Below are 72,089 nucleotides of genomic sequence, written 5' to 3'. Positions count from 1 at the left end.
CTGTCACGCAAACTAAACTTATATTCCTGTTTTTATCGGTTGTCTAACACCAAGACGCTATAAATCTATACGTATTAATTATCTATGGTTTATAGAATACCTAAGGGGACGTGTTCAAGTTTAGCTCACGTCATGGACCTATTCAAGCTCGTATATTGTATCTACCTCACTATAAATAATACTAATCTTTATATATATAATTCTTGTGTGCGTGTGTATGTCACTGAACTCCTCCTAGACGGCTGGACCGATTTTATTGAAACTTTCTGCGTGTCTTCAGGTGGATTCGAGAATGGTTTAGATTCACAATTGAACTACCTCCTGAACGGCTGGACCGATTTTGATGAGATTTTTGTGTGTTCCAGTGAATTTGAGATTGATGTGTGTCTTCGGGTGGATTCAAGAATGGTTTACATTCACAATTGAACTACCTCTTAAACGGCTAGACCGATTTTGATGATATTTTTGTGTGTTCCAGTGTATTTGAGATTGGTGTGTGTCTTCAGGTGGATTCGAGAATGGTTTAGATTCCCAATTAAACTACCTCCTAAACGGCTGGACCGATTTTGATGACTTTTTGTTTGTTTCAGTGAATTTGAGATTGGTTTAGATTCTCAATTACGTCCATATAATATAATTCTCCTGCTCATGTGTATGTTAGTGAACTCCTCCTAACGGCTGGACAGATTTTTCAAATTTAAGACGTGTATACAGGACAACGTCTGTTGGGTCCACTAGTTCCTAATATATTTCTAATAATTCCTAATACTAGTAGGTAATAATTTCTACTTTTTGAAGGGGAAGTGAACTATGTTGTCATGGTCTTTCAACGCACATTACTCTCACTTATCTGCATCTAATGTAGGTTTGACAACGAAAGAATATTGTTTTAATATTGCGAATACATACCTACTTATATTATAGAAAAAACTGAGCTACTTTTATAAGACCAGGTACCAGGTAGGTACAGTTTAACTTAAAGAAGACAACCCTAATGTCGTCAGAAGAGGTTAGAGTCACGCGATAGAAAGAGAGGCAAATTCTAGGTTAATAAAAATCTAGGTTTATAGCGCAGTGCGGTCTAAATTTCACCTTATTGTATGGCATTATTATAACATACTAATTTTCATCACGATCGTGCAAGCCCTTCTAGATGAAAGTTTATAAAAGGACAGACAGATAGACAGACGGAAGATACAAATTCGTACTTAGTTTTGTCTATTAGTCATATAAAGTTTTAAAACTATAAAATATCAAAAAATGTAACTAAAGACAGAGGCACATAGATTTAAATGTATAGATTTCTTAGTTTTGTGTCATTATATATATAATGAAAATTGTCTTTGTTTGAGGCTCTTTCACGCCTAAATCACTGATCGTATCGACATGAAACTACCACTATGCGATGCTAAATTTATCCTAGATGGTTTATGGCCATTTATTTTTGAAATTCCAACGTTCCTTTCTTTTAAAATTCACCCAGCGAAGCGGGCGGGAACGGGTAGTTAAATAAATAAAACTTAAATTTAACGTTAAATTTTTCGATACAGTACCGGTTGTTGTTATGTGATGTTAAATCTAAATTAAGCCACTGAAGGTTGGCTCAGTGGTAGAGCGCTCGCACAGAACGCAAGAGGTTGCGGAGTCCCGCATCGTTCATAAATGTTGTTTTTAAATTTAAATTGAGTGATGTTAAATGTTAATGTAATGTTAAATAAATAATTGATAATTTTATTATTTATCTTATTTAATACTTAATGCTTAAATAACTTTTATGTACAGTTCAACATCACGTTATTAAACACTGTAAAAATGTGTTTTAAGAGTTGTATGATATCATTTAGCGATAAGGAAAAACAAACAGAAATAATATTAGATCGCAAATATCGTCTAGATCTCTTGAAATAAAATAATTTTTATGTACAATATTATTTATTGTATAATACGTCATAATTAAATCCAGTTTTTAGATAGAACGCCTTTTCGCTAGTTAGCACAAGTTTCTACTAAATGGGGCACACTAAAAGTTTTGCACTTCGAGTTAAACTGTTTGAATTTCGAATGTTTTATTTTTTACTTCACAAATACAAAAATCAATTGGCAGGAAATCATTTGTCCTTTATTATCATAAAAAAAATGAAACGTGCAGTCATTGATAGATTGACAGAAAATGGCTATAATCTTGTAAAAAACAGAGAGCCGAAAACCACTGGGTTTTAAGCAACTGATCGCTTTCAAACTTAGCCGAATTATACTTCGTCGGCCTAATATATTTAATTATTATTTCAAACGTATGTCAAATCACAGCACGTTTCATACTAAACTAAATTTTAATTTTTACTAAGGCAGTCTCGCCCCTTACTACGTAGTATTTACATCCTCTTTGCATACCCGCTTTATTTTATTCTGATAAGCCAATAACGTTCGACGTTCACCTTATACAAAATCAAAGCCGAAATATGGCACATGCCATAAACGACACCATAATAACCTTCGACTACTATGTCTATACATTTCTGCGTTTACTCCAGTTGTTTAAAATATAATTGGTCAATAGGCAGCAATGTAAACACTATTACAGTTTCAGCTGCGTATTTTGAATTTAGAACCCGATTTGGACAGTGATATCAGTGGAGTAGCAGTTAGGCATTTTTTTTTTTAAATCCAGACAAAAACGTGGGTTGCATTAAGTTTTATTTTCGTCAGTCTGTCCCATTTTCCGATCAAGATCTGTTCAGTCAGAGGTTTTAACGTTTATAATCAAAAATAACACTCATGTTATAAAGGGGAATGTTTGTATGTTTATTTATTGGCTTGAGTTTATATTTGTTACTTCTTTACGTTCTAAAGGGATTTGGATTTAATAAGTTAAGGTAAGGTTTAATGAAAGAAACTAATACTCAAATATAATATTTTTATTAAAATAAAATAATTAGTTAAACCGGTTATTTAAATGTTGAGTTCCTTGAATTAAATAAAATTTGTTTTTAGAGTTAGATATCTTTTCCAGGGATATCTTTTTGGTATATGTAGTGTAAGCGGACATCACATTATATTTCTATGACAGCTTTTGTCAAATTTTAAATGTGGTTAATCCAAACACTTAAATCCTTTAGAGGTGAAATATAAATATGCTTATTTGGTTTTAGATCTACTAAATTTTGCAATGTAGCAATTAACGTAAGCGCATTGCATTTTTATTACAGACACTTAGAAATTCTGCCATAGATGCCAATTTTTTTTCATTATCTTGTGTACGGGAAATCTGAAAAATATTAGCTTTTACATATGTGCGATGTAAACAAGTATCAATTATCATCAAAATCGGTTCACCCAGTCGAAAATAACAAACATAAAAAAAAATCTACCGACGAATTGAAAACCTCCACCTCTTTTGAAGTCGGTTAAAAAGAGCGACTCTATTGTTTTCATTTCTGACTGTGTCCTCTCATCTGTCTCATTCTGACAAGCGGGTCTTGTCAATAAGTAATACCATACTAAATGAAAAATATTTAAATTACTTAAGTTTTTTGCATATCAATCTTTTATAAATAAAATAACCTTACCGATGATAAGTCACACCATCTTTTTTTTTTTGAGTCGTTAATGAATTATTTAAGCACTTTTTATAGCACACTTAGGCTTTGTGACTGACACACAGTTGAAACTCCTAAATATTAAAGTGTGCTTACATTGTCTTTAAGCACACTTTTGCCGTTCCACTGTCAGACTGCGAATGACCCGTCCATATGTATAGAACGTCATTGTGATAAGCACATATAAATTTATTCGAGCACAATTATCATGGAATTTTAAATGAGAGAACGCGATGGAAAGAGGTTTTTTTAAAAAGGTTTTTAGTGATTCGCGATATTGAAAAAAGAAGACTATTTTTATATTATGACAAAAGAAACCTATGACATTTAACTGGATAAAATTGAAGAAGTATAACGGCCGTTTTCAGTAACGTATCTCTAGTTACGGATATATTGCTATCACCGTTTAATGACAAGATCTATCCATAGTTATGTCCAATATAGTTATATTTATTATTATTATATGAAATTCTCATGCATTTTAAACTATCGTATGAATTGTGGTAGGTCTAACTACAATTTACTTTTAAAAACATACAATTTACTTTCACTTAGCCAAAGACGTCACTTGATAGACTGTGTCACCTTAAGAAAAATATGTGTGCATGAACTAGCTTGTCATGAACTTCTCGAGCTTTTGCCATTCAATGTTCCTGCCAGGTCTTTACGCACGCACAGAACTTTCAACCTACCGACTCCTAGAACCGATATTGGGTCTCGCGCGCCTCTTCACAGAATGTGTTCATCATTGGATTCTCACATTAATGACGACCTGTTTTCGCACTCCTCTACTACTTTATTTAAGACTTAGTTAAAACAACAATTACTGTCCTTACCTTAAACCTTTTATCTTTATTCATTATTATATCCCTGTCTGTGTCTTGATTTATATAATACCGTGTGTTCGCCTAAATATTCTATTGTTTACTTATCTTATCGTTCTGTTGTCATGCCTGTAAAATTGTATTCTTTTGTGTTCTGAGTGGAACTATTCTTGGATATATCCAATATTGTAATTTGTATATTTATTTAACATATTTTGTACTATTGTGATGTATCTGTTTGTTTCCTTAATAAATATAGTCCAATGATATCTGTCGATAGGTTATTGAAATGTAAGTAAGCGTAAAAGTACTAAGGATAGATAGATTATTGAAAACGGTCGTTAGGCGGTCTTATTGAGTTTGTAAGTTTATAATGGTGTATCGGGACCATTTGACAAATATTCAAATGTCGCAAGCCTTCTTGAGTGTAAGTTGAAGTAAGAAAGGCTTAGAGGTGGCGTATTAGTCTACTGATATTTTTGACATTTGGTGCTCAATAGGGCTTCTGGCAACCCAAGCGCTGGCAGCTATTTTGGTCAACGGATCAGCCTAGCTATCCAACGCGGAAATGTTTTCTTGGTACTGTTATATATGTACATAAGTATGCTTTAATGCAGACATAACATTAGCATCAGCACTTTAAGACCAAGGCGTCACCTATTAAAATATAAAAGCAGTCAGTCTCCTTCCGAATTCTGCGCCACTCATACATTTCAATTATTTCAAGTTCTAAATAAATTTCTTTTTTAAAAGTTCGTTTTTAATATTCCGTCTAACAGTACGCTTCCCCGGAATGATAGTTTTAAAATATTAATACTAGCCTTTCCCGCCCGCTTTGCTGGGCAAATCTTAAAAGGAAATAAACTAAATTTTATTCATCTTATTACAAATACAATAAAAAATATAAGAAGCCATAAACCATCTAGGATAAATTTCGCATCGAATGGTGGTAGTTTCATGTCGATACGATCACTGGTTTAGGCCTGATTGAGCCTCAAACAAAGACCATTTTCATTATATATATATAGATTATTTAAAATACTATGATTGCAGTGAAATGACATTGGTGGCTTGGGCACGGGGAAGGGCGTCCCACACGCGACTTGCTTCGACACTCTGGCTCCTTCTCATGTCCAAGTTACGTCGCGGTGCGTCAGATGCGCGGAGAATGTTCAAAGTACTAAAATCAGCTATTTCGGTCAACGGATCAGCGTGTAAATGCTGACAGTAACCTTTTTACGCTTCCCCAGAATGATAGTTTTAATTTAATGTAATGTTATATACTAATACTATGTTTAAATAATACAATTGCAATTTCAGTTATATTTTTTAATGGACAAAGTCACATCATTGCACTAACACTCCCCATTATGAGAAAATGTTGCACCATCGTCGTCAATCTGAAAAAGAAGGAAACAGGTGTTTAAGAAATGCAGGTGATTTCTATTATGTCTATAGTGGCAATTAATCCGAAAATAAAATATTATGGCCATGCACGGATAAGTAAAAAAATAAGGACTTCGTCTCACCTTACATAACAGTGTAACACCAAAACAAGCCGATTAACGTTTTTATACATAGCCCCACGCACACACTTACACTACTACAGGCCGATAGGCAGCCATTATGAGAAATGTCATCGTCTGTGACAGATCAGTTTGCGTCTCAAATCTAAATAAAATATTTAATAAATGCCGTCGTGCGTTTTAAAAAAGTGTAAAAATGATACTATGTAAGTATTTGTGGCCATGTATGATTATTTAAGGGAGAAAAAATTGTGTAACTAGTATCCCCCGTAACCGCACACACACTAGCATAACGGTGCTTCACTTGCTAATATCACGGCGAGGAGTCCTTATTTTTTTACTCGTCTGTGTGGCCATGTTGTTTGAAGTTTGGAATGACAGCTCTTTTGATGTTAGATGCTTACCATCTTTATTATATTTTATCTTCAACTCTCTACTTGGAGATTTCCAAACTAATGGTTTTACCAGTGGAAGGCTACATTGCACAGGATGCCGCCTAGGTTATGGGTATATACCATAACGGCGCCTTTTTCTGCCATAAATCAGTAATGTGTAGTATTATGTGTTTAGGTCTGAAGGGCACCGTATTAAGTGATATTACTGGACAAATGAGACTTAACATCTTATGTCTCAATGTGACGAGCACAATTGTAGTGCCGCTCAGAACTTTTGTTTCTTCAATCAACAATGTAAACATGTTATTTTTGTGTTTTATTATTTCTAATTGCTCTAACACATCCAAGCGAAATCCTTTTTCACATGTATGTAAAATATTAAAATAAAAAAGAGTTAATGTACTTACAGGCATCGATTGTTATATGTTTGGCCGTTGGTGGCGCAAACAGGATCATATTCTTGAGAACAGATGCAGTTCTGATCAGAGAGCCCAGAAGAACACCGCCGCTATTACTGTTATCACTGTGGGTTAAATAATTGGTTATGAGAAAGTAAAAAACAGCATTGGTAGCACATGTACCAGTATGAGGCTCCTTTGCATTGGATGCCGTCTAGATTATGGGTACCACAACGGCGCCTTTTTCTGCCGTGAAACAGTGTTGAACTGTGTTTCGGTCTGAAGGGCGCCGTAACTAGTGAAATTACTGGGTAAATGAGACTTAACATTTTTTGTCTCAAGGTGACTAGCACAACTTTAGTGCCGCTCAGAATTTTACCATCAGCTGAACGTCCTGATCGTCTCGTCCCTTTTTTCATTAAAAAAAACAATAGGTGTTTTAGCTGTTCAAATTCATAAGTTGGTACGATTATTCGACGCTTTGTATTTGTTGGATGCAGTTACAAATTTTGACATTAATCACGACCATCATGTTCGTGAAGCATCCTTACACAAACAATGAATTCAAGCTCTAAACGTTGATGCATCCAATATACGATAATTTATATTTATTAAGTTAATTCTTTATTATTTTAATGAAATTATTTATATTATTTAAACACAACTCATATATTGGATGCCATTGTAAAATACTAAATTTGATTGAAAAGTGTGGCGTTTGAGTTTCTTATTAAGTTCTTCTCAAGAGCTCAATTTTTTACGAACATATGGTAAATTCAGCAATTTAAAAGAAATATTTGTAGTGATCATTTAAAAACGTTTAATTTAGGCCTAATTGAATAAAATTTATTTGACTTTAACTTTGTAAGGTTGGCTTTGTAAGTTTGTTGGTTTTCCTTCCTTTTCATAAAAATACCTATTAGATACTGTGTTAAGTTATATATTATGTTTAAACTTAAGACAGATTATCATAGGAGCGATGCCAGCTTTTTTGGAAAATCTAAGAGCTTTTTTTAACGTTCACCTTCTTCTTCCTGGAAATACCATGCGAGAGAGTTTATTCCATAGCTTGGTTTTATAAAATATATATATTACATATTATAAAACAAAGTCCTCCGCTATGTCTGTCTGTTCGCGATAAACTCAAAAACTACTGAACCGATTGCTATGCTGTTTTCACCAATGTATAGATTGATTCTCGAGGAAGGTTTTAGTATATAATATTTTAAGTTTTTGTATATATTTTGTATACATTAGTTATATTTGTGGAAGGTGTCGGTGTCGGAAAAAATAAGCCATCTAGGAAATTTCAACGTAAACGCTATGTAAACCCGCGATGAGATATGTCTGTCTCTTAAGCATAACATACTATATCCATTTTAATACAAATATCCGGACGTCGAGCCTTGCTTGAATTTTTAAGATTGTACAAAACTTGAACAAAAAAAAACTAATAGGACATCTGGATTCGAACAGGGGTCTTCTGATTTCCGGATCACCCAATGAGCTATTATAGGCTTTTAAAGAGAATCGAATTTAACCTTTGTATTCGAATGTTAGTGTAGCTGTTTCTTAGTAAAACACCGATGAACTTCTTTTTTAAAATTGAAACCTAGCTAGATCGATTTATCGCCCCAGAAATCTCCTGTATACTAAATTTTATGAAAATCGTTGGGGCCTTTTCCGAGATTCAGATCATATTATATATTTACAAGAATTGCTCGTTTAAAGATATAAGATAAAAATTAGCAATTATAAAGCGATCATGAAAAAGCTGTTTACACAAATACAATATTAATCCTTATCAGTTTGCGGGGTTGATTTTATCCCCACAAGTTTATTACTACATATTATAAAATTAAATTCCGATGGCAGTAGAATACTTAGGTACACTTATATACTTACTTATATATATATATATAAGAGATTTCCACGTATATAGTCACTCATCACGATACCTCTGGAACCATAAGGCGTAGAGACTTGAAATTTGGTAGGAATATTCCTTTCGTCGAGTAGAGGTCAGCTAAGAACGGATTTTACGAAATTCCATCGGCGAGAGTTTTTTTTAACAGAACAACGTCTGTCGGGTCCGCTAGTATATATATATAAGAGATTTCCACGTATATAGTCACTCATCACGATATCTCTGGAACAATTAGAGCTAAAGACTTGAAATTTGGTAGGAATATTTTTTTCACCGAGTAGGTAGAGGTCAGCTAAGAACGGATTTTCCAAAATTCCATCCGCAAGTGTTTTTTTGTATTATGGACAGAACAACGTCTGTCGGGTCAGCTAGTATTTTATAAAATGCAATTCTATTTGGTTATTGGCGCGGTGTGCTGTCATATCTAATTTAATGGGTAGGAGATTCTGACATTGTTTAAATGGTTAAATTAATCTTACATTGAACTAAAGTAGTAATTTTATTAAATTTTTACAATACAGCGTCACTATAAACTATTATATAAAATATCCTTATTGAGATAAATACTTAAAATATACTCACACCAGATGAATTTCATATTTGTTCGTTGTAACAAACACGTCTAGTTGTACGATTATCAAAAAGACAGACCTCTTTTAACTACACACGTTTCCTATTTAAATGAAAATATTAATATTAAGCACGTTCCACACGGCAGGGTTTACAAGTTTTCTTGCTTATTTGTGGTCGCGTTTCATATTTATGCCAACTGGACGGTCGATGGCAAGTCGATTCCCGGTACTTATTGGTTTCAAATTAAATCACATCAAAATTGTTTTTAATTCATAGGTAAATCGTATTATACTTGAAATATGTCATCTTTTTCATACAGCACATTCGGAAGGCAGATTTTCTTAGATAATAACGAGCAAGAAATTCTAAGGTTGCTCTTTTCAAAATAGATTAGTTATTACAAGTTTTTTTTGTAAAGCAAATTACAAATCATTTCAATTACAATACAAGCGAAGGAATGCAACAAAAATAAACTAAAACGTAGGAAACTAAATGACTTACACGAGTAAGTTAAAAAAAAGTAAATTAATAATTAAAAACACAAGAGTTATATCACATAACTTTAATTTTAAAATAGTTAAAAGGGATTAAAAAAAACACAGACCTCCCGTTTACAAGAACATCCAGCCACCACAAGTAGCGCCTGTTCACAAGCATGATGCATGAACCAGCCATCGCCTCCCTCGACCATATTTAAGGGAAGGGAAGGACCCGCCCCACGTCGTCGCCACAAGCAGTGGCACTAAGCGAGCACGACCACAACCAGTTTAAAGAGACGACTTTAATCTGTTCTGTGAGCATGACGATGCCTGTCACGGGAAATCTACCGAATAATAATGTTCATATACTTAGCAAATGCCTTTACTTACCATTTGCCATTTTATTTTAATTTACTTAGTTATTTAGTTTTTCTGTCATGAAGCAGTAATGTGTAAGCATTACTGTGTAATGGTCTGAAGGGCGCCGTAGCTAGTAAAATTACTGGGCAAATGAGACTTTACATCTTATGTCTTAAGAAGACGAGCGCAATTGTAATGCCGCTCAGAATATTTGGGTTTTTAAAGAATCCTGAGCGGCACTGCATTGTAATGGGCACAGCGTATCAATTATTTATCAGCTGAACGTCCTGCTGGTCTCGTCCCTTATTTTCATTTAAAAAAAAATTTAACAAAAAAACAACCGCCTTAAAAAATACTATTCCAAAACAATAGATATAATGTGCACTAAAAAGTATAAAAATAATTGCGTATTTTTATACAATCTAAATTATTAATCGTATTCTAGTTACGATTATTGTTATTTTTGGAATCGGTATCCTTCGGCCGCAACCCGCTCTCGCCTCTCTTCTCCTCACGACTCAAGCACATCTCACCTATAACTATGTATGTAGTAACAAACCTATCTTGGATGACACCGACTTCAAAAATTACAATAATCGTAACTAGAATAAGATTAATAATTTAGATTGTATAAAAATACGCAATTATTTTAATACTTTTTAGTGCACATTGTATCTATTGTTTTGGAATAGTATTTTTGAAGGCGGTTGTTTTTTTTGTTAATTTTTTTTTATTTTATGATTTTTAGTGAATTTGAAGTACACTAACTAACTTTTTGTCTAATTAAGTGTAAATATACAAAATTATTTCAATGCAGCAATGAACGTAAGTACTTTGCTATTTGATTACAGACAGTGTTCCGTTACTTTGTCATGGATTCCGTAATCAGAACCTACCCAAGCTCTCACCAAACTATCTTTGACGTATATGCTTGAGATCCAATAAAAAAGAATCATCGACATCGATTGGCGTGATATTGAGTTATTCGTAAATTTATTATCCACTTTGCTATACGTATGTATAGCAAAATTTAAGACTTTTATGATTTTCCCATGGATTCCACTGTCAGATCTGGTCAAAATTACAATGGGTCCCATTGGTCCCATTCGGGAAGCACCAGCTTTCAAATAAAAAAAGAAATATCAAAATTGGTTCACACATACGATAGTTTTGAGGTAACAAACAAAAAAAAATACCGACGAATTGAGAACCTCCTCCTTTTTTGAAGTCGGTTAAAAAGCAAATGCTTGTGACCCTGGTCCTACCGATAAATGTTAAGATATCAGCAATATTGGGACCGGGAGCGATCTCCTTTCTACCAAGCTCATCTGGAACCAACCGACAACTTTCTACAAGGCAGATATCTCCACCATGTTCTTAAAATAAGCACGTTCGCCTCGGAAAATTCGCTTGACCAGTTAATAGGCCTGCCGTGTGGAACACACTATATATTTATTATAAATTGCTTATGAACTCGCTTCGACAGCAACTGTATTATATAGTATTACTGCCTAATTATTACACCAGTGTATTCTTTGTAACTTTTTTTTTTACCTTTGTTCATTTTTCGATTTCAGTTGTACAAACTAACTTATAATAGTGTAATCTTTGATCTTTGTGTTTTGTGTTCGCATTTGACCATAATGTCTCCCGCTAAGCCTACGATTACTAAGGTCAATGCCCACGAAAATAATGGTTCACCAACATCCCTACTAACATTGTAAATGTGAATATAAGTTTGTTTGTTACGCTTTTACGCTGGAGCTACTGAACCATTTTATGAAATTTGGTACAGCGATACACTGGAGCTTTGGAAAGGACTACATTTCATCTATGATTCCCGCTGGATTTGTGTAAAACTGAAATTCACGTGGAAGAGCTATAACTATACCAATAGTAGGTTTAGTTTGCCATAGCAATCTTCTTCGAAATAAAATTAATATAATCTGTTGGGATCGGGAGCGAAAACGGAAACCGGAACCGGACCGTAGAATACGACATGAGATAATCTTCAATTCCAAAATTACTTATAATTTTTAAAAACCCTTTATCTACGCGGATAAAGTCGCGGGCATCAGCTACTATGCAATATGTTTAAACAGAAAATAATATATTATTTCGATATTAAATAATAATTATACATACATACGGAATATGCGGACTCCCATCCTATTTTCCGCATGAAAACACGGTTATTAGCCCAACAATATTTGTAACAAACTTTTTTGTCAATTGTGGTTATCAACTGTTAACTGGATCCTGTACATGAAGCCACAACCTGAGAGTTGAACAAAGCCATATCAAGGTTTCTGAACTTTACTTCACTCGGATGATTGGGTCAGTTGAAGGGCACTAAAAGGCATAAAAGGCATTTATTTTCTGAAAATTGATTCCTTTAGAATTCTTTTTGATGTAATTTCTAATAACTACTAGATACTACTACCGCTTCGGAAACAAATGGCGCTCTGAGAGAGAAGAAGCGGCGCAAGAAACTCTCCCAGCATTCTTTTTTTGCGCTCTTTTCAATAAAAATATACAATATTGTACAATCATTTCTTCGCTATAAAATAATCACAATCTAGTCCCAGGCTGTCCGATCATTTAGATATTCAGCACTGGAGTAATAGGATTTACGACAGAGCCATTTTTTTATAAAACATTTAAATTTATTTGTAGATAATGCCTGAACAGTGGCTGGGACTTTATTATAGAATTGTATACATTTAGCCTTAAAGCTATTATGTATCTTATGAAGCCTACTAGAATTAGTTACAAGCAATCCCTTATTTCTAGTGTTATAATAATGAAAATCACTATTAAGAGCTTGTACGGAACGCGAGAGGTCGCGGGTTCGAGTCCCACATCGTTCATAGATTTTGTTTTTAAATTGAATTAGTGTAGAATAAAAAGTACAACATCCATCAGATGTATTGTATCATTTTTTTTTTATTACTGCTGGTTATTAATTTAGAGAAAACCGGTTACAACTAGAGTGAATTTTCGGTGTTCAAAGCTTAAGCAGGCCCTCATCATATATTAAAAAAGCGGCCAAGTTCGAGTCTGATTCGCCTATAAAGGGTTCCGTAGAAGCAGTTTTAGTACGTTGCAAATTTTTCGTTTTAAAAATAGTGTATTTTTTTAAATTAAATTAATGATAATACGATTTATTTATTAACCTGTACAAAAAAAGCTAGATCTCGTTCAAACCAATTCTCGGTGTAAGTTTGCATGGTGATGTACATCATATATTTTTTTAGTTTTATCATTCTCTATTTTAGAAGTTACAGCCCCCCCCCCCCTTCATCATCATTTTTGAAGACCTATCCAAAGATATACACATCCAACCCGCATGGGTTTTTTTTTGAGTTTCAATTCTAAGTATGGGGAGGGGAACCCCCAAAATTTATTACTTTTTTCTATTTTTCTGTGAAAATCTTAATGCGGTTCACAGAATACATCTACTTACCAAATTTCAACAGTATAGTTCTTATAGTTTCGGAAAAAAGTGGCTGTGACATACACGGACAGACAGACATGCAGACATGATGAATCCATAAGGGTTACGTTTTTTGCCAATTTTTAGTACTTTCAAATAATTTAGTAGAAATCTTTTTTTTTATGAATATTGGGGACTAGACGAGCAGGATGTTCAGTTGATGGTAATTGATACGCCCTGTCCATTACAATGCAGTGCCGCTCAGGATTCTTGAAAAACACACAAATTCTGAGCGGGAATACAATTGCGCTCGTCACCTTGAGACATAAGATGTCAGGTCTCATTTGGGTAGTAATGTCACTAGCTACGGCACCCTTCAGACCAAAACACAGTAATGCTTACACTATACTACTTCACGGCAGAAATAGAAGCCGTTAGGGTACCCATTATCTAGCCGGTATACTGTGTAAAGGATCCTCCCACTGGTAAAATCAATAGAACTTTGGGTCTTTTTGGTATCATACTATTGTAAAGTTAATTTGTATAAAACTGTAGGATTAATAAATAAAACAATTAATAATAAAGGATTGTTATGTAATTTTGTTAAGATTCTTTGTGTAGTGACAATGAAACCTATAAAATATACTCACTCATAAAGCAATCGGTACATTTGAGCTAAGACACATCGGGGATATAGCTCAGTGGCAGATCGACTGCAGATCGATAGGTCCCCGGTTCAAATCCGGGTGTCCCCTTGTATTTTTGGCTATGAATAATTTTTTTAAATGAAAGCCCTTTTTTTACAGTTACTAGCTTTTACTCGCACCTGGTCTGCGTGGAGAAGTTATTTTGGGCAGATTTATTTTTAGAATACTTTGCAAATAATACACATATAAACTGCTGTGTTTAGTAAGCAATTTAAAGTTTATTTTAATATATTTTAAATATGGTATTACCAAATGGTATTACCCGCCGCGATGGCAAGCGTCCTGATGGAATGACGCTGGTGGCTTGGGCACGGGGAAGGGCGCTGGTGTGGGACGCTACTTGCGTCGACACTCTGGCTCCTTCTCATGTCCATGTTACGTCAGTTGGTGCTGGGGCTGCTGCTTCGACTGCCGAAGACAGCAAGCGTCGCAAATATGTTGGTCTCAGTGAGTCATACATCTTTGTGCCGTTTGGTGTCGAGACACTTGGCCCGTGGGGCCCAGAGGCGCGGAGAATGTTCAAAATACTATCTTCGCGCCTCAATAAGGCTACTGGAAACCCAAGCGCTGGCAGCTATTTCGGTCAACGGATCAGCCTTGCTATCCAACGGGGTAATGCTGCCAGTATTCTTGGTACGCTTCCACGTAATGATAGTTTTAATTTTATGTAGTCGTAGTATTGTAAATATAGTTATAAGATTTGTTTTGATTAAATAAATAATATTTATATACAAGTTCATATATTTTAAAAACTAAGTATTTTGTTTTTCCATCCTTTGCTTAAAAATAAAGATTTTGGGGGTTTGATAATCGTGAACACGCACATAACGTAAAGTAAAAAAAAATATTCTTAATGTACTCCTGTAACGTTTAAGCGGGTTTCTTAGCCTTTGTTGATTGTTTATTGTTTAACAAAAAAACAACAACAAAATAAGTTTTGTGTTTATAGCCATCATAATTTTATGATAATATTAACAACAAAAGCCTATTTTTCATAAAATAAATCTATCGAGATTTTTTCCCGTAAACGTGTTTTCGAAACTGCAATAATTTTGATAAAGAAATGAAGATAAAAATATCCAAAAATTGGAACCGAAGTATTTGTAGAAGTATTTTAAGTAAATTTTCAAAAATGTTACTTTTTAGGACTATAGCGCCTTAACTGAGATGGCGAATTGGTCGAAATTATTGGAATACTTGGAATTAAGACATTTCCTCCTTTTGCCATTCCAGTCACAAATCTAGCTTTTATAATAGCAGTGTACCGTAAAGGTATGTATACCCTTGTTTTGAATCAACAGGACTGCAATACCCAATTTCAGCCTCAACTTACGGGAAGGCACTCCTGATTATTAAGAGTTGAGAAACTCTATAGGATACGATGTCACTTACTCAATGTCAGTAACATTTTCTACTGAGAGGTACTCGACAACACACCCTTCCACGTCTTATATTATTTGGTCGTTTATTTGGCCTACGGTTTCATTAATTGTCGTCGCCCTTTCATACAAATATTCTCGATTGTATTTATCGCCATATTTATTTGTTAATCTGTGGTTTCGACAACTTGACAGAATTCGCGTTTAATTGAAAAAATGCCGTTAATATTTATTTGTATAATATAATCTTCTCCGATCTTAGGAAGAGTAGCCGCATATACCTAGTCCTCATTGCCAAATATTCTCTAGTTGAACCTGTATTTTTGTAGTCACACAAAACTTTTTTACGTGTACCCATAATACAAACGCTTTCAAACAGGCGTTTAGTTCAACTACCGGTGCGCGCCTAGTAGGTACTAACTGGCAGGGTCTGTCTAAAGTCACCAGCTAAGAGTACCACCATCCCTTCGTTGATAACTTGGTTACTTTTGATACTTATCATTATAAGATCTACTGGTCTGATTGATCTATTTTGAGACATCGTTCTTTCATCCCAAACAACTGCTAACAACCCACTGCTGCAACATTCTACCGCTCTCACTACTTTTACTAATGTTACAAACTGGCATTTACTCATTAGATAAATTCAATGGCAGTTTATGACCTGACTGTGTGGTTTGCTCCTGACTAAGTAGCGTAGCAGCTCTTCCAGAGTTAGCTGCTGCTATAGCAACTTCTTTATCTTTCCAGATTTGAGCTAATAGTACGTTTAAAAGAAAAGTTTTACCAGTGCCACATAAAGCATCCATATAAAACCACCTTCGCCAATGGTAACCTTTTGATTAACTCTTTTTAAGACTAATCTACCCAACCATATCTACGCTGTGAACCAAAGATAAATATTGGATTCAAATGTATGAGAGCCTTTATTGTCGCTATAAAGAAACAGTATTGTAATCTGGTTCTCGTATTAAAATACTACTAACTTCCCCAATTCTTTGTATAAGTTATCCATTGGTCTTATATGGTCTATCCATTATACATAATTTAATTGTTAAGTGCAACAAAGTCATTATTCCGTGTTTATTGCAGATGTAAAAAAACTTTAAACTGTAATCCAAAGTACGTTACCTAATCTGTAAAATGACATCAATAACCTTTCAAAAATCAAACGAGAGGTATCCAAAATTTTGGTTTATAACACTCCGATAAGATTTTTGATATCTGTAATTGAAATAACGTATGGTTATTAAACGATTATATTTTGTATATTCGTAAACATATACTATACAGTTGATATATACATAGCCCTCCGCGAAATGCATCACTTCTAAGCCAAATTATTTCGAACTGTGTAAGAAGTCAGCTGAAAACATAAAAAAAACTTCACATTTTAACCTCTTTTCTTTCTAAATTCCACCCGTGCGGAGCCGGTGTGGGTCGCTAATCTAACCCTTAACTGGTATTGTTGGGGCCGCACGGCCCCAACGCATGAGTTTTTCTTTGTTTTCTAATAAACTAAGGATCGTGAGCAACCGCCATTTTAAGTATTCTTATTACATCGCTGTTCGCGACGGGTATGACTTCGGCACTGTATCACTTACTGGGACCCAGGTATGCAAGTGTTATTAGAAGTAGGTAATTTATGTCATGTTGATTTTTGTGAAACTTTGATTAGAGATTATAATACGTTATTTGTTTTTAAGTTTACGTATTGTAGATAAAGTAAAATAACTAGTTTTGTATTTTACTTTTCAAACTATAATTTTCATTGATATTTGTAACGTAGAAAATAAATATTACCAAAATGTTGATAGTATTTTGTAATCTCCTCTAGTATTGCAGGAAGAAGTTTTTATTAATAAAAACTATTCGCACAAATAAAATTAGAAAAACAAAATTTTATGAACGACGACTCGAACCCATGACCTCTGGAGTTCCGTGCCAGTGCTCTAACCGACTGAGCTAACTAAGTATTATTTGATTATATAAAACAAGCCTATTTTTTATTATTTCTGACCATTTATTCAAATACATACTAGAGATTTACTTGCTAGAATCAAACATACTATGGGGGCCGCACGGGCCCCACGATACCAGCTATGTATGTCAGATACCTTTTAAGGGTTAACCTAAAAATGCAAGGATGATTGTACTCATAAATATATATTAATCTGTGTTGCTCTGTTATCAACGGGTCATAATGCTTATTTGATAAGCGGTCACACGCGTTGTTAAATTTATTACCAAAAGCTGAGCAACATTTTAAACCTAGCTGTGGACAGTGTTAAAGATTTTGCAATAAAAATTTTGATTTTCTAATAATTACAATCAATACTTCGATTCTATATAGTGCACAGAAGATTGTGATTTTTGGTTTTTAGAAACTTTACAAAGACGATTAGTACTGATTCGAAATACCCAATTTTACACTAAATCTATCAATTTCTGGGTGTATTTTTATGCCCTTTGCATTTCTAAATAGATTATGAATTAACACTAATGTTCTTAGTCAGAAACAATTCAAATCAATATTAATAAGTCGTGTGATAGTGTCGTTGTTAGTGTACAAATGAATTGCGAAAAGCAACCATTACTAAATGGAGAATTGAAAAGGTATATATTTAATTTACTTATTTATAATAAAATTTATTTAACTAGCCCTAAAATATGGAGAATTAAAAAGGTATTTAATTAATTTAGTTATTAATTAACCATTTTATTTAATTAGCCTTAATTCTTTAAGGGTACTGATTGTTTTCCATAATGGTTGTGAAATAATTAATAATTTTTTGTAGTACACCGAATACATTTTTATAGTACACATAGTTCGGTTCAGTCAGGTCATAGTACAGAAGTGGTTATAAGTGCAGTTGGAAAATATAATATTATACGTAAGTGTGTAATACTTAATTTATTTTTACCGAATTAAGAATTGTGTTATAAATTCGTGAAATGTTCATCGAAAATCCGTCGTTTTATGCACAGGTTTGGGAAGTATTTGTGGGATTTATATTTCCATTTATTTGTTTTTTTTTTACACAAGGATTACAAATGAGCGTTATTTACATGGTGTTAAGTGATCACCGCCCACATTCTCTTGCATTGCCAGAGGAATCACAGTAGCACTGCCGGCCTTTGAAGAAGGTGTACGTGCTTTTTTTGGAGGTGTCCATGTCGTATCGACCCTGAAACACCGCACTTGGCTTAGGCTCTTCATTTTATGAATCGGAATATAGTACCAACATACTGTAATAAATAATAAAATAGGCGTAGACATTACTAATAAAACCACGTATCTAGTAGCCGTGCTTTGGCCTATTTAAATTGTGAAATAACACCAGTGGGAGGCTCCTTTGCACAGGATGCCGCTTAGATTATGGGTACCACAACGGCGCCTATTTCTGCCGTGAAGCAGTAATGTAAGCATTACCGTGTTTCGGTCGGAAGGGCGCCGTAGCTAGTGAAATTACTGAGCTAATGACACTTAACATCTTATGCCTCAAGGTGACGAGCGCAATTGTATTGCCGCTCTGAATTTTTGGGTTTTTCAAGAATCCTGAGCGGCCTTGCATTGGCAGAACGTATCAATTAGCAACAGCTGAACGTCCTGCTCGTCTCGTTCCTTATTTTCATATAAAAAACGACCCACGTGGTAGAAGTACTTACTCTTCGCCTTAAGATATACTCGCGTCATACATAAGACAATGCCTTTTTCAACTATGATATTTTATACAACATATATTTTCTACATACACGAATGATGTTAGTATTTTGGAAATTACTTTAAAGATAAGGCAACTTAAAATTAAATACTCTTTTGATCATTTTTAATAATAATAATAATATATTTATTATCAAAAGACATAGTAAACAATAGTGTTAAAATATTATTATAATGAGCTTATATGTTCTACTAGCACTATTTCTGACATACAAATATTTAACTTAATAATCACAGAGTTTCTTGTCCATGAATTCCTCAAAACTATTAAAATTATAATTAAATGTCTAGAATTTAAATTTTCAATGTTACTCAGTGATACAATTAACGCAATACGCAACTTTTATTATATTTAGTAATTTTGGGAACGTCATGTGAACGAACGAGTCTTTATGGATCACGTCGGTTCCGCGGATTTAGTTCATTAGCCGATTTAGACAATGCTTTATTTCTTTACAAACATATCTCGGAAATATAAATCGACGGCAAAGGTAACAATCCTAGATTTTTTAAATATGGGTTGACATGATTGCTGATGTTCCCGTACATTGCCCTAATTTTAATATTTAAGTTAATTTAGATTAAAATTAATTAATGATTATAATTTATTATTACTTATATCAAAGTCGCTTTCTCTGTCCCTATATCACTATGTATGCTTAAATCTTTAAGACTACGCGACGGATTTTGATGCGGTTTTTTTAATAGATAGAGTGATTGAAGAGGAAGGTTTATATGTTTAATAACATCCATTAAATAGTGGAGAAATACTGTTATTTTTGAGGTTTCTAATGTGATTTCGTAAATAATTAATTTTTTTACGCTAACATTGCAAACGCAGCCTAAACCCTACGAGATTTATCAAAATAATGTACTAAGTATTGAAAAGAGATTATTGAGGTTGGTCATTATCGTAGCATTTATAAATATTTGTCCAATTAATGCGTGTAAGTTTATCTAATTTAAATAACAGAAGTGATAAAAATGTTTATTTTGATATAAGAACCAATTTAAAACTATCAAGTGTGCATTAAAATAAATTATCAATTTTTATTGTATTTTATTGATCACTATTTTGGCGATAATGGCTTACATATAGCAGATTTTTTACCTGAGTGAATACTTATCGTTATATTTGGATAATTCACACGATATCTTAATCAATTATAGCTGTATTCTATCCATTCAGTAGTTATTGCGTGAAAGAGTAACATACATGGATGTATGACAAACTTTCGCGCTTATAATATTAGTTGGATAAAAATATTTATTATTATTATAATTTTTATAATAAAAGAGAATGTATAAATTGTGTAAGATTAACTAAAAATATAATAATTTGTGTAAAGTGTGTCAATATTATTATTATATAAAAAATGATTGACACAAAATGCCATATTGTGACTAACCTACCAAAGATAGATACTTAATCAAATTGTTAGGTGTAGTGAGAAATATAGAGTCTTGCGCCTTGTGACGTGAACAGCATCCCTATTTTCATGTGTTTTCTTTGGATCACACCACTTTCACTTAGAATATATTAGACTCAATCATCCTATATTTTAAGCGTCAGCTTCCATTGAGATCTTGAACTTCGCATAAATATTATAAATAGGTATAACGTATTTATAGTAAAAAGTAATATAAATCATACTTTCACTATCTCTACTCGTCGAACTCTGGGAAGGGAACTTAGAAGGCCTACCATCAACTTTTAAATAGCGATTTAATTCCGATGCAGTTCGGTTTAGGTACCTAAACTGAATCGCTAAGATTCGTATATGAAGTGTTTATAACTGAATAGCGATTGAATCGCTTATGGAAAAATAAACGAAAGAAATTTATCTGTGGTTCGCGGTGTGAGAAAAAGATGACGCTGTATAGTCGTTGCATAAGTCTGTCTCTCTTACTCGAACCTTATGCGTTGCATTTCGAAACGTAAAATGATATGATTTTAACGGTTTTTTTTGCGTAGAAATTATTACAAATATATTTTAAAATTACGCTTTATAGCGTCAAATTAAGCCATTAAGCCCCTTTTTAGTACTTATTAAATAATAGAAATATAAATATATATATATAGTTCTTTGAATTACAAATTAAAGGTTTGCTTAGGTGCTTTCGTAAAAATAAACTGATCAAAACGAGTTATGAATGCACCTCCATTCATGTTTAATTTGACAGGAGCATAGAGTACATTTTTATTGATTCGTTCTTGGGAACAGTCAGGGGCCTTACTGCCTTATCTTTAGTAATTTATTTTCAGTATTTTGTTTTACAAAAATGTCCAATAAAGTATTCTAATCTCATCTTTCATCAATTCCTTTTTTGTATGTTTTATGTATTTTTTAAAACTTTATTGATTAATTTATTAAGGCTTACCAAGTAGATACATAATTTAACATATATGAATAAGATATACATTAATGAGAGTTACTATTTACATATTTAAATTAAAGGTATGCACAACGTTACTAAACTAAGTAATACTAAAAATAATGCTAAAAACAAATTAAAAAAAATATAAGTAATAATTTACTATTCATTACTTACGTACTAATCTATATTTAAGCTTTTTAATGACCAGGACATCTGTTTTTATAAAAATTCAAATTTGAAAAAATATCAATAGTATAATCTAAATTAAATATTTTATTATATCTTTCACATATGAGCTGGATGGGAGAGTTTAATCCGTAGTAATTTCTATAAAATTTTATAAATATTGGGGAATAAGTACCTATTCGACAATTGAATGACGGTACACAAATGCCAATATTCTGAAGTACATCTGGACAGTCTATTAGGTTGTTCATGAGCTTGTAAAGAAAACTCAACTGGGCCTTTTTTTTTAATTATAAGTATGGTAAGTTTTATCGATATAACTAAGTCTAGACACGAATTTTTTCTGTACTAATTCTATTCGAGTTATGTATTTTTTATAGTATTGCCACCAAATTACAGAATTATATCCAAAAATAGGTCTCACTAAAGAATTAAACAGTATTTTTAGCAACACCGCTGATTTAAAATCTCTTTTTTTTGAAAAATAAAACCAAGCATTTTATGACTTTTTTGTGCAATATTATCGATGTGGCTTTTAAAACTAAATTCATTGTCTATTATTACTCCTAGATCTTTAATTTCACCAGTATTTTTTATTATAACGCCATCTATATATGTGGTTTTAAACTTTACATGTGTTCTTGATATTCTTAAATGATTGCATTTATTTTTGTTAAGCTGCATATAGTTTGTCGCGCACCAAAGTGACACACGATTGATCATTTTGTACCTTAGTTTGATCGTGAGGGCAATTTATTGTGCGATAATTTTTTAAATCATTAGCATATAATTCATAACTAAGTTATTTACAACACGATTCACTTTCCGCTGAGAAAGTAGCAACTTTTTTATAATAACACATAAATAGGCATAAAAAGGCATTTATTTTCTCAAAATTTATTACTTTAGAATTCTTTTTGATGTAATTTCTAGATACTACTACCGCTTCGGAAACAAATGGCGCTCTGAGAGAGAAGAAGCGGCGCAAGAAACTCTCCCAGCATTCTTTTTTTGAGCTCTTTTCAATAAAAATATACAATATTGTACAGTCATTTCTATCGCTATAAAATAATCACAATCTAGTCCAGGCTGTCCGATCATTTAGATATTCAGCAGTGGAGTAATAGGATTTACGACAGAGCCATTTTTTTATAAAACATTTAAATTTATTTATTGATAATGCCCGAACAGTGGCTGGGACTTTATTATAAAAGGTGTATACATTTACCCTTAAAGCTATTATGTATCTTATGAAGCCTACTAGAATTAGTTACAGCGATCCCTTATTTCTAGTGTTATAATAATGAAAAAATCACTATTCATGTAAAGTAATTACTTATAATTTATTTATTACTGTTTGCCAATTTTAATCCAACTCGTCAAACTCTGGTCTCATAAATCTCTGTATTGTATTGTTTCATAAGAGCCAAAAAATTTTAACCAATTAATTAATTGTCCAAATCGTGGCTATATGGTATTTTAATTATTGTGCCTTTCAATCGCTCACAAGGCTCAGGATTCTATAATAGAATCAAGATAATACAATCAGAGACGAATAAAAAAAGAAGGACTCCGCGCCATGATATTATGAAGTGAAGCAACATTACGCTAGTATGTGCGCAGTTACGGGGGATACCAGATAACACAAATTCTTTCCCGTTATTTGTCATAGTATTATATAGCCACGTTACTTGTAACTCCGATTTTTTTATATCCGATAGTCAGATTGTTTTCTTAAATAAAAATAAATATCGTCATATTATGAGTAAATGAATAAATTAAAAAAACAGTTACACCTTGAAAGTAAGGATTGCGGGTTTGATTCCAGTGCCCGTGTCTTGTTTGCAGTATCTTTGTTTTAACTGATATAAAAATGACGTACTAACGTTTCTTATTTTTAAGAATACCTACATAAAATTCATTCTTAAATTCGTTTTTTTTGTCACTGACGTGGTATTCAAATAAGTAGATTTTTAGAGAACAAACAACTACCTAACTACCTACTTATATTTATAGTGATTTGGTTGCTAAGTAATTACATATCATATAGTTACACTTACAACGGGTCTAAAGTTCTCGGTACAGCGTCATCTTCCTAGAAAGACAAATGTCCGTGACAAATGCGGTCTGCCATCAGTCAGTCATTTTGTGTCTTCTAAGACGCCACGTCTCTCCACAATGCCAAGTAATGGAAATTTTCACAGAGTACTGGATCCCCGACAATTCGAGCAGTTCTGCTCAAAGATGGGAACAATACTACGTTATGTGGCCGGAACCGCACCTTATAAAGTACACAAACATGGGCTGGTTGGTAAAGTTGGTAAAAAATTGTTGGTAAAGACTAAAATAAATTACTGGGCAAATGAGGCTTGACATTTTATTTTTTGGGTATTTTAAGAATACTGAGCGGCACTGCATTTTAATGGGCAGGGCGTATCAATTATCATCAGCTGAACGTCCTGCTCGTCTCGACCCTTATTTTGTATATATATTTTATATATATAAAAAATGAATTATCTTCTTAGAACACCATTAAAATATGGATAACCCAATTTTTCGTGTAATGTCCCTGTTTATTTTCCGGTCACACTGGATGTTACTATCACGCGTTGTGGGGGTTTTGTGTTCCAAACATCGAATTAATTTGTATTATGAAATGAACAAAAAAAGTGTGATTACTACTATTCTATCTGTGAAATGTAATTTCTTTACACTTTTTGTGTTCCGTAGTTTTTACACGTTTTCACAACGCGCGACGCCATTTTTAAAATAATTTATTGAGACGCAAACTGATCTGTCACAGACGATGACAATTCTCATAATGGCCGCCTGTCGGCTTGTATTAGTGTAAGTATGTGCGTGGGGCTATGTATTTACACGTTAATCGGCTTGTTTTGCTGCTACACTGTTATGTAAGGTGACACGGAGTCCATTTTTTTTTACTAGTCTGTGAATACAATCTATAATCGAATCACTCGCTACGCTCAAGATTCAAACTCGGAACACGGAATAATAACGCTTGCTCTTTCGTTGAACAAATAATAATTGAATAGTTATTACATAAGCCATATTTTGTCACACCGGTTATCCAATTTCAGCTTTAATAGTTTGGTTTTGTTAAATTACACAGCGTGAAAGGTCGAACTGAATATTATATTAGTTATCTTTAGCTACGGTGTGTTATTTAAAAACATATTACGTTGTAGTTCATGTTCACTGTCATAAGTATAAGGCACGTAAGAATTTAGTTACATAATCTTTGTAATTTTATTTGTTTCGATTATGATATACTAAGTCTGGCCATAAATACTGTTACAATTAAAAATATTCATTTAATTTTGTCACTTTGGCGCTAGTACATTGTATAATGTTTTGCGATTTTAATTTTATTTTCTTTATTGTTCACAATTAAAAGTATTACAGAGAAAATACATATAAAGTGACCCACAAGAAACCATGTAAGGTTTACCCGTGGGGACGAGATCGCTCTGAATTACTAACATTATTATATTAAATTCTTATATTAATTATATTAACACGCCTTATATTATACATAATTACAGTAAAAATTGTTTGGTTAATAAATACTTTGCCTTTTCCGGTTTTTTCTCAATACTTTCTAAAACGTTTGCTGGCAAACCATTTAGTGTGTCTGGCAATAAATACTCACATTTCCGCCTACCATATGCATTCTTACATTTAGGTAATATGTATGTGTTTAGGAAGGACAGACTACGGAGGTGTGGTTGCCGTGACCGTCTTATTAAAATTGGCTTTAATGTTTGAGATTTCTTCCATTATAACAGAGATTTTTATCTTATCGTAGAAATTTACAATTCTGTAAAATTTAAACAAACCCATTTCGTTATTTTTATATTTCTTTCTTATGTGTTGCGGTACTATAGTTTTTAATATTTTAAGTTGTAATATGGAGAGGGGTTATAAAGGTATGGAGCCAAATGCAATTTTTAAAACTCTCCATACGCTTGGTATTATTAATATGTATGTGTACCGGGCTATTTATAGGTACAATGAGACCTCCTCTGTTTGTGACAGAAAAAGAACGTAGTGTTCGTACGAAAAAGGTGGTCAAAGCAGTAAGGGAAAGAATTCGAAGAAATCCTATCCGAAAGGAAAATATTTTATGTCGGGAGATGAAGATAGCACCTAGAACCATGTCGCGCATTTTAAAAGATGACTTAGGACTTGCAGCCTTAAAAGACGTACTGGTCATTTCTTAACTGATAATTTAAAAAAGAATAGGGTGGTAAAATCGAAACAACTACTGAAGGAAATGGAGGTCATCGAAAAGTTTTGTTTACGAATGAGAATTTTTTTGAAATAATATTATCATACAGCTAAGAGTTTATTATTTTTTAAAGTGATAACCCTCACTTCTGTGATCACCCTCACGAACGCATCGTTCATAAATTTTGTTTTCAAATATAATTGTGTAATTAGTTCCAGAAATGAGGGTTATCACTTTAAAAAACAAATTGTTTAGATTTGAAAGAGAATCTCAAGTCAATTTCTTAATAATATGCACATATTGGGTTTGAGCAGGTTATCAACTGTAAAGTGGATCCTGTAGATGAAGCCACAACATGAGAGTTGAACAAAGCATACAAGATTTTATGACTATACGTCACTCGAACGGTTAGCTCAGTTGGTAAGAGCACTGGCACGGAACGCCAGAGATCATCATCATAAAATTTTAGTTGTGAACAAGACATACAAGATTTATCAACGTTACGTCACTTGAACGGTTGGCTCAATGAAAGAGGCGAAGAGTTTGCGGGTTCGAGTCCCGCGTCGTTCATAAATTTTGATTTCAATTAGAAAAGTTTTTATTTTAAAATTTTGCTTTTCGATTTCGCCCATCGCATCGATTGATACATGTAAGTAACAACGAATCCATGAATAAATAAGACTTTTAGACGCCTTTTGTTAAACAGTTTAACAAAATTGCCTCCAAAAATAACTAAATTACTTTTCATTGTTAATTTATAATTAAGTGCAAGACTGTTTCATCAAGGATAGCTTATAAGGGGTTATCTTCCTTGTACGGACTTTTATGATATCCTAGTTTAATTTTCTTACAGTTTTTGTTTCTTTCCTATTACCTACCAGTGGCGCCGCCTGGTGAACATGCTTCTACTATCTCGAAACTATGATGTCAGTCGAACGCGTGCGTCTTCCCGATGAAACATAAAATAACGACATAAAAAGGCCATTTTCCTATCTCATTCCACGTGATTCGAGCGGTGGTTGAATTTTCGCTGAGATCAGCTGCTTTGCTCGCGATCACGCGTTGGTAAATGCACCGTGTAAAGTGCAAACGCATCACAACACTGGCCTTCACGATATGACCCCGTTACTGACAATGCAAAATAATAATTATTGATGACGTACTATCAACTTTACTAAAGCGAAGTTGGTTATTGAATTGTTTTAAAATAATGGCTTCGAGACCAAAGAATGATTTTCCAAAGAATCACTAGAGTGTAAAGCTCACTACGGAGACGGAACATTTACTCTACAGATGTTCTACTGAAGAGAGAGACGAGCAAGTAAAAATCCAGAGTCTTCTTAATGACTTACAATGTCAGATAGAATACTAATAATATAAGAAACTTGTGTTATCGTTTGATTAAAGGCTGAAAAAAAATTAAAAATAGCACTATAAAAGCTTTAGCTTCACTAAATAAATGAATATATCGCTTAAAATAATGGCATGGAATGCAAATGGATTACTTAAGCATCAAAATGAATCGCAGGTAATCCTTGATATGGAAAATATTGATGTGTGTCTCATATTCGAAACACATTCACGACGCAACGCTACAAAATCTACCATGCCTTACATCCCAATAATACAGCAAGTGGTAGTGCTATTATTGTAAAGGAAAATCATTCCTATTATCAAGAAAGCGTACATGAAGAAAAAGAAATTCAATCTGTATTGATCAGTTTGAAAACAAAGACATATCCTCTAAGAATTATGGTAATAACATTATTATGGTAATAAGTATATTAAAGTTTTTTTTACATAATTTAAACTAATTAAAAAATTTATACAAACTAGATTTCCATTTAGAAACAGATGAACTGTGGATGTCAGGTAGTTCACTATCTTCGAGTATTAGGGCATTGTATATAATTACTATAATTTCAAAATCCCCCATAAATATTTAAAACAGCGATCAAATAACACAGTAGAATGTCATCAAAAACACTAGAATATGACTTTAATCCGTTCCACGAGGAACCACATGAAAGCAGTTATTGGAACCCGGGGAGGAAATAAAAAATATTATAAAATAAAATTAAATAAAATAAGCCTTTATTGCTGTTATTTTGAACTTAATTAACAAAACATATTAAAAGTTTAATAGAGGTAACAAAATATCATTAACTTAAACTATCAATCTATCGTTGACATTCGGTTGTTCTCTCCTTGTAACAGCTCTTCTTTCGACAAAGGCCTCCTCTAAGGATTTCCACTTGTCTCTATCTTTTGCTATACGTAACCATTCTGGGCCCGCTGCATTCTTAAAATCATCTTCCCATCTCTTTGTCTGTCTTCCTTTGCTTCGTGTGCTTTCTCTCGGGTACCATTCGGTTATAATTTTGGTCCATTTCTCTGTCTTTTCTCTCAACATATGTCCAGCGCCATTTCAATTTTCTGTATACTGTTTGAACTTTTTTGAACTTAGTTATCCCTATTATCTTATTTATTTGTACTCTATCCTTTCTCCTTACTCCCAATACGCTTTTCTCTATATAGGGGGAGGAAATATGAGATACGAAATAAAAATATTTATTATTACCTTTATTTCTTTGTTGCTAACATTTTAAAAATTCTTCTAAAAGGGTAAAAATACACCTACAGTTGAAATTAAATGTTAATTTAAAACAGTTATAATCTCCAAATGAAAACTTATTATATCCGCACTTATGTGACACAATTTTTTGTTTAACGTAAAAAAAATTGTTAAAAGCTAAACTAGTACAATAATTTAAAGTTCACCATCACATCAACTTTCAAAACTGAATAAAATTGATAGATAACTTTCTACATTTTTTTTTATGTAAATAAGGGACGAGACGAGCAGGACGTTCAGCTGATCGTTATTGATACGGCCTGCCCATTATAATGCAGTGCCGCTTAGGATTCTTGAACAACCCAAAAATTCTGAGTGGCACTACAATTGCGCTCGTCACATTGAGACATAAGATGTCAAGTCTCATTTGCCTTTAGACCGAAATACAGTAATGTTTACACACTACTGCTCACGGCAGAAATATGCGCAGTTATGGTAAGATCTAGCCGGCATCCTGTGCAAAGGAGCCTCCCACTGGTAAATGCAAATGACGGATACAAAATACATCATTAACATCAACCAGAAGACGTCCACTGCTGGACAAACACCTCCCTCAAAGATCTCCACGTCGATCGGTCCTGCACTGCCCTCATCCAACGTATTCCGGCGATCTTGACCAGGTCGTCGGTCTACCTTGTCTACCAACACTTCGTCTTCCGGTACGTGGTAGACTTTACTGCCGCTCAGGATTCTTGAAAAACTCAAGAATTCTGAGCTTGTCACCTTGAGACATAAGATGTTAAGTCTCTTTTACCCAGTAATTTCACTATCTAGGGCGCTCTTCAGACCGAAACACAATAATGTTTACATATTACTGCTTCACGGCAAAATAGGCCCATAATCTAGCCGGCACTCTGTGCAAAGGACCCACTGGTTCCGAATTCCGGAAACATATTTTAATCTTAGATCATTTATACGTCTAGATAGACTATGACATCTGTGAAAACGTCGAAAAAACTAGACTTTAGAACTAACCACTATTTTGAGCAATTCACGCACACTAACACAAAGTGTCATACAAATCGCGAGTGTAAGACGTACCTTGTCACGCAAACTAAACTAATTATCCTGGCCTGTTTTTCTCGGTTGCCTTACAGCAAGAGACTCTATCCAGACGTATAAATTATCTTAAATTTTAATATATAAAGACTCCCAACCAAAGCCGAGCTAGGAACCGTATACAATAGACACGTCACATTTCGAACAAAACATTAGGATAAACGATGTCACATATTTAAAAAGGAGGTTATCAATGAGTCTGGTTTTTTTAAGTCTATCTTACAATTTTTATTCTATTTTATTTGGAAAACTTACAGTGTTACAATAACTTAATTACCATACAATACTGCACATTTTACACCATTTAATAGTTTTCGCATATTGTTTCTAATAACACATAGCATAATACAGTTACTTACATCTTCTTCTTTTTTTATACAAGTATTATATAAAATATGTTAATAATTACATAGGTATTACATTTATTATGTTCAAAGAGCATTCAAACACACAATTATGTTTATAGTAACAGTTAGGGAAACACATACTACTCGACTAAGTCGAGTTAACAAGTCTTTTGTGGGGCGATGTATATGCTCTTACAACAGGATCCCAGAAAATGTTCAAAACAAAAGTATTACGTAATTCAAAAGAATTGTTAAAAAACGTTTGTGTGGTAAAGGTTGCTATAACATAAATGACTTTCTTGATGATACCACAGTTTGGGAATGGAGCGACCACCCTCAGGCTATTATATAATAAGTTTAATTGTACAATGTTACTTGGTTACTTTGTAAATGTTACTTTAATTGTCAAACATAATTTTGATGAAAAAAAAAAGCCCGCTGAGTTTGTTGCGCCCATTCTTCTCAGGCCTGAGGCATTCATTTTGGAATGGGTGGGAGTTTTTTTTTGACTTTCAATAAGTGATTTCACATCCTATTTTGAATAAAAATATTTGAATTTGAATTAAACCAGTTTTTAGTCATTTTAGATCTAATTGAATTTGTTGATGAATTAAACAGGTCAAAATCAGGAAAGCCTTTAAGATTATTTATGTAGTGAGATGCTCTTGAGAAGAATGAGTTTTGTTTGTAATTTGCATACTTGTTCAATTCATGATTCAATCTATAACAACAGATACTTCGCCATTACAATACAATTGTTCTTACCAAGCAGTCTTTTAATACTGATCCATGTGTGACGCGTATTTTCTAACAATCAATTTATATTACACGATTTATGAGCGTCGTTGTGGTTGTAAAAGAAATTTTATGTGTTTTTAATGGAAAACTGTGATAAGACTTTAGAGAGTTTTTTGTTTTTTGTTTAAGTATGAAAAAACTGGTTTTATTCAGCTGCGTTGGTGGAAATTGTGGAAAACTCAATCAGTTCTTATGCTCTCTGTTGAGTAAGTGAATTTTATTTTTATTAATTTTATTTTATTTAAATTTTAGTACCTTCTTCACGTAATGTTTTATTTGATTTCTTAGTCTATATAAATAATTGGGTATTGCGTTGTTTAGTACTAATTAATAAAGTTACACTAGTAAGAACTAAATATAATATTGTAATAAATACAGTTGAAATTGTCTTCTTATTTGAAGCTTTATTATTTGAAAATAAAAATAATTTGAAATTAAAATTATTTGAAATATTTATCTAATATTTTGAAGTGAAAACTTCTTTCGAAGCGTTGAGCACTTTTCTAGGGATCGGTATAAAATGTTAAACTCGCGTCAGGATACGTGACCTGATCGAAACTTCGTAAGACAGACGTTGAAAATAATGGATGAAAGTTGACTTTTCTGAGAGGTAAACTTTTAAATGTAAAAAACATCTAATAGTTCTGAAGTGTTTAATTTTTTATTAAATATAAATTGTCATTTTTGTGTGTGACGGCGCAATAAACCACAAAAATGCTAGTACTTTTTTACTGATGAATAAAGCAATTCGTGCGAAATTATTCCCTAACCATTCCAAAATATTCAAAAATGCACAACAGTTAATGTTCAAGTTTTCACTTCTCCGGCAGTACCCGGAGTGCAACCCGTTATTTTCTTTAATAACTTTACTTAATTCATGTATATAATATGAACATTTACTGTTAAATTTTTAAACTTTGACGAAATCTTTTGACTTTTATTAATAAAGTAAAAAAAAAAACAAAAACAATTGATGTTTGATTTGCATGATAGTTAAATAAAATATATAAAGATAAATTAATAAATAAATAATATTATATTGAGAAACAAATTAAGTAGAATAGGTTTAATGATTTAATTTTATTATTATTAGCTTTCTAACATAATGTTTAATATTTAAAATTAGATTTTTTTAATTGGCTTGTCTCTAAAAGTTCTTGAGGGCAAAACACCCGAGAGGGCCTCGTGCAAAGATCGCCAGGGCTACAGTCCAGGATCGATGATACATTTTTGCAATTGATTACTAATAAGCAAATTTTCCGTGAGTAGCTATATTTTGATGAGCCCAACAATTTCCTGTGTGAAGACTCTGGATTGCGGTTGGTAATCAAGCAGCGAGAAATTATGTTGTTTAGATGATTCTCAAAAATTTATAACCACCTAAGTGTCAACAATTGATAACTAATAATTTAAATAATTATTATCAGATTTAACAAAATAAACAGGAAAAATTTTTAGAGAATCATCAAATCAACATAGTTTGACCCTGCAACCTACGACCTATCACAATCCAGAGTTTTCGTACAGGAAATAGTTGGACCTCTCAACAAAATGAATCTACTGACGGTAAATTTGCTTGATCAAATGCAAAAATGGACCCTTGATCCTGGACTATACGTAATCTTGAACATTTGTATACAGGTATACATGTATATATGTAAGATATATCTTAAAACAACTATTCACTAGCATATATCATTATAAATAGTGAAATATTATTTATTAACTTATTTAAATTGTATTCCAGTATGTATTCCTACGTTTTCTTATGGAAACAGTATAGGATGGATGTCACCAATGACATTATTGTTGCAATCACAAGAGTCTCCAAGGGAAACACCGCTAACAGATTTAGAGGTAAGTTTGTAAAAAATCTTTTTTTTTGAAGTTACAACTTCTTTCGTTGAGCACTTTTTGTGTGAACAAAAATCATGGAACTAACGCCAACGTCACCGAACGCTTTCCATGAGCTATATTTATGTTTTGTTTTATGTTTTTCTTAGGACAATCCAGTTCATCCTGCAGGTGATAGAATAAACCGGTACATACTACAATAAACTAGTTTCTCCTATAGCCCTTAGGTAAAGTAGTTAGCGGAAACACCGCACAAGGAATTTCATTCCACAGCTTTGTAGTACGTGGAAGAAAGCTCCTTGAAAACCGCACTGTGGAAGACTGCCACACATCCAGATGGTGGGGATGGTATCCTAACTTATGGCGTGTCGTGCGAGGGTGGAATTCGGCGGCATTGTCAGGTGAATCAGCTCTGCGGAACACTCTCCATGATAAATGCGGTAGTTGACACACAATGAAGCGATGTCTCTACGCAACGCCAAGTGATCCACGATCCAAACGATCCACAGAGCACCAGGTTCCCGAAAATTCGAGCTGCTCTGAGTTGCACGCGGTTAAATGGATCGAGCTGATATTGGGGTGCGCCAGACCAGAGATGACAGCAATACTCCATATGTGGCCGGACCTGCGCTTTGTACAGCGCTGGAATGTGGGCCGGCTTGAAGTATTGCCGACTGATATAACAAATGGAGTTTTTTTAGTGGTAAACGCGCAAACTTGAGTCTTTTGGGGATAAAATTGGACAAGGTTCAATTTACTCCATTCCGCGACCTTCTCAAGAGACGACTCGATAGAAGACACAAGTTGCTCCCGGCACTGGTCGATGATTTCCCGAGAGAGACCTGCATAGCAATGTATGTTGGAGGTGTCCAACATATCATTGATATGCAGAAGAAACAGTGTGGGAGATAGCACACAGCCTAGGGGCACTCCAGAGTTCACGGGCTTGGGATCCAGCAATAACCGTCGATAACGACCTGTATGCTGCGCCCAATGAGGTAGCTGGAGGTCCACTTGCATAAGCTCTCGGGAAGCCAAAATGATGGAAGTTTTGCGAGAAGCGCCTTGTGCCATACACGATCAAAGGCCTTCACTATATCCAGGCTAATTGCCAGGCCTTATCCCATGCTTTCAAAAGCCGCCGCCCATCTATGTGTTAGGTATACCAGAAGATCACCTGCCGATCGACCATGGCGAAAGCCGGTCTGTCGGTCGTTGATCAACTGGTGAGCCTCTAGGTATACCAAGAGACGTGAAGCACTAATGTGTAAGCATTATTGTGTTTCGGTCTGAAGGGCGTCGTAGCTAGTGAAATTACTGGGCAAATGAGACTTAACACCTTATATCTCAAGGGGACGAGGGCGCAATTGCAGTGCCGCTCAGAAATTTTGGGTTTTTTCAAGAATCCTGCGGCACTGCATTGTAATGGGCAGGGCGTATCAATTACCATCAGATACTACAGATTGGGAATGGAGCGACCGCCCTCAGGCTATTAAATAATAAGTTTAATTGTTGGTATAATGTTACTTTGTTACTTTGTAAGTGTTAATTTAATTGTAAAACATATTTTTGATGAAAAAAAAGGCCCGCTGAGTTTGTTGTGCCCATTCTTCTCAGGCCTGATAGTTGAGAAAAAAACGGTCCGTTTTTACATCACTAGATCTCATTTTTTGATATTTCTTTACTATTTGTGCAAACTCTTCTTGTACTACAAACGAGCGCTCAATATTTGTTTTTGTTTCAGTCAGTTTTACTGGCAATAATTGGCCTTGACTTTAAATGTCCTTAATTGTCAAATTTGTGAGTTCACTACTTCTGCAAGCGCCGTTTATACCCAGTATCAATACCACCTGTGAAACACAAGTAATTTTTTAGTATTTGTGTAATTTATACGTTCATTTTTAGAATAAATACATAAATACTTAGGTAAACTTACCTTCACTGCCAAACATATCTCGCCTTAGATTTCCTACTCTTGAACCCCTGAAAGAAGAATAAACAGTCTGTCTTTTCAAAAATGATGTTAAATTATGGAATTTTTTAAAATTTTCATTGTGTTTTACACTTAGTGTACTCTTGAGCATTGAATATCGGCTCCATAGCGTAGAAGGCTGTAGTTTGCTACATAGTCCATTAAAATATGTAAGAAATACACTTTCGGAAAACGATTTAATATTCTTCTCTACTCGCCACTTCATAAAATCATGTTTAAATATCTTTATTTTGAGATTTCTGGCAAGAGATTTCAATAACACAATTTGCCTCGTCTCTAATTGAATCTAGTGTCAACATTTCAGAATCGCTTGAACTCATTTTTAATATTCAAAACTTAGCATAAAAGATTATTACCTATTTATTAAATTCCGTCACAGATACATAACCGATCAGTATCCCGCCAATTTATGTCGACTTTTTAAATTTTAAATGTGGAACTCACCGCGTAATTGTTTCGGCTTATTTCGCTCAAAGAAGTTTGCGCTAAGTTCACACTGGCTGTTTTATACATAAAACTGTTCATAGCTGCAAGAGTTCTATTTTTAAAGTTCATTCCGGCCCTTAGGTGGGAAGTAATTTGTATGAGTTATTCCCTCTCTGTGGAGGGAAGCAGCATTTTCTACCCAATAATCAGATCAAAACAAAAATACTTTCCGAGTATGAGAAATGAAAAGTATATTTTATTAATTTCAGTAAAATAATGTAAATATGCCAACTGCCAAAAATTAATTTGTAGATCGTGGTGACACACAATTTTTCTTTATGACAGTAAGGGGCGAGACGTGCAGTGCCAGGATTCTTGAAAACCCCCAAAAATTCTGAGCGGCACTACAACTGCGCTCGTCACCTTGTGACATAAGATTTCAAGTCTCATTTGCCCAGTAATGTCACTAGCTACGGAGAAACACAATAATGCTTACACATTACTAATTTTGGTACCTATAATCTAGCCGGCATCCTGTGCAAAGGAGCTTCCCTCTGGTAGCTTAATTTTCCTTCGCCATAGTCAGGTTAAAATGAAAAGTATGTATAATTAATGTCAGTAAAATAAAGTTAAACTGCCAATTGCCAAAAATCAATTTGTAGCTCATGGTTACAAACAAATTTATTCGATGTTTTAAGATACTTATTAATCATTAAATGCTTAACGCTTACATGGAAGTAATGTAATTGATGTTTTTTTTTATGGAATAGGAGGACAAACGAGCGTACGGGTCCACCTGTTGTTAAGTGATCACCGCCGCCCACAATCTCTTGTAACACCAGGATATCACAGGAGCGTTGCCGGCCTTTAAGGAAGGTGTACGCGCTTTTTTTGAAGGTACCCATGTCGAATCGTCCCGGAAACACCGCACAAGGAAGTTCATTCCACAGCTTTGTAGTACGTGGAAGAAAGCTCCTTGTAAACCGCACTTTGGAGGGCCGCCACACATCCAGGTGGTGGGATTGATATCCTAACTTGTGGCGTGTCGTGCGAAGGTGGAATTCGGCGGCAGGAATCAGGTTAAACAGCTCTTCGGAACACTCAATGTTACTTATCAATTAAGTACATAGTGTTTCCATCTAATCGTAATTATTTCGCATTTGCAGTGAATACTTTAAAATGTAATCTTCTTCACAACAACGTACGAGGTCACTGTCAATTCACCAAAAATATAATTTCCTTTCCACAAAATATAAAACACTTATCTGTTTTAATGCATTAACATTCAACAGTTTCAAACATTAATTATTTCAAATGATGTCATCTGATAACTTAGATTAAAATACTTGCCATAATTTACGGCCGTTCCCAATATACTATCTACAGATAGAAATAAATTACTACCTTCTACTGACAGTAATTAGCTGGCAATAATCTGAAGCAGTCCCAATATAATCGATAAGTCATTCTTATCGCCTAATATTGGGACGCGTGATTTACAATTTCCATACAAACTTCTATCGCTGGTAAGCTATACGTCGTCCCATTGACAGACAGCGTGTACAGGTTAGGTGAGTTACCGTTGATAAGTTTATTGGGACAGAAAAGTCAATCGATAGTTACGATTTTTATCTCAAGTAAGCATTGCAAGTGAGAGATAGACTGACTATTGGGAACGGCTGTTAGTAATCGTAAAACAACTTATAGTAATTTAAGAAATTATAGGTTTACAATATAATTTAAAAAATTGTCGTTTATTTATTTATCATAGTCTATACATATCCTTCTATTTCATTAAATTGGCATTTCGTCGTGCTGGCCACATTCATCTGAAATATCTCCTCTTTGTTTAAGAGTTTCAAATTCAATATTATAAATCCATTTAGCTGGTAAAAGGCATAAAAGGGCATTTATTTTCTCAAAATTGAAAATCCTTTAGAATTTTACCAGTGGGCCTCAAGAGAGCCTCTCTTGGCACAGGATGCCGGCTAGATTATGGGTACTACAACGGCTCTCCTGCCAGAGTTTGGCGAGTCAACATGTCCTGAGGATGCCTCGTGTATAGGCGAAACACGTGTCGAATTGTTTTAAGACAAATATTGGCGGAATTAACACTACGGAAAACTCGAAACATTTGGATACTACAACGGTACCTATTTCTTACATAAAGCAGTAATGTGTAAGCATTACTGTGTTTCGGTCAAAAGGGCGCCGTTGCTAGTTAAATTACTGGGTAAATGAGACTTAACATTTTATGTCTCAAGGTAACGAGCGCAATTGTAGTGCCGCTCAGAATTATTGGGTTTTTCAAGGGTTTTGCTCGCCTCGTTCCTTATTATCATACAAAAAAAATCTCTTTGATGTCATTTATAACGCTACCACCGCTTCGGAAACATACGGTGCTCTGAGAGTGAGGAAGCAGCGCAAGAAACTTTAGGTACAATTGGTTGGTTGTGTTTTTCCTAGTTAGTTTTTTCCTTTAGTTCCGTTAGTTGCACATACTACACAATGGAATCTGAAAAACTTGACTTTGACTGTGTCTTTGAAAACACGATACTTTGTTAGTTCCAACGTTTTTGTTCTAAAAATTTCAATCTTCAGGATAAGTCCTGTAGACGGCCTGACACAAAAACGGATAATGAAGAATTAAAGGTTTTTGTAGAAGAATATTCATTGCAAACCACCATCGCTAGGAAGAGGGTCGCTCATGTAATCAATTCCGGTGAAGGACAACACCTCTGTGTCGATTTTTCGGCCAATTGCTGCACGCACTCTTCCCGGGTCTGAAGATGGACGTTTTGTGCATCTCCTTCAATAGCCCAGGAGGGTACCGGCTCTACGAGTATTCTCGCTCGGGCTGCCCGTCGTATTCTGGGGAGAGCACAGAACCACGCATGTCCGAGGACAAACGAGGAAGCAACACCACGACACCCCGTTCCACGTTCCACATTAATGTGGACTTTTGCATCATCAGGGGAATCCAATCCAATTTAAACGCCGTCCACCACCACCTTGAGATGGTGCAGCCAGCCTTATATTTCCTTATGGATACGCAGATATCCAGACCTAGCGATTACGTTAAGCAGTGGTGGAGTGTTCAGCATGGAAACCAAACTGTTCGTCGCGTGGATGTCTCGGCCGAGCTTCCACGATGATGGAAAGTGCCCGGTACGGAGGATTCCGTTGAAGAGCCGCGTCAGTGTCGCGATTGGTCGCGGAATTAGGTGACGCAGAGCTTCGTTGGTGACTCGATCAGGGCCGGGGGGTTTGTGCAGTCTAGTTCGCTGAATCATCCTTTGGACTTGTCCGGGGGAGAGCACAACGGGGTCTTGTGTCGGTACTATCGGCGACTCGAAGTAGTTCTTCACATGTCGCTCGATGGTCTCTACGTGCTGCACATCTGCGGACGGGTTGGATGTAAACTGCGTCTCCAGGTAGTCCGCAAATATCTCCGATCGATCTTCAGCTCGGTAACGTTGGGTTCCGTCACTGGCCATGAGGGGTCTAATCGGGGAGGGTCTCCCGGAGAGTGGGCGGCAGAGGCGGTGCATGCCGGACCAGTCGTCACCGGCTCGCTCAATGGCGGAGTACCAAGATTCGTCTGCGACTGTCTCCAGTGCGTCTGAGATCTTGGCAGCCAGAGCGTTCAGTGAATCAAATGAGCCGGAAGCCGCTTTTTTATACGCTCGTCCCATGAAATGACGCACTGTGATTGGTCGGCTGTTGTGACCTATTACCCCCGGAAGACATACGTAACAATGATGAAGGGACCAAATTTATTTGTTCAAATATTAAAATTATTATTGTTTCCGAGTGAGTGACCGTTGTCAATTAAGTGTTTCGCGAAGTGTGATTTTTCGGGATGATTATTCCTAAATGCGGCAATATGTTCCTTTAATCTGATTTCGAAATTTCGACCTGTTTGACCTTTATATACCCCGTTACAAGTGTAACAACTTAGTTTATAAACGCCGGATTTTTCGGAATTATTTAACCGATCTTTGCCATTACATAATATTCAATTGATATTGTGATTCGTTCGAAAGGACACATTAATATTGTTTTTCCTAAATAAATTAGCTATATTTTTATCTGATATTGGACCAATATATGTCAAACTACCCACATATTTGGTATTTCATTGTGGTGGGACGGGATAAAGTTCTGAATTAATTAAATGTTTTTGATTATTTATAATTAATTTATTCAATAACTGTTTTATAGCCGTTGGTAACCGCGATTTGATATATTGTATTAAGTTCTTTCGCGAAGTTGTCACGGGACAGTGGGACTGACATTAATCTGTGAACACAGCAGCGGAGGGCTGCTAGTTTATGTTGTACGGGGTGGTAAGATGAGGCGGGAATAGCAATATCTGTATATGACGACTTTCTATAGATTTGGAATTCTAATTAATTATTTACTCTTGTTAATGTTAAATCCAAAATTTAAGAGATTGGTTTGATTCGAATTCCATTTTAAACATTATTTTAGGGTGGATCTTATTATTTTTATTAATGAAAAGATCATTTTGACGTTCGGTGCTTGTCTAGAAAATTATAACAATTAAAAAAGTAAAATTTTTAGTGGGGTCTGAGTTTAGACGTTCGAAATCGTCGGTTTGTATTATATCGTTTACTTTCTGTTCATAATCGTTTTTAAGCTATTGCATAGCTCTTATCGCGGGCTTTGAGCGCGGCGACCGAATCAAGAAATTCCGTAACGAAAATAAAACCTAACACCCCCAGTGTTCCGTGATCAGCGCCATCTATCGGAAACTGTGATGTTGTATTACACTCGATAGATTCAACGTTCGATTTGGACATACGAAATAGATTATGAAAGTGACACTATTTATCTTTTAAATTCAAATTAGATAGAGTAAAATTATAATTTTGTGACCATTTTTTTTTTTTTATGGGATAGGAGGACAAACGAGCGTACGGGTCACCTGGTGTTAAGTGATCACCGCCGCCCACACTCTCCTGCAACACCAGAGGATTCACAAGAGCGTTGCCGGCCTTTAAGGAAGGTGTACGCGCTTTTCTTGAAGGTACCCATGTCGTATCGTCCCGGAAACACCGCACAAGGAAGCTCATTCCACAGCTTCGTGGACCATTAAGGATGTCTGGCAAGGGGTTCCCACGATGGTAAGTGTCTGACAATGAATAACTTGATTTTTAATAATATTCTGAAGGTAATACCGAATTTTGACTGAATTTTTTCTTTGATGTAGTTAGATCGGTATTTTACACACCATTAGTAGGTACCGTTTACCTGACAATGCCACTGCAACCCAAACTCCATAATGGACCATCGTTCTTAGCTGTTTTGGGAGCATGCGCTGACAAACTTTCAGCTTTTATAAAATGACGTAGGTCCACGAACTACATTTTGGTTATTAAATTTAATTCTTATTTCTAGTTTATTAGTGTAAGTAATTAGTGATCACAGTGTACAAAAACTTCAAAATATGCAAATAACTGTAGAAAAATCTTTTATTTATAATTAAGCGGAACGACGACATTTTGCTGCTAAATGAGACTATTTTGAGAGAAGACACTGTAGACAGTCCTAAGCCTGTTTAAGTGTGAAGTAAAATTCACTGATAGATGGCTATTTAAATTCAACACATAGACCTAGGACCTCTCGCCAAGCCTAGTGACCAGATCACCCAGTAACTGATTCATAAATACGAAAGACCTATATAGGTAGATTGTTTATTAAAGTAATTAATAATAACTAACTGCTACAAGAAACCACAACAAAATATGGGACCACCATTGACGCGGTATTTTCTAGACATTTAGAGGATATCAAGTCTCAAACTTATGTTTCTTATTACAGTTACCATAAACATATAGTTTCAATTATAAAAGTTCCTGAATAACCTACATGAATTGTATGATAATAAAAATATTTTAAACAATATTAAGTAACTTCTCATTTATTCAATAAAAGAAAAACAAAATGTTTACTTATCAGTCACCACGATCAAAGAGTGTAACTTGAATTAGTATCAAAGAAAAAACGTGAATTATTATCAAAAAAGAATAAATAAATAATTATAATTGTACAAGTTGATAAGAAATGCTATGCAATAGCTTTACCGCGGCAGTCCCCGAGTGCCACACGTCTGTTATATTTAGAATAACAATGCAATTACCTTTATCGGCCTTTGAAATGACTAAATTTTCTTGATCTAATTTATTTTGTAATCAACGAAAAACATGTTTATCTGAAGTATTTTAAGTACAATTACGCACGCATTGGTACACGATGGTTTTTTCAAAAGAGTCGAATTTTGATATCTAACGGCCATATCTTGATGACTTCTAACACACGCCACTTCTGAATCTACTGCCAAAGTATCAAGGGTTTTTTGGTTAAGACCCGGTCTGATATTGTGTACTAATGAAATTTCGGGGGAAGAAAGTTGTGCTTTTGAAAGATTTTTGACGCGCGTATAGGTGGACCGTGTTTGGTGCGTCATCGTGATAGGAGTTATTATTTTGATTATCCCGAAATAGCTGTGCCAATTTCCTAGACTGTATTTGATATTTTTCTTGTACTAGTCTATTGGCTAATTCCCGCGCTTTATTGTCTAAAATGTCAAACTCGATATTATGTAATTTGAATGTCAATTCGAAATATCACACTCTCAAGTGAAGCTTGAGATTGTCTCTAACTGAAAACCAATATCGGCATTCTTCGTTTAACCATTTTGGTGAAGCTATACACCTTTTGGCGCGATGGAGAAAAATGATGAGAGTGAATTTTTACGATGCGCGCGCACACCGACACCTGTATTCTACATCGTGAAATTAGTTCTAGGTGGCATGAAAATCGATAACTATGTTGTAGTGTCGTATGTGTCGTTATGAAACACGTGTTCTAAATATAAAGTATTTTATATTTAGAACACGTGTTTCGTAACAGTACAATTAAACAGTGTGCATAAATAAATATTATTTTGGTGTTTTTATTTAATTTCATATACGACGGTGATAGTATTTATTGATAATTTATTAGTATATCTATATATATTGAATATTAGTGATAAAACTGATTTGAATAAACTGTTTTGAGTGCATTTATATATTTGAGGTTAATTGTCGGTATGTATAATTTATTTACATCGTTAATTAAAAATTATTACATTAATATCTAAAAAATATTTTTTTTTTCATTTTGTTTTATTTCTGGTATATTAACAAATTTTATGTATAGATAAAAAAATAATTAATTGCTGCCTTGAATGCTGAGTGTTTATACTATCTTTGATCTTAACCATTCGTTAAAAATTGATTTATTTTTTCATACGCCAAAGAAGTATAACTTCTAACGCATGTTGTGTGTACATAAGTACCTACACACACTCTTTTTTATATTTATTTACGGCTATAGTGCTTGCGCGAGAATGTGTGTTAGATCGGATGATCAGGGATGACATTTAGATGTTTATACTGTGGATTGAACCAAAAGTTTTGGTCTGCCAGACGCTGAAGCTTGGTCAACTTGATGTAAAATTTCGCCTGTTCGGCTATACCTGCTGATTTAAAAAACATGATTGAAATAGGCGTTACTTTGAAAATCCATAATTATTCAAATGATTTGAGTTTTCTTTAGTGTTAATTCAATTTTATTAATTAATTAACACTAAAGAAAACTCAAATCATTTGATTAATTATGGATTTCCGCAAAGTGACGCCTATTTCAATAAATTTACCCTAAAATGATACAAATCAAATTGAATATTTATTTAAAAAAAGAGGTACTTTCAGTGTGTTACTTCAAACTACTTACTACAAACGATACTGAAGCATTAAAAGTAGTTCTTAGAATTTTGACTGTATGTCTGTTAATCTGTTCTACTGGCAATCCGTATGTTTGATTAAATTTTAAATCCTTTTTACAGATCTCATGGATGGCTTCCCTTCCGTACATTGCATGTGTGCCAGGAACGTATTTAATGGCATTCATTGGGGATAAATTTGGAAGGAAAAATGCTTGCCTATTCATGTCTGCTGTTGGTACAGTAAGTAGATCTTCGTAAATTACAAAATTCCGTCAAGTGCGCGTTAGACTCACTTAAGAAGAATTCGTAGAATATGTTACTCTGTTTAATTTTATTTATTTGCGGTCAGAGTCACACCTTATGTAAGATTTGGTTGTTGAAATATGGCCGCTTTTTAAAAACCATGTGAAGCCATCTCAATCCAGTCGTACCTAAGGATCCTTTTATTGTATATATTAGATTCGTTCATGTTGAAACCTCTCCGCCCATGGACATCCGCAAAACCAGGGGTCGAGAGATGCGTTGCCGGCCCTTAAGAGGGGATCCAGGTTCAGGAAATGGATATGTACAGCTATTTAACGATATTTGTAGTAAGTAAATAAAATATGCCCAATATGCAATCAAAAAAGTGCCACTATCTCAGTGCCCGAATTGATTGACGGTCGTATTCTAAGAAATTTACCTGTACGGGGAAAAATAGAAATTACTTCTGCTCCATGTCGCTGATTTATACATGCTTGTCTATCTGTAGATGCTTAACTTATATTGATTTATTCTGTATAAATTCATATAGTTATCCGTCATACAATTAATGCGGGTACTAGACTCATTGAGCACATCTTTGACGCCTGGGAAGAGTCACAGGATGCATTGGGCATTTTTTGTGATTTGTCCAAAGCATTTGACTGCGTCCAACTTTACTCCTAAAACTAAAACATTATGGAGTGAAAAATAGAGCCCTAAATCTGTTAAAATCATATTTAAGCGAAAGAGTTCAGATAGTCGATGTAAATGGCAAACGGTCTTCGGGTAAACCTGTGGGAATAGGTGTTCTACAGGGTTCTATTCTCGGTCCTTTCTTGTTTCTTATATATATTAACGATCTACCGTCTGTGGTAGATGATAGCCATGAGATTGTATTGTTTGCTGATGATACTTCACTTATTTTTAAAGTGAAGCGACGTGCGGATATTGATGACGAGGTAAACAATGCACTCTCAATGATAGTGCGCTGGTTTGAGACGAATAATCTGCACTTAAACAGTAAAAAAACAATGTGTTTACGGTTCATTACACCAAATACAGCGGAGGTACAAACCAACGTACTTATAAATGACCAGAGATTGGAACTTGTGGACACTGTGGTCTTCTTGGGTATCACGTTAGATAAAAAGCTTCAGTGGGGTCCACATATTGCCCATCTAGCAGATAGACTCAGCTCTGCGGCATATGCAGTTAGAAAGATTAGAGGGTAAACGAATGTTACGACCGCTAGCTTAGTGTACTTTAGTTATTTTCACAGCATCATGACGTACGGTATATAACTATGGGGTCATGCTGCTGACATTGATATAGTGTTTGCACTGCAAAAGAGAGCTGTTCGTGCTTTATATCAGCTTGGTTATAGACAGTTTCTCAAAGAAAACTTTAAAGAAATAAATATTGTGACTGTTCATTGTCAGTGCATTTATGAAAATTTAATGTATGTTCACAAAAATCGTCACCTTTTTGCTCTTAATAGTGATTTTCATTATTATAACACTAGCAATAAGGGATTGCTTGTAACTAATTCTAGTAGGCTTCGATACATAATAGCTTTAAGGGTAAATGTATACACTTCTACAATAAAGTCCCAGCTACTGTTCAGGCATTATCTATAAATAAATTTAAATGTTTTATGAAAAAATGGCTCTGTCGTAAATATCTAAATGATTGGACAGCCTGGGACTAGATTGTGATTATTTTATAGCGATAGAAATGACTGTACAATATTGTATATTTTTATTGAAAAGAGCGCAAAAAAAAAGGAATTCTGGGAGAGTTTCTTGCGCCGCTTCTTCTCTCTCAGAGCGCCATTTGTTTCCGAAGCGGTAGTAGTATAAGAAATGACATCAAAAAGAATTCTAAAGGAATTAATTTTGATAAAATAAATGCCTTTTATGCCTTTTTATGCCTACACTACATACAAAACATCTCGCATTCACGAAAAGTATCCGTAAATAAATTGTACTAAATCGACAAGCAAACCCATAGTATCTAGGCGATACACTAAATCTGATGTGCACAACTCATAAGTTATACTCAGGACAGGCCAACCAACGCCCCTCATGGCCTTCCCACGAAGAGTGCGATACGGACAAATGCAGCTCAGACCGATTTTACCTACAAAATTTTGACTAAATAGAGGTTTCCTATTCTCCTGTTTAAATTTTTTTTTCATACAATATTTTCAGGAAGAACGAGTCTATATCCCTACGTTTTCCTTTTTCTTTAAAAACCTTTCAAAATTGTTACGTATTCGTCTGAACAGGGCGGTAAACAAATGGCATTTCTACGATGTTTGAAGAGTCATATTTTCTTATGTCGTTAGTTGATTGAAAACAACAAAACGTACAGACATAGCTTAAGCATATCTAGATTTTGTCACAAAAAATCTCCTCTCTAGAAGCATTATCCAGGGAGAAAAAAGGGGAATACGTTTGTATGGAATAACACAGCTAGCGTCCCATCTTAAGGTGCGAGTATGCTATCTGTTCTTCTTCGTTAGTTTGAAAATAAATGCGTCAAGCACCACACTAGTCTCGATTGAGTTAAGGCGACACTAAATGCCAGCGACCTTGAGCGATATGAGTTCACGGCCGCCGGCCCGCCGTCTATGTAACAAAGCCAATATTTTCAAAATTCTTGCGTGGAAAACAGTTAATATGCTTACAATTCTCGTTATTTACTACTAATCTGAATAAATGAACCTACACAAAAAAGTACAAGCTATAAGAATAACTTTTCTGAGAGAAGTACCAAAAAAATGCCTCACGCCATGCCAAAAAACTTGTTTAACTTCAAAGGCATAAAAAGGCATAAAAGGCATTTATTTTCTCAAAATTGATTCCTTTAGAATTCTTTTTGATGTCATTTCTTATACTACTAGATACTACTACTAAGAAAAGTGGTAGTTCAAAAAGGCTCGGCAGTGTTAACTATAACCAACAGCAAGCATTAGCAACCTACAAATAAGACTTAAGGATATGTGTAACAGGATAAAATAGTGTTCATAGCTCGAAATGCTATACTTTCACCACCTTTTAACTTGTTTAATAAAATACCATGTTTGCGTGTTTTCTGCTTACTCTTCGCCTCGAACGCTTTCTTATAGTTCACGGACACCAAGAATATTGGTGGATTATACTCCTCCGTCTTCTGTATATTATGCCGCTTCGTATGTATGCCGACTTGTTGGGGTCAACAAAGTCGTCAAACTTGCGCATGAAAAGATTCGTGATAGCCTTAGAAAACAGCTGATATCTTGTGCGTCTTCTAACGCATTTCTCTCAGGAAGTGTTCCGAAGAGCTGTTTCACCTGATTCCTGCCGCCGAATTCCACCTTCACACGACACGCCACAAATTAGGATATTATCCCCACCATCGGGATGTGTGGCGGTCCTCCACTGGCAGCATTTCAAGGAACGTTATTCCACGTATTACAAAGCTGTGAAATGAGCTTCCTTGTGCAGTGTTTCCGGGATCATACGACATGGGTACCTTGAAAAAAAGCGTGTACACCTTCGTTAAAGGTCGGCAACGCTCCTGTGATTCCTCTGGTGTTGCAAGAGAATGTGGGCGGCGGTGATCACTTAACACCAGGTGACCTCTTTTTCATCCCTTTTTCTACAAAAAAAAATCATCTAAATCAGAAGTGTCGGTCTAAAGTTTTTGAAGAAGGTTTTATTTTCCTTTTTGAATAACAGCACCACGGTACTTCTGCGCCATACTTGCTGCGATTTGCCCTCGAGGATGACGGAATTTAATAGCTTCTTTTTACAGCACTGAAATTAATCGGTTTATTACTTTTAATGACTATATTATTACTGACATCTACTGAGATATAATAACCTGCTCTTATTGTTTTGTTATGTAAGTTAATAAGGAATATTGTCAACATTAGAGAATACTTTTTGATATTTATTTTAAAAATTTTGAGGGGTTTCACTTATTTTTACCATGTAACAAAATTATCATGATTATAATAATTAAGTAAAATGACTGAAAGTATTAAATATTTTGAATAGATGATTAATTGAGAATGTCATTACTTTATTTTGTTTGCAATTTAAGCAATATTGTAATTATTATGACGGGTACTCACGATATATATTTTGAATATTGAATCGTGGTCGCGGCGGAACTGCGGAGGCAGCGAGAAACTCTTGACACATTGACACTTGACACTAATAGTACATCAATCCGTTCACGTGGCACCTACTTCGTTTTGGTCTTTGATTCCCTAATTCACGAAACACACTTCTGACGACGTCCATACTTTCGGGACTTTTTGTTACATTTATAGTGCAACCCGTGAGTTGTGAGTACCCGTCATAATATTTATAATGTTAAAGTTCCGCCGATTTAAAAAGTCTACAAACATATAATTATTCAGTAATATTGTTCATTGTTTAAGTGTAAACGAAATTATCCTTAAAACCAGTTCATAAAAAAAATGGCCGACCAGGTTTTTTATAAATTTGTTTTTTAGGCATTTGAGTAGTTTTCACGATAGAACTGTCTTTTTTTTATCTTGTATTTATTATTGTTTTAGATAATCTGGATCTTAAAGTTGTGTTCCCTGAATTTTTGGGTATTTGTTGTTGCTCGGACATTAGTAGGCATAACAATGGCTGGATCCTGCGTCACTTGTCCAACTTATATCAGGGAGATAAGTGAAGACAGCATACGAGGGGCCCTAGGATGCTGGGTAGGTTACATTTATCATGCACATACAAACGTACAAAAAGAACGCCTGTCTCCTGCTTACACCCATTAAAAATTTCACAAAGTCGAAAGAAACTTTCAATTGCAAAGGTACTTTGTAAAATCGTCTACCACTTGCTGTATTCCCGAACCGAAACGTCGGGACCTTCAAACGTAGAGACTGCTGCCACCAAAAAAATTATCTCTGAAATTGCATATCGCCCTGGTTCAAATAACTTTAAAATTGAAGCCATTACGTATAGAACTGTGAAGGCATTTTTTTGACGATATGTTATCTGCTGAAAGCATTGACTTATGATACGGCTCAGTCAGACACCAAAGTGTACGAAGGTTTTACTAGAGGGAGGCTCCTTTGCACACGATGCCGGGTAGATTATGGGTACCACAACGGCGCCTATTTCGCCGTGAACCAGTGATGTGTACACATTACTGTGTTTCGTTCTGAAGGGCGCCGTAGCTAGTGAATTTACTGGGTACTAAATGAGACTTAACATCAAATGTCTCAAGGTGGCAAGCGCAATTGTAGTGCCACTCAGAGATTTATATCAGAGATAAGGGACCAGACGAGCAGGACGTTCAGCTGATAGCCCTACCCATAACAATGCAGTGCCGCTCAGGATTCTTGAAAAACCCAAAAATTCTAAGCGGCACTACAATTGCGCTCGTCACCTTGAGACATAAGATGTTAAGTTTCATTTGCCCAGTAATTTCACAAGCTACGGCGCTCTTCAGACTTAAACACAGTAAAGTTTACACATTACTGCTTCACGGCAGAAATAGGCGCTGTTGTGGTACCCATAATCTACCCATATCTATCTTTAGGTACATTTAAATTATTAAACAATAGTGAGACATTAATAACTTTAATTAATTTAAGTCGGCTTTATTTACGATTTATAATGTTGGTACTAGGCTACTAGCGGATGTTGCCAGCACTTAATGGTACGAAACTGCGAACTCATTACACTTACGCTGATGATAGACCTCCGAATGGTCCAAGACTAGTCGGTACCAGTAGCGAAGAATCGTGAAAGCAGACTCAAATAAATAAACTATCAAAAAATTTGAAATTATCAAGTTAAAGGATATACGTAGGTACTCAAGGTGGATGGTACAAAATGGACGACTTGATTTTAATGATTGTGATTGATCAATTTTTAATTATAGAGATAATTTTATTGTTAGGAGCATTAGTCTATACAGAGTGGGCGTGATGTATTTGTACTTGTAAAATCAGTATTTTTATGGAAAAGGAGGACAAACGAGCATACGGGTCACCCGGTGTTAAGTGATCAACGCCGACTATATTCTCTTGCAACACGAGAGGAATGACAGGAGCGTTGTACGCGGTCAAATGGATCGAGCTGATACTGGGCTGCACCATACCAGAGATGACGCACTAGAATGTTAGCCGGTTTGAAGTATTGCCGTGCTCTATTAATGACGCCTAGCTTCTTCGAAGTCAATTTGGCTTTGCCCTCCAGATAACCGCGGAAAAGGCAATCGCTCGAGATTTCGAGACCCAGCATTCCGATATTAGGTGAGGTTTTAAGGGAATATTGTCGAAGAGCGGTGATACGACAAATGGAGTTTTATTAGTGCTAAACGCGCGAACTTGAGTCTTCTGGGGGTTAAATTGGACAAGGTTCAATTCACCCCATTCCGCTACCATCTCAAGAGAGGACTCGAAATAAATACAAATCAGTACCTATCTAATTATTTTCTAATTTTTAGCCATCCTTGTTCACTGCAATTGGAAGCCTATTTGCGTACATTATCGGAGATTTATTAAGTTACAACGCCAACTTGTGGATATTCACGTGCATCCCAGCGCTACATTTTGTGGTCTTTTTAATGATGCCAGAATCACCATCATACCTTGTCAGGAATGGTGAAATGGAGGTAAAACTTGTCTTTTAATCATATACAGAACCATATTTCATATGACTAATATCAATAAATTTAAAACCGACTGCATTAAAATATTAAGATCTTAACTATGTTAGTTAAATATAAGAAGTAAATTATTGTATTGTTGTATAGTTATAAATCTCTTTTTTTAAAGTAGAAATGTATTTAAGTCATTTAATATCATCATTTTTGTTTAACTCTTCATTTCTTTAATTTCAATTGTTCAACTTTGTTACTCTTCTCGCACTATTGTAAATGTTGTTTACACCTGTAAAGACATGTCATATTGTACGATCCCTTGTGTAATTGCTAAAATTTTATAATGATTTGTTGTTGGTGTAACTATCTAAATAAATAATAAATAGATTAATATATTTTTTAGTACCTTTAAATTATCATGTCTAAAAGAAATTCATGTATTTTGTAAATTGTTTTTTGTGTTCCAATCATATTCGCTTAACTTAAAGTAAAGCCAAATACACTTAAACCCAATAATCAAGAAATACTTTTAGAAAGCAACTAACAATCTATCATGGCTTCGGCGACACAAAACCACAGATGCAACGATCAAACAAGAATTAGATGTAATTATGAAGGAACAAAAGAAAGATGAAGAAAATAAGCAGCTTATGTTAAAAAATATTGGTAAGTTGAGTCTAAAAAAAGTCTACCACCCATTCCAAAATGAATGCCTCAGACCTGAGAAGAATGGGCGCAACAAACTCAGCGGGCTTTTTTTTCATCGAATAAATATGTTTACAAAGTAATATTGTACAATTAAACTTATTCTTTAATAGTCTGAGGGCGGCCACTCCATTCCCAATCTGTGGTATCATTAAGAAAGTCATTAATTATGTTATAGTAACCTTTACCACACTAATGTTTCACTATCGAGAGATTCTAGTTAACTAAAGTTTATGATTTTATTACGCAGGTCGCGACTACTAATTATTTATTTACAGTGTTTGTTAGTTGATGCAACAATATTCATATACTTCCTGTATTCATAATTATTTTGTGATATTTATGAATTACTTTTCTAATTTTTTCCTTCTCAAGTAAGCCGAAACGTATTAGTATTATTGTGGCTTCAGTTCTCGTAGACATATTACTGTTTTGTAAGATGCTGTAAAGGTTGATTTCAGAGAGCTTTTTTTGCTACTTTGTCATTCCTAAATGAAATGATTTTAGATTTTGATTTCTTTTAATCACAGTCTCTGACAAGATACTCTTCAAGGCGTTCCAGATCTCTTTGATGGCTGCTTTATCTAGGGAACTGTGCGGTGCAGTTCCTGTACTTAATTTTGCTGGAGATATATTTAACTTGGCTTCGAAAGAAGGTATGTTTTAGCTTAGACTTTATCTTTTTTTACTCTTTAGTTTTATGACCGTTCATCTATCTGCCAACGGCCGTATCTGCAGATTATGAACTGCAATATGTTAAACGTGGTTGAAATTTTGCTACAGTGTGTATTACTGTTGCTGCTAAAACAACAAACAACAAATAATAAAATTTAAAATTTTAATTTATATATTGTTAAAGTATACTCTCTAATACACATCAAATTTGCTAACAAAATTTATGGACTATGCGGTACTCGAATCCGTAGCCGAATCAACTAAGCCATCCACCCAAGTGACTCTAGATCCCTATATCTGTAACAGCACTGGGGTATATCCCAAGACCATAATTTGTGGTGCAAATTGTTTAAAAATAATGTTTCGGTGTTCAGGTGCTAACCTTTGATGGTACCATTTTCATCAGAACTTTTATTTAAATTAGATAAGTAGCCCCTAAATAATCTGCGTACATATGCTAAAATATTATATGTATATATTAATTCAAACAAAACAAATTTTATAATTGTATTTACAATACTATGATTACATTAAATTAAATCTATCACTACGAGGAAGCGGACCAAAAAATACTGGCAGTAAGCCAGTAAGTCCAAGAAATAATAATAAAAAGACCAAGAAATAGCTGCAAACGCTTGGGTTGCCAGTAGCCCTATTGAGGCGAGAAGATAGTACATACTTTGTATTATAAAATTATATTGAACTTATCAATATTTCAGGCACAGGATTGGTTATATCTCCTAATCAGCAAGCCATGATGTTAGGAGTTGTACAACTGTGCGGGACAATGCTAGCGTCCAGTGTGGTTGAGAAAAGTGGACGGAAAGTAAGTTCGTAGAATCTGTTACGAGATAATGTTGAATTTCAAATATGTAAATCAGTAAGTTATGAAAATACAGAGAAACTCTGGGAAGTGTAAAATACTCATTCCATAACAACAACACACCCCTTCAACCAACACTTAACAAATTAAACACATTCCAAATGATAAGCCCTGTAGGTATTTTGTTTACTAAATCTCAACTAAGCTTAGCTATTAAGAACCTTATGCATGGAACATCATTTCTTTCTATATCTGGAGAAAGGCGTTGGTTAGCTTAATACTTTTGCAGGTGTCTATGATTTTTAATTGATTTAAAAATTTATTATTAGAAAAACTTCAATCTGATATGACAATCTTGGAAAGAGGACAATCTTGGAGAGAAGTGATTAAATGCGAGTGGATGCAAAAATAAATCCTATAGTCAAGGCATGGGACACACTCGAGTCGCTATACATAGATCCCACCTGGCGTACTACTCTTAGCAATGGGAGCTTCTTGTGTATTGGATCTCGACTGGATTTCAATCACAGTGGCGAGTTTCTGCCAACAAACTGTAGAAATTTGTAAATACTACAAATATTTCGGTTAGAAGTCTGCCGGCTAGTAAATTAAGCTGGTGAGACTTAACGTTAGACGCCTCAAGGCTAGAGACACATTCGAGTAGTGCATTCAGGATTCCAATAATGTTAGGCTCTTCAAAAACTATTTGACAAGATATTTAGAAAGAAGAAAGAAAAAAATGTTTATTGACGTCATTATACATTCTGATAATAGTTCTTAAAGTTATACTATTCTAATTAAGATCTAATAAACTCAGCATAGTTGTGGTTTCGAAAGTTTCCACAACGCTAGTCTTCCGTGGAAACCCAGAGAACGCTACTAACGCGCAGTCCTATCACACGAAGATGTACAAACTATTAATTCTCTACGAGCACAGAGCACAAAAAATAGTGAAACTAGAATCTAAAATTAAAACTAAAGCAATTAATTTTTTTCCAGAACAATACAATTAAACTTGCCACTGCCACACAAAACAAACTATTTCATTTTTAAATATTTAAATGGATTTAGTACCAGACGAATGGGCAAATAGCTTAGTTGGGTTATTTCTTAGAGACTTTTATTTCAGCTTCCATTAATAGTATGGTATTGTTATAAAGAACATGCTAATTTGGTAATTCTTCATATAGATCACTTCTTAGCCCGAGTGCTCTCCCTATATGAACAAAGAAGAACATAAATTTTCCGATATTTATTATAACATCTTCATCAACTGAATATTAATTAATGAAATTATTGCAATATTTAAATACTAAAACAATTTGAATTCTTTTATTAATAGGGTTTCGTAGTAATGCCTTTCATAACCTTAATACTATGATTATTTCAGAATCTCCTGTTAGTTACAACTCTCATATCAGGTGTGAGCATGTGTTTGATAGCCTCGTGGTTCCTCATAAGAGATTACAACATCCACTCCTCAGCTTGGGTTCCCGTCATCACGCTTTGCCTTTGTATCTTCTGTGACGCCGCAGGACTTATGCCATTGTCCGTCGTAATCACCGGAGAAATATTCTCTTATAAGGTATGTTTCTATGTTTATGAAAATTACCAATTGCCTGAAAATTTTATTAGTGAAGTTATACTTCTTTAAGCGCGTTATGAAATATGATGAGAGTGAAATTTGAAGATGCGCGCGCATCACTGTAACACAAAAGTTACAGGTTGAAGTTAGTTCCTAAAATTTTCTGAGGTTTGCGTCATTCCTTATTTTTTTGGTTTCTTCGTCTATTATTAGGACAGGCAAAGGGTTCAAGCCCATACATACGGCTGTATGGGCTTGAACCCTTTATATTTTTCATTATTTAATAATTATTAATTGTCAAAGCCATCCTTGCAAGATTCTCACAAAATCGTTCTTTATAAAACGTACCAAAATTAGCAGCGGAATAAATCATTTTAATGATGTTTGCTTCGTTAGGCCAAAAAAGTATAGCTTCTTGCGTGCATACATACACACTTTTTTATTATTCTATGTCCTTTAAAAATTTGTAATTTTAAAATTTACATACCGCTCAACAGTTCATTGATGCAATCGTGTTTGTTAATTTAGTTTAGAAAACCCGCGACACTGGTTGGCCTGGTGCGGGGTTCATTGTAAACCTTTATAATATGATTCTTTATCTTTTGTAAAGTAAATGTATTTCTAATTTGTTTCTGCTGGACAAGAATTTTTTTTAAACTTTTATTATTATTGAACATTTTTTTTTTATATAAGAGGGGCAAACGAGCAAGAGGCTCACGGGGTGGGGAGAGGTGTGAGGCAACCGCCCATGGACATCCGCGAGTCAAAAGTTGCGTTGCCGGCCTTTAATATGTTCTTTTCTTGAAGGTCCCTAAGCCGTATCAGTTCGGAAAAACCGCAGCTGGTAATTAATTCCACAAAGTGGCTGTGCGAGACAAGAAATTTCTTGCAAAACGCGCGGTTGTGGAATGCCAGGCATCAACGTGATGCGGGTGGTTCTTTGCACGTAATGTCAGGTGGTGGAATTCGGGCGCTATAATCAGCCCGAACAGCTCTTCTGCGCACTCCCCGTGATAAATGCGAGTAGAAGATGCAGAGAGAACCCACATCTCTACGCAACGCCAAAGAATCAAGCCAATCGGAGATGACTTGTTCGATGATTCGAGCCGCTCTTCGTTGTATGAGGTCACCCAGAGGTGAGAACAGTACTCCATGTGAGGCCCAATTTGCGCCTCATAAAGTTGCAGGCGGTGGCTTTTAGTGAATCCCGATTTTTCTTCAAGACAAGGTCCATGCAAGACTAGTAATATTCCGCAAAAAAAATATTACATGTCGCAGCACTCATTAGTTAGTTCCAATAAGTTACCAATTACTCAGCCATTCTCTCAGGCCTCTATAAAATGTACCTGTCAGAATTATTATTGAATATTCTCGAATAGTGAAGGTAGAAGCTAACACTAAATGTTTCGTTAAATAACTTATTTACAAAACAGCTCAGTTCACTATCCATATCGATAAATCTCGCAGACATTTGAATTCCGACGAGAAGCTAACAATTATTTTGCTATGATTATGATAAGATTTTATGATATTTATTTTGTTGAAAGAATTGATTTTGGTATTTTTCAGAGTTTGAAACATAATGTAACTCTATTTACCAAATTTTAAAATGTAACAATTTGTTTAATAATAGTCTATATAAAAGCAGCATACATTAAGTTCAGAAATTTATTTCCAGAAGATAATTTACTGAATAAATTTTATTACAGTACCGAGGTTCAGTGCTTGCAACAACAATGGCCATAGCATCTGTAGCTGACTTCTTCCAACTGTTATTCTTCAAGCCGTTAGCTAACTCCGTCGGCGTCTATGCGGCATTCTATTTCTTCGGATTAATGTGCCTTCTAACTTCACTCTACGTTATCGTTGTTGTCCCAGAAACAAAGAACAGACCTTTAGAAGAAATCTATGATGATTTACGTCCGGCTAAAGGTAGAGTAAATATTGAACAGAGACACGTAATTTGAACAGCAAAAATATTATTTTAATTTCGTGTTATTAATGAATTGAAGAACAATTGATATTGTAATTATTACAGTTTACAGAAATAATAAATGTATGTCAATTTTGACCTTGTTTTATTTTTAGATGGTAATTTATCTGTTCTTATGTTATGGTTTTTGATTTCTAATGATCATATTTTAAAGCATATAAATATGCATTTGTCATATTATATTTTATATAGAGAGGTATTGTAAGAGCTGTTTACACTCTACTGCTCTTAACAGTTACAGCTCTTAATAGTGATTTTCATTATTATAACACTAGAAATAAGGTTGCTTGTAACTAATTCTAGTAGGCTTCATAAGATACATAATAGCTTTAAGGGTAAATTTATACACTTTTATAATAAAGTCCCAGCCACTGTTCAGGCATTATCTATAAATAAATTTAAATTTTTTATAAAAAAAAATGCCTCTGTCGTTAATCCTATTGCTCCACAGCTGAATATCTAAGTGATCGGACTAGATTATGATTATTTTATAGCAATAGCAATGAAAGTATAATATTGTATATTTTTATTATAAGGAGCGCAAAAAGAGAATGCTGGGAGAGTTACTTGCGCCGCTTCTTCTCTATCAGAGCGCCATTTGTTTCCGAAGCGGTAGTAGTATCTAGTAAATAAATGCCTTTTATGCCTTTACACAAATACGATATTAATTTTTATCATTTTAGTACTACATATTATATAAATCATACGTTTTTGTTTCATTTTTAACTAAATAACTTTGATTGCATATTTCCGGTGGCTTTCGACCACATCATTCCCCAAATACAACAAATTTTTTTCTATTAACAGAACAGCGTCTGTCGGGTCAGCTAGTTGAGCATATAAACATTTCTTTAAATGGTGATTTGATTGTTCGATATACTTTTAAATCATTAGATAATATTATTAAGTGGTTCCTATTTATTATAATATAATCTGTTATATTGCTTATAAAAACCTAAAATAAAATAGGACCGTAATGAGATCCTTGATCCCTACGTTGGGAAAAACTTTCGAAGTTAAATTTGTTTCACCATTTTATAGGTATGATGAGAAATATTGTAATAATATCCCAGTGATAAAATAATATCACATATTCAAATTTTTTCAGTATATATAAAGTATAATATATTGACACACTTTGTCAAATGCACTACTGAAATCTGTGTAAAGTGTCAATTGTAAATTTTTGTTAACACTCTCTTATTGAAATTTCTCAGACAAGTTAAAAAGTAATCGGATAATTGATCTGAAATGATTGGTTATAACTAGATGTACAAATTTCAATATTTAGAAAAGTGTCTCAATATACAACTGAGTTATTTTTGACAATCTCCTTATCTTCTTTACACATCCAAACAGTTGTTAAGTATGCATGCATCACTCCACACCGTAAGTTAATATAGGTATAACTCTGACCACTTTATCATCCTGTAATAATATATTCTTAAGAACCGCTTACTTTAAATCTTACAACAAAAATAGAGTACACGATGAAAGGATTACCTAAATAAATAACATCCGTACACGAATGAATCTTGATACCTGCCATCTGTCCCATTGATAACTTATAAAGAAGAACTCGCCACACGACAAATCTTAAGTAACGGCATTGAAGCGATCATAACTGAGAGACGTATTAGCCTAACTATTTCTCGGTATATTATATGTCGGTACTTATCGTCGTCTCGGGCTTAGGGTAAGGCACAATCTATCAATAAATAGCTACTTTTAAAGGAAATAATACCCGATTAGGTTTAAATAACTTTATTCTCATTAAGACCTATTGTCACTTACATGAGAAATTAATATTTTACAAATTAAAGTAGGTACTTAACAACAATGATTTTGGTGGGTACAGAATGCAATTCAATGTTAGGCAAACAGATAAGACATAAAACAACCTACATATGTTATTGAAACATTTCATAATTATTGAGTATGTGCCTTTGAAGGCTCGCTTTAAAAGAAGTCAATGTTTTGGCATTTCTTATTTCTGAGGGCAGGTTGTTATATATCTGAGCTCCCACAAAGGTTATTGTCTGTTCCATAATTAGTTCTCACCATTGGCAGCTCAATATGACTAGCTCTTCGTGTAACAGTTCTGGTTAAATTCCTTTTTTTAAGAAGGATATGTTAGTATGAATTTTTTTATTTAAAACCTTGTATCTGTTATGCCTTAGATATTATATACATGTGCAGGAAAAAATACTTCAATACGTTTACATATGTGGCAAAAGTACCAAGTAAAACATAAATGAATTTACAAACGAAACCATAGCTTAGGATAGGGATTTTTCATAAACTATATTATTTGTATCTAGTAAGTACAATTTGAATATAAAAAAGTTGCACGTTGTGTTTCTTGCGTCTGGTCTTCTTAGACCTATACGATTTAAACGCGTTTATCTTAGCACTCGCACTTAAAAGGCATAGTCACAGAAATATGAAAGTCAGACATTGTCCATCCGATCCCTAAAAAAGGTGACAGCTCGAAACCAAATAACTAAAGGTTTATTTACTTACTACCCAAAATCTAGGAGACCATTATAAAACACAAGCTCCTGGTATACCTATGCTTTTAGAACAGCTTTGTTGAACGGCTGGCGATATTTTGTATACCTCACACATCGTAGAGTGACGGCTATTGAAAGCAAGGGAGAAGAGGTACAACAACTTACTTACTAGCGGCAGAATTTGGGTAGCAGTCGACGGGTTCTTTAACTATCATATAACTTTTTAATCCTTAGCTTAACTCCAAAACTATTTCTTCGACATATCAATGTTGGTTGATGGATCCCATTATGCATTATAATGACGATAATAACATGTTCTAATTATTATTATTAATCAGTTACTTATAAAAATATTTGAATTTGAAAAACAGGAGTGCTAAATGTTGCACGTCATAAATATGGTGCCATAGTTACCTTAAGACAAGTTTATGTCTGGTGTGCGGCCTTGCTTACACAATTATTCCACAATAATTAATACACTTGTATACATCGGGAATAATACATGAATATTTCGTGACAAATAAACGGAGTATTACTCTGATATAACTATTCTTCCGTTTTTGTCAAGATATTCGGTTTGGCAACAGCGCATTATGACGTATTTTTTTCTATTTTAACATTCCCTTAAAAGTATTTTATGCTATTTTTAAGTTACGAAATTTAACAGAAATAAAACTTGTAACATATTTGTAAAAAACAGATGCAATAAACAGTAATATGTTGGTCAAACACAAATTCTGCATTTAAAAATTATTTCTGTCTGTATACTGTATGTCCTATATTTTGCTAATAGAAATAAATTTAATCTTAAAAGCTCAAATTATTGACTCCATTTTAGTATTAAATTTTTTGCTGTAACTTTGTGATTCTCAATGTATGTTTAGCTGATTTTGTATTGGAATGTATATTGGCTATATTTTCGTATTGATAGCTTATTATAAGTAATGTTATAGTTATAATTACATTTAATATATTATCTCACCATGTTAATAAAATAAACAACACTGTTTAGACCCACACCGAAAATACCGAACATTATGCAGATCTGAATTTCTGTTTAACGATACTGATGAAATGCTAAAAATATATTTAATATATTCAATAGAGACAGAAGCAGAAACAGCTAATTAATCAGTGAAAGCTCATATTTTTTTAGAAATATCCAAAATTATTCTTAATTGCTTAGTAATTCGTAGAGACTTTTTAGGCATTTGAGATTCGGTTCAGAAATACAGCACCCGGCACAGTACTATTCTACAAAGTGGCTTTGCGAGGTAAATGTATCTAGATACGTGCAGGGAGTGGAATTTCGCATTTATGTGGTATTCGGCGGCAAGAATCAAGTGAAACAGCACTTCGGAACACTCCCCGAGATAAATGCGGCACAAAACACACAATGAATTGACGTCTATACGCAACGCCAAGTGGTCCAACCGTTCACACAGCACTGGGTCCGCGACAATTCGAGCTGATCTGCGTTGCACGCAGTCCGATGTATCGTGCTGATACTATTGCTTGAGGTATTGGCATGCTCTATTTATGACGCTCCAGGTTCTTAAAAACCAATTTGGCTTTGCCCTACAGATGACCACGGAATTAGCAATCGCTTAAGGGAAGTCTTGTCGAAGAGCGGTGATAGGGCAAATGGGTTTTTTAGTGATAAACTCGCAAACTTGAGTTTCTGAGGGTTAATTTGGACAGGGTCAATTTACCCATTCCGCGACTCGAGAAGGAGTCGATAGAAGAAACAAGTTTCTCCCAGCTCTGGTCGACGAATTCGACGAACCTTTGTATACGGCATCACCAGTGCTGTCTCGGCTAACTGAGCACAGCAGGGTTTTTTCAAGCCTTCTCTTCCAAGTGACCACGAAACTGAACGTCACTTGATCGACGCCCAATATGGACTATTTCGGCTGTGGTAAGTAGGAAATTATTCTGAAATCGAGGAGTTACGAATCTGTGTGTAATACGAGTGAAAACATAATAACCTGACTATTAAATCATTACCTATCACGAACAGAAAATCGATTTATTTCGTTATAAGTTCAAAGATTTTCTCGTTTTTTAAGAGCATTTTATTTTTCTTTTTCTCCATTTTCATCCATAACGCTTAATTCAATTTAACATGCAAACGAACTCAAACTGTTATTTTCATAGTTATAGACTTTAACAAGGAGAATAACATCAATAACAACGCTATGAGAATAACATCAGAATAATCATTGTATGGGCCACGGAACAGAAAAAAATCTTTTGGTATGGGCAAATATGTCAACGATATACGAAGTATAAATTATTCTTATTTTATTCATAGACATTTTGCTTGTGTCTAGTTTGTTTGGAGGTACAACGTTTCCCGCGTTTATTTGCAAGGCTGCCTGACATTTGGTAAACTTCACAATAATCATTGTTTTGACAGTTGTCAGTGGAATCACTAGATGAAAATACAATACAGAGACAAAGCTTCTTAAGAGAAATTTAAATACAATGTTACGCGTCCTAGATACTAATTAATAAGGAGTTACCTCGTAAGGTGACAGTTATCACTGCAGCAACAGATCGTAATTAAAACGTGATCAAATATCAAAACTAAACTTACATACAAAATTTTGTGATCGTGGTGTTAACCGTTGAAGAGTTCCCTATTGAAGAGATAATCTTGGCTGCAGCTTCAGATTATGTATTATACATATTATTGAATTCTCATCGATGTTATGTAGGTATACAAAATTTCAGCTCAATCAGATATCGGGAAGTGTTATAAACGATTCTTTTAGAATTTGAACTTAAACAAATACTTGCATTTTTATATATACCAACTAACCGACAAACAAGTATTAAGTAAAACCTTGCAATAATAATAAAATGGTGAAAACATACCGTGATGTAATCGCTTCCCATACACAAAAGGATCATACAAATATGAATATATATATCAAATATTTACTTACCTGTTATAGACCATGAGATAGTCAACATAATATGATACATTTTTATTTTTTATCATATTATTTATGCATATAGTACAGTAATCCACCATATTAATAATATTATAAAATCACTATGTTAAAATATTAAAGCGTGCAATTAATAAAACAATAAGAACGTGTGTCGCGCTAACTCTTGTCAAAGTGTAGCCGCGTACGCAACAAGACCAAGCGGCCAGTAGACACTCACATGTGCCCCGGATTATATTAGAAATGCAACCTTTTCGCGTGGTTGTATGAAGCTTAGTATCTGTACATTTATTTACTCATGTGGCGATATAGTCGGTAAAATGCTATTTTCAGTTTATTTGTAAGCATTTTGCTTATTCTTGTTTTATTCTCAAGTATATATCCGACCAGAGATGACAACAATACAGGTAAAATCTGGTGTTTGCGCTTTTGGAGAGCGCTAGAATCTAGATCAGTTTGAAGTATTACCGTGATCTATTAACTTAACTGTGAACTGTGACTGTGTAACTGTGAACTATTAACCCCCAGCTTTTTGAAGCCTTTGAAAACATCAAATCTACATCCAAATCTACTCGCAGCCAGAGAGAATACTCTACCCTTGAAATTGCCGAAATGTTGACAGTAGATATCCTCCTCAACGAACACACATACCCATTTTATTATTCACGCCGGTTTTTTGTGCGAGTGAGGAACTCAATCTTAACGAGTCTGGTCCGATCGTACTGTCGTCATAGGACGACAGCATGATTCTGCCATATCAAAAAACCCTTTTAGTCACTCACGACTCACAAAACAGTAGTTTCGTAAGTTTAATCGTAAAGAAATACTTGCTAGAAGTTCATTAAATTTATAATTTGTTAAAATTATAATAACATTCGAATAACACAAAAATAGTTGTATCCTATCCTTGGGAAGGTATTTGGTTGCTAAATAATGGTAAAAAAGTATCGAGAAACTGTGTGTATGAGGTATTATTATTACTATTAGTATTATTATTTTCCCTATTTAAGTAGGGAAAATTTCCCTATTAAAATAGAGAAAATAAGTCTTTAGACTTATTTTTTTCCTTATTTGAATGTTCACCACTTCAGTCATCACTCATCACTCATCAGTAACCAGTGTCGAATAATAATTCTGATCGAATAGATTATGTGTTTGCCTTTTGAAGGAATCAAGCTGAAATGGACACTTTTTACTACTGTATGTGTGTACATGTGAAAATTGTGTTTTTAAGTTTGTTAATTGTTATTGCTTTTACGGTGAATTTTATATTTATTTTTTCTTTGACGTTTGCGAATACGGGTGAGTTTGTTTTTAATATAAGACAAGATGCACAATATTGAATTTAAAGTCCAGTTCAGTAATACCGAAATAAAAAAGTTTTCGTAAGAATGAACATAGTGAATTTTTATTTCGACGTAAATAATCAAACAAATCAAAGGTGAAGCCGACGATCCAGAGGTCAATGTACGTCGTCTAAACAGTACTGCTAACTCTTGGTATATTTATTTTGTTTGAAAATTTCACTTTTACAATTTAAAGTTTTTAATTATATAATTAATTTTGCGATAGTTATAATAAATCTTCACAATAATTATTTATTTTTATTAGGCCTGAACAAACATGTTTTTTGTCAACAATATTGGTACCAGAACCAGAGACTACTTAAAAAGTGTATGAAATCGTTTATACGCCAATCTTAAAAGTACGTGCTAATATTAGCTAATAATTGTAGAAAAATAAAGCAAAACAAATAGGATTTCATACGAAATTAACAAAATCATTAACTTACCTTTACAATTTTGTAGTCATTAAAATAAATTTAAATATGAGTAATAATTTCTATAGACAAGGACACATAAAATCTATAGAATCAGAAAAATTAACATAAAATCTAAAATGTTAATAATTACACTTATGTAAAGTATGATTTCTGGGTACAGTAACGATAATATTATAAAAGAATGCTCGCTATTTCGTAAGTAGTAAATGAATAATTTTAAAACTAGCAAAAAAGCGGTGATTTCCGTGAGCTTGTGAAGTTTCTTACCTAGTATTAGGTACTGAATGAGTTACCTAAGTTTGATGATAGTTTTTTAAGATAACTTTATTTTAATGACTATTATTATTATTATTATTATGATGACACTTAAATCCTAGCATCTAGTGTGCCCTCTTCTTGCGCTAGCGCGCCTGTTCTCAAACTTAAAAGTTAAGGAGGAGAATCGAGGCTACTAACTAGGATACGTGTTACTGTGCCGAGATTTAAATTATATCCTCGAGACGTATTACTTTTAAAAGGCTGAGACTCCTATCCTCAGAGGGTCCAGGCATGGCACGTCCTCTGCTTTGAATGAAGGTGTTCTAAGACACCCCAGCCTGATTCTGGCAATGGTTTCGCATTCCAGAAGAATGTGTATGGGGTCTTCAGCGGCTTCGCAGCAGAATCTGCACAGGTTTGATTCACTGAGACCCATTCTGGCTAGGTGCCCATTTAGCTTGCAATGGCCGGATAGGAACGCCGTCAGGGCTCTCAGTTGTGTCCTGTCCAAGCTTATGCATTTTTGGCACGCTTACGTTGATAGTTGCCTAGGAGCAGCTTAGCTTCCCGATGGCTCGATGCCTCGATGCCTCCTGCATTTCTTGCTTCCTTAGGATCCTTCCTTATTGCAGATGAGAGATTCACCGGCTCCACAAAAGGGTTCAGGGTCTATAAAGGGGGGTGAGGCACCATCCTTAGCTAGCTGGTCTGGTTTTAATGACTTACATGAGTTTCAATAAATAATTCATAATATTATCACCAATGGTTTCTAAGTTTGTATACTAAGTACATTTTGCACTTTTCCCCCGATTTTTATGTAGTTTTATGATACACGATCTTGACGTAAATGTAACAAAATAATGTGACTGTTTTACATTGTGAAATAAATAATAATAAATTTCTATTTCTTTTCTCCTCACAAAGATCGTAAAGCTAAAACAGTACAGAAGTGTTACATTTTTTTAACAGCTGGTAATTTATGATGAGCTGGTGTCTAAAGTAGGTTGACCCTGTATTACAGATCACCTGGACTTCACCCCTATATAATCACAATTATTAAAATATTATACATCTGTACTAGATCGCTGGAGACGCATTAAAAAAAAGCAATAGATTACCTTAAAGCTTTGAAAATTACTAATATAATGTGTGTGTGTTTTGTTTTTTTTGAAAATAAGGGACGAGACGAGCAGGACGTTCAGCTGATGGTAACTGATACGCCCTGCCCATTACAATGCAGTGCCGCTCAGGATTCTTGAGAAACCCTGAAAATTCTGAGCGGCACTACAACTGCGCTCGTCACCTTGAGACATAAGATGTTAAGTCTCATTTGCCAAGTAATTTCACTAGCTACGGCACCCTAAACACCGAAACACTGTGTAAACATTACTGCTTCACGTCAGAAAAAGGCGCCGCTGTGGTACCCATAATCTAGCCGGCATCCTGTTCAAAAGAGCCTCCCACAGGTACTCCCACAATGTGTGTGAGTGTTTGTGTGTGTGTGTGAGTGTATTATACTCTCAGATACTATCAGTGGGTAGTATTACTATTACTGATTGAAAATAAACTAAATTGCATTTAGTTCTGTTGTTCAATTAAGTGGTAAATTGACAGAACTTCGTTTACCTAATTGTAAAGGTTACCCTTAACACAAAAGAATAAGTGGGAGAATCTAGTATTAAACAATAATTTTTCACAGATTCTATCTTTTCGTCGTTGCGCTTATTTTTTTTCCGGGCCGTAACTGATAAGGAATAAATATATATATTATATACTAGCTGACCCAGTAAACGTTGTATTGCCGATATTAAAATCGCGATACAAAAGTAACTGTTGATCGTAGATGGGTGAAAATTTGAAGTTGTATGTATTTTTTAATGCTGACACATAATCTAACAAAATTAAAAGAAAATTAAAAAAAAATTGGCATGGACCACCCTAAACATTTAGGGCGATGAAAAATAGATGTTGTCCGATTCTCAGACCTACCCAATATGCACTCAAAATTTCATGAGAATTCGTCAAGCCGTTTCGAAGGAGTTTAACTACAAACACCGCGACATGAGAATTATATATATTAGATTTAAATGTAATTAATATGTGTCACGTGATTGTTGAACTAATTAATGCGAATAGAAAAGTATACAATTTCGTGAAACGTTTATTTGGGATAACACCCTTTTTAGATTTGTTTTACGTAAATTTTATATTTTATTTGTGTTTTCTTTTGTGTAATCAATGTAGCAACAACATTGTACGTGCAGATTATCAGCAGTATTTTAAAACATGATTAAAAAATGATCATTGTCTAGACTATCTATCAAGGTATTTATTGTAGAACTTTATTGTTATAGAAGTAATATTATAACTTCATTACTTCAGCTGAAAAACGTCCGGTGCTGGACAAAATGTAGAAAAAAAGTCACGTGATTTATGGAGCATGTCTTTTTTTGTATGAAAATAAGGAACGAGACGAGCAGGACGTTTAGCTGATGGTAACTGATACGCCCTGCCCATTACAATGCCGTGCTGCTCAGGATTCTTGAAAAACCCAAAAATTCTGAGCGGCAACACAATTACGCTCGACGCCTTGAGACATAAGATGTTAAGTCTCATTTGCCCAGTAATTTCACTATGTATGGCCCTTCAAACCGAAACACAGTAATGCTTACACACTGCTTCACGGCAGAAATAGGCGCCGTCTGTGACTATTACAGCAAAGTAACAAAAAAAAATATGTGTTATTTTTTCAGACTATCTAAGGTACAGTAAACTTACATATTTTGCATAAAAAAAAGGCAATAAGAGCCTATAATTAGGCATCTTCAATCTGAATTCTAGAGAATCACTAAGAAATCACTTTATAGAAATAAGTATTCTAACTATCATTTATCTAGTGTTACTGAAATTGTATGGAACCGGGTAGACGATGTTATTTATTTATTTATTTATTTATTTAACACCAACAAGACAAACATTAACAAAAGTATAATAATATTAATACAAGAAATAATAAATTCTAAGTGTTGGCTTAATTATATATAGGTGTTACACACATTTCAAAAACATAGACACAAACATATTTAATTAAAATGAATGCAAAAATTATCGGAATATTTAGAAATTGAATTAAACGTAAATGAATAAGAAATAAATAATGTTATATAATAATTAAAACATGCATCATTTCACAATTATATAAAACATACTAAAACTTATCAGTTTTTATAAATTACTAGCTGACCCAGCAAACGTTGAATTGCCATATAAAGTAATAAGAAAAAATCAACGATCAACAAAAAAGGCACATAACTTGAAATTTCACTATCACAACAGATAACCCAAGTAAAGAAAGTTCTCGCGCAAGTAGCAGTAATCGTCACCCACAAAGATAGAAGGATGCATGCACTCTTTGTCAAAGGTATCAATCGACATAGAAGACGACATATTGGTTGGCAAATGACAAATATGATTAGGTTCGGAAATTTGTGACAAAACTTATGATTTATTAATCTATATAAAAATAATCTGATAGATATTTAACAACTGTAGTTAATCTACCAACTATAGTTAGCTAAAATTAAATCCTGAGAGATAGAAAGATAATATAGTTTGTAGATTCTAACTACTAGTTATATTTTAAACTATTCTTTCAAATTAATTTCTGAACGACGGGGACACATCAAAGGAAGAACAAAATTTTTGTGTATACTTATTTATTTATTTCCGAAAATTTTCATATTTATTCCCCTTTTAAACCTTCCCTGGACTTCCACGAATAATTCAAGACCAAAATTAGCCAAATCGGTCCGGCTGTTTTCGAGTTTTAGCGAGACTAACGAACAGCAATTCATTTTTATTTATATAGATTTGCATGTAATATACTTTTTGTCAATAATTTACAAAAAACAAAATATGAATATTAATGAAATAAATTCCGTTTAAATGACGAAATATTGTCTGAAAATATATCAATATCAACTTTTTTATCTTTTTCTTTATTAACAGTAGTTGTTATGACACCAATACATTTCTTATGTGATAATTTATATATAGCATTATAACTCAACATCAATCTATTAATTGGAGAATAGCGTCTTTGACGTGAGCGTGTGCTTTTTTCTACGAATGGCATAAAAGACGACGGATTCACTGTCTTTAGTGGGGCACGAATATTTAATTGAGCTAATAAATAGGTACTATCAATGACGCCATTCACCAACTTATATAAGAAAGTAAGATCGAGGAGCTGTCTTCGATTCGAGAATGACTGAAGCTTGAAGTACTTTAATTTATCCTCGTAACTCCTAAGAGTTTTAACTACATAATGATTGTAAGGTTGATGCAAAAGAAATCTCTTTTGTATCCTTTCGATTCTTTGTAAGTAAATATTAAAGTGTGGATTCCATACAACGCTGCAGTATTCCAAGATACTACGTACCAAAGCTGAGTAAATAATTATTTTAGTGCGAGCATCCTTAAATTGCTTACAGTTACGAAAGAGGAAGCCAAGAGTCCTAAAACCCTTGCTAACAATATTATCTATGTGGATATTATAGCGGAGCTTCTTGTCTAGCATAACTCCTAAATCGCGTATGTGAGGAACTTCAGACCAAAGACTACCATCAATGTAATATGTTGTTGCAAGAAATTTTTTCATTCTAGAAAATTTCATAACATGACACTTGTTAGGATTTAAAATCATGCCTTTGTTACGACACCACAATAACAAATTGTTTAAGTCTTCCTGTAAAAACTCTGCATCTGCATTTGAAGAGACAGGTCTAAAGATCTTAAGATCGTCAGCGAATAAGTAAAACTTAGAATTCCTAAGGCAATTACTGATGTCGTTAATGAATATGTTAAACAACAAAGGCCCTAGATGAGACCCTTGAGGTACACCAGAATAGGCAAAAAATGGCTCAGAAGCATAACCATTAACAACAACAGTTGATGACCGATTGGCAAGATACAATTTAAACCAATTCAATACCTATGCCTTTGAGTTTCATTAGTAAAATGGAGTGATCAACCTTGTCGAAAGCCTTACTGAAGTCTGTGTAGATTGCATCAACGGATTTGCCAGTATCAAGAGCCTCAGTAATGTATTCCACAAAAGAAACAAGGTTGGTAACTGTTGATCAAGCTTTCACGAACCCATGCTGCTCAGATGTAACAAAGCTTTTAAATGCCATGAAACGACAGGATATATGAGTAGCTCTGTTTGAGCTACTTTTGCAAAGACAGAAATTATGGAAATAGGTCTATAATTTTTTATCTCCTCTTTGTCACCGGCTTTGAATAAAGGCAACACCAGGGCTTTTTTCCATAAGGTTGGATATGTACTAGTCCTAAGAGATTTGTTGATAATCAATGCAAGTGGTAAAGCTAATGCACTAGCGCAATTATGTACAAATATCGATGGAATACTGTCTGCTCCAGCTCCTATCCTAATATCAAGTCTTTTAAAACATTATAAACTTGGTCCACTATATAAGATATATAATCAAGGTACACATTACAACAAGGGTTCATAAGATTTGAAAGACTATTAAAATTTTTAGTATTACTATTACTATTATTGGAACTGTATACTGACGAGAAATAATCAGCGAAAACATTACAAATGTCTGTCCCATTGGAAACAGAGTTAATATCGTTTTTTAATTTTTGGAGGATACGAACTTTTGCCTCTCTTTTGTTTTATGAATGACCAAATTAATTTGGGGTTTGAATGTAATGATAGTTCAAGTCGTTCAATATATGTAGCGTAGGAGCTTGCTAGCAATACCTCACATCTTTTTTTCAATAAATCAAAGGATAGTTTATCGCGAGGATATATTATATATATTTGCGAACTTTCATCCTATATTTATATTTTTCTTTAATGCACTTAATCAGACACGGAGTGAACCAAACTGGGTATACATGACTGCGTGATTTTGCCTTAGGTACATATTTCAAAAGTAATTTACGAATTACACCAAAAAATAGTACAACCATATCGTCCGCAAGGCTGCGTGCTATCCCCTACGCTGTTTCTTCTGCATATCAATGATATGCTACAAATCAGCAATATTCATTGCTATTCAGACGACAGCACAGGGTATGCTTCCTACACCGGCCGTGCCAACATGTCCTGGGATAGCGTCGACGAGAACCGGAACAAACTTGTGTCTGAAATCGAGACTATGCTTTGCAAAGTCTCGGAATGGGGCCGACATAATTTAGTCCAATTCAACCCCAAGAAGACACAAGTTTGTACGTTCACCACTAAAAAGTCTCCCTTTGTCGTATCCCCTCGATTCGAGATCACTCCTCTAACTGCCACAGCCTGTATTGGCATACTTGGCGTCGATATATCGAGCGACGTTCAGTTCCGTGGTCACTTGGAAGAGAAGGCCAAACTGGCCTCTAAAAAGCTTGGTGTACTCAGTAAGGCCAGACAGCACATATATAAAGTTTTTGAGGCTTACCTTGGTCATTTTCTACTTCCACGCAAACTCAAAGATCCTCGCACTCAGACTCGAAATTAAAGAGCCGCTCAGAATTTAATTGCTTAGAAATTGCTATAAGTACACCGCCGCCATTCTTTGAAGCGTGAAAACCACTACTCTCCCGATCACGTCTATATTCATTATAACGATCATCAAAAATTTCTGAATCGAAAACACTCGCATTTAACCATTTTTCCGTCATAATAACAATATCATATGCATTACAAACTATGTTATTAAATACATCAATTGTATTAGATCTGAGACCCCGAACATTTTGGTAATAAATAGAAATGTTAATCTGAAAAGTGCCCTTTTGTAAAAAAAAATATACAAATTTAGCGCCACTCTATGACAAATTATTCACAGTATCAAGATTACGTATATGGATGTAGTTAGATCCTTCCGATTTTCTGACAAAAATTATTCCATCACGAACCCAAACAAAACGGAAACCGAGCTCTTTCGCCTTAAGGCGAGCTGCAGCATGTAGATTTTTCCCTTCTGGCGTGAGATTTTCCGCAACGTATATTGAAGTATTCTTGACGCTTGTGATTCCCAAATGGCTAGTGTTCAATTAAGCGGTGCTATTTTTTTATTATATTTTATAGTAGCTGCTAAAAACTCATCATGAAGTCTAGGACTACTGAACTTTACTAAAATCGATCTTGGTCGAGGACTTTTAGAATTCATCTTCGCTAGTCTTGCACAAAAATGTATATTTTCAGGGGCTATTGGGCATTTAATGACCAAATTTGTAATGTATAAGTGTTGACCAAATTTTCCTGTCTGTTTTCTGGAACACATTGGATTTCAATATTGGAAGTTGTAATAGTCTGGTTTGCTGCTCGCAGAGTTTCTTTAATAACGTGTAGCATTTGTGTGGATTGATTTGCATGTACAGATTTTATTTTATCTATGTTTTGGTTTAATGACGACAAAGAAGTTTCAAATGAGGCAAGTGTATTTTTTATTTCTTGAATTTTGGGGTGTAAATCATTACTGAAAATGTTGCGTAATTCGTCTCTGATTATTTCTCGTACATTATTAGCCGATAAACAGGAGCAAGTGGAACGACTTTTTACGCGCTGAGTTACGAACTCCATATCCACCGGTGAGTTTCGAACTGGAGTGTTTGAATTATCTGCTCTTAGTTGTTTACATTTGTATACATCAAATATCCATGAACTTTTCATTTCAGGGCTCATCACACTAAAATCTTCGATAGCAATTCGTGTGCACGCAACATGATAATTATAATTGCATTGGCGACATTGCAATGACATGGTGTTATCTAGTGCATTGGGGCACCCAGCACATTCAAAATTTGCCATGATTGAATGATAAAAATTGTGCACAAAAAATTACTCAGCGCTCGGACATCACTTCTCCAACAATCGTGTTTTACAGCCTTGATGTGATTTGTCGGCAAATATATGGAATTGTAATATTGCCATTAATTTTTCTGTAGGGGCTTTGTTGATGATAGTAGAAGATGAGGGTACGAGCAAAAATTTTAATGAAGCAGGGTTTCTTTATTTTTTGTGAAATTAAGAATCTTTTGTTCCAGTAATGTGGCGAAAGTGTTTATTTGAACTGCCTAGTGTGATGAATATTATGCAGGTTGATCTAAACAATAATTATCTTTTCACTTTAATGTTGAGAGTTTTTACGATAGGGTCAAAATATGAAGATGTGAATTTTAATGAAGCAGGGTTTATTTATTTATGTGACGTTCTGAGTTATTTTAACCATAAAATGGTGAAAATGTCAATTTAAACTGACTCGTGTGATGTAATACTATGCGTGGTGATGTAAACAATAAGTATCTTTTCACTTGCAAGTTGAATGTTTCCACCACGGGGTCAAGATATGACGATGTGAGTATAATTTTAAAGTCACTCGGTTTCTTTACTTTTGTTTAGTACTTACACACATTTCCTTTCACATTTACACACAGATAACGTTCACACTTAAAAATTTTAACTGTAGTAACAAATTGAATTAATTATTATTCCACAAAATTAACGAATTTAATTAAAAAATTATAAAATATACGGATCTAGTTTGCACGACTTCAATGTTTATATATATATATATATATATATATATATATATATATATATATATATGTATATATTGATAACATTAGTAATTTTAAAATGGAGTTTTTTTATGTCATCTTAACCATTAGTTCATTAGCCTCAACTACTATTACTTGCGTGTTTTACGGGCTTTACGAGGATGAAATGGGGGATCATATATGTATAAGATTATAATATATTATGTATTAGATGTTGCCTATGCGAGAACAGTACACGGAAAGAACAGGTTTATAATTCGGGCATGTAGCTGTTATAATAGAGCATACAGTCA

At 34.3% G+C, this 72,089-nt stretch overlaps 1 protein-coding gene across 3 annotated transcripts; it reads left to right on the top strand.

The window, feature by feature from the left end:
• The first annotated feature begins 18,157 nt into the window (after nt 1-18,157).
• LOC126967639 (facilitated trehalose transporter Tret1-like) lies at nt 18,158-55,780 on the top strand. Of its 3 annotated transcripts, XM_050812205.1 has the most exons (11): nt 18,158-18,216; nt 31,107-31,183; nt 32,725-32,834; nt 43,169-43,288; nt 47,862-48,017; nt 49,769-49,936; nt 50,458-50,590; nt 51,160-51,285; nt 52,024-52,130; nt 53,518-53,712; nt 55,422-55,780. In XM_050812205.1, the coding sequence occupies exons 1-11, from the start codon at nt 18,173-18,175 to the stop codon at nt 55,677-55,679; spliced, it is 1,494 nt and encodes a 497-aa protein (XP_050668162.1). In that variant the 5' UTR covers nt 18,158-18,172; the 3' UTR covers nt 55,680-55,780. The 3 variants fall into 3 exon arrangements, with proteins under 3 accessions (XP_050668162.1, XP_050668163.1, XP_050668164.1); XM_050812206.1 differs by lacking the exon at nt 18,158-18,216 and having other exon boundaries at nt 30,938-31,183; XM_050812207.1 differs by lacking the exons at nt 18,158-18,216; nt 31,107-31,183; nt 32,725-32,834 and adding an exon at nt 42,212-42,368.
• Nucleotides 55,781-72,089: the final 16,309 nt, after the last annotated feature.

The sequence above is a fragment of the Leptidea sinapis genome, chromosome 13 (genome assembly GCF_905404315.1).
Source record: "Leptidea sinapis chromosome 13, ilLepSina1.1, whole genome shotgun sequence".
Lineage (NCBI taxonomy): Eukaryota > Metazoa > Arthropoda > Insecta > Lepidoptera > Pieridae > Leptidea > Leptidea sinapis.
The sequence above is the reverse complement of the archived record's forward strand: the minus strand, read 5'-3'. Positions and strand labels throughout refer to the sequence as shown.

Bases quoted from the DNA above. Each gene is read 5' to 3' on its own strand.
- LOC126967639 (XM_050812205.1), top strand. From the start codon at position 18,173: ATGAATTGCGAAAAGCAACCATTACTAAATGGAGAATTGAAAAG. The intron at 49,937-50,457 runs GTAAAACTTGTC...AAATACTTTTAG, and splicing joins TCAGGAATGGTGAAATGGAG to AAAGCAACTAACAATCTATC. The intron at 51,286-52,023 runs GTATGTTTTAGC...TCAATATTTCAG, and splicing joins TAACTTGGCTTCGAAAGAAG to GCACAGGATTGGTTATATCT.